This window comes from Onychomys torridus, chromosome 8 (assembly GCF_903995425.1).
Source record: "Onychomys torridus chromosome 8, mOncTor1.1, whole genome shotgun sequence".
In the NCBI taxonomy this organism is placed as follows: domain Eukaryota; kingdom Metazoa; phylum Chordata; class Mammalia; order Rodentia; family Cricetidae; genus Onychomys; species Onychomys torridus.
Window position 1 is genome coordinate 84,070,561 of NC_050450.1, and position 60,948 is coordinate 84,131,508.

A 60,948-nucleotide genomic window follows, 5' to 3' on the forward strand; every position below is an offset into this window, starting at 1 on the left:
TTCTCTGGAGCTGTAGTTCAGGATGAGCCATCCCTCTGAGGCCTGAATCCTGTCAGACCTCTGCTCTGGTATGTGTGTGTGCTCTCCCATTGTTCATCTTCCCATTTATTGACTTAGCTGCGGTTGATATATTGTGCACCCCAATAAATTTATCTGGGGGTCAGAGAACAGAACAGCCACTATATTAAACAGAGGGTAGGCAGTGGTAGCTCATGCCTTTAATCCTAGCATTCTGGATCAGGGATCCGGATGGGTTCAAGGTCACACTGGAAACAGCCAGGCATGGTGACACGCACCTTTAATCCCAGCACTTGAGATCTCACATCTTGCTTGGGAAAGACACACGCCTTTAATCCCAGGAAGTGGTGGCAGGAAGCAGAAAGGTATATAAGGTGTGAGGACCAGGAACTAAAGTCTTTTAAGCTTTTAGGCTTTTAGCAGCAGTTCAGCTGAGATCCATTCAGATGAGGACTCAGAGGCCTCCAGTTTGAGGAAACAGGATTGGATGAGAAGTTGGCGAGGTGAGGTGGCTGTGGCTTGTTCTGCTTCTCTGATCTTTCAGAATTCACCCCAATACCTGGCTCCAGGGTTGTTATTATGATGATGATGATGATGATGATGATGATGATGACTATTTGCAATTCATCTACATTGAGTTTTTTTAAATTTATGTGTATGTATGTGTGTCTGTTCAGGGGTATATGCAGGGAGTGTGTTGGATCTCCTGGAGCAGGAGGTCCAGGCCATTGTGAGCCACTGGATGAGGGTTCTGGGAACCGAACTCTGATCCTCTCATTCTTCCCACTGAGTGCTCTCTGCAGCTCACCTACTCAACGTCTAGCCCTCCCTGCCTCAGCTTAAATGCTGTTTTCTCACCACATGACATCCAGAAAGGACTTTTCTGTCTTTCTCCACATGACTCAGCCACTGTTTGATTAGTAACATGTTTTGTGTGTTTAAAGATGAAGGCCTGCTGGCATATTTGTTCCAGTCACTTGGGAGGCCCATGTATTGAAGACCCTTCCTTTTCTGTGTTTGTTTGCTTGCTCTTGAGATGTTAAGACAGTCTCCTGTAGGCTCCAGATCCTCTGCCTTCCCCTCTTCAGCACTGGTTTTGCAGGCTTGTACCATCCATCATGCTTGGTTAGCATGAAGGTCTGCCATTGTAAGGTCTGTTTGCTTACACAGTGATTCCGACAGAATCCCTCCTGCCTACGTGGAGTTTGCACAGAGGAATAACTGGATGTGTCCTTTTTCCTTGGGAGTCGTGGACACACACAGCCATGCCCTGTAAGTGCTCAGCTGGCATTTGAATGAGTTTTCACAGTGGACACAAGGATTTACTTCAGCTCAAGGCTTTATTGTTTGGTTCTCTCAGAGACTTTGGACCAGGGCGGAAGCAGGAGCTGAGCAAGCAAAGGGCAGAGTCCACTCCGGGCTAGGTCAGTCACTGAGACCTGGAAGAGGGGAGGTGAGAAAAGAGGGGGTGGAAGGGAGGGTGGTTACGAACTTAGAATCAGTTCAGCAAATTTATCCTGGTACCCAGGCATAGATAAACCACTCCTACCTGCAAATAACCTTTTGTTTGTTTTGTTTTGTTTTTTTGAGACAGGGTTTCTCTGTGTAGCCCTGGCTGTCCTAGAACACGCTTTGTAGAGATCCACTTGTCTCTACCTACTTAGTGCTGAGATTAAAGGCATTTGACACCATCTCCCAGCTTCAAATGACCTTTTAAAATTATTTGTCAGTATTCAAAATCATTCACAAAAGTACAGACACAGTTCCTCACCTTCCTACAGAGACTTCTCATCTCCACTGGCTTGATCACATTCCATGTTTGTGTGTGTGTTGTATGTGTACATGTTCATGTGTACCATGTCTGTGCATGTGTGTGCACATGCATATATGTGCAGGCCAGAGGTTGCTGTCCACCTTAATTTTTTTTTTTTAAAGATTTATTTCCTTTTATGTGTTTGGGTGTTTTGCCTGCATGTATGTGTGTGTGCAATGTGGATACAGTGCCTGTGGAGACTGGAGGAGAATCCTCTGGAACTAGAGTTAATGGATGGCTGTTAACCATCATGTAGGTGCTGGGAACAGAACACACATTCTCTGGAAGAAAAGCAAGTGCATAACCACTCAGCCATCTCTCCAGCCTCTGTCCACCTTATTGTTTGAAGATGAGGTATTGCTATTTTCTTTTTTTTTTAAGTAGTTTATTTATTTTTATTTTATGTGCACTAGTGTTTTGCCTGCATGTGTGAGGGTGTTGGATCTTGGAGTTTCAGACAGTTGTAAGCTGCCATGTGGGTACTGGGAATTGAACTCAGGACTTCTGGAAGAACAATCAGTGCTCTTAACCACTGAGCCATCTCTCCAGACCTAGTGTGACTTTTTTTTTAAATATTTATTTATTTATTATGTATACAGTGTTCTGTCTGCACATATCCCCACAGGCCAGAAGAAGGCACCAGATCTCATTACAGATGGTTGTGAGCCACCATGTGGTTGCTGGGAATTGAACTCAGGACCTTTGGAAGAGCAAGCAGCTCTTAACCTCTGAGCCATCTCTCCGGCTCCTGTAACTTTTAAAAGCATTGATTCTTGAGTTAACAACTATTGTTTCTTAGTATCCTGATATTTTTTAGATAACCTGTGTTATATGTGTATACGTGTTTTGCTTACTTGTGTGTATGTGTGCCACCAGGATTATTTCTTATAGAATTAATTCATGTCCTCAGGTCAACTGACTCAAAGTGATTACATTAAGTATCACAATTCTCAGTTATTGCTGTTTTCTAAATATAGAAACGTTTGAAGTCTACAAATGTACCTTTTTCTGTTATGCTGGCTGTAGTGATGCACGCCTTAAATCCCGGCACTCAGGAGGATTTCTTTAAGTTTGAGGGCAGCCTGGTCTACAGAATGAGTTCCAGGACAGCCAGGGCTGTTACACAGAAAAACCCCTGCCTTGAAAAACCAAAGAAAACAAAAAACAAAAAACACCACCACAACAACAACAACAAAAAAACATATTTTTTTTTATAATTTCTTTTCTATTTTTGAAAAATACACAACACTTCACGAATTTGCATGTCATCCTTGCACAGGGGCCAAGCTAATCTTCTCTGTATCATTCCAATTTTAGTATATGTGCTACCAAAGCGAGCGCTGTAATTTTTTTATAAGTTGTGTGTATGTGCATGAGAGGGGTACACACACATATACACACCATCACTAATGTATGAAGGACAGAGGACAACTTTATGTAGTTAGTTCTCTCCTAAATAAAAACAAAAGGATTAATTTTGTTTTTATTTTTTTATTTTATTTTATTTTTTTTATTTTTATTTTTTTTTTGGGGGGGGGAGCTGAGGATCGAACCCAGGGCCTTGTGCTTGCTAGGCAAGCACTCTATCATTGAGCTAAATCCCCAACCCATTTGTTTTTATTTTATGTGTACAGACGTTTTACCTGCATGTATACTATGTACTGGGTACTATGTGCATGCAATGCCTGTGGAGGTCAGAAGAGGGCATCAGAGCCCCTGGATGGCTGACAGAATTTAACTCAGGTCCTCTGCAAGACACCTCTTAACCATTGAACAATCTCTCCATCCCCTTTCTACTTGTATGTGGGTTCCAGGAGAGCCAGAGACAAACCCTGTTTTCTTTTCTCCCCCTCAACCCCTACCCCAACACAAGAGTTCTCTGTATAGCTCTTGCTATCCTGGAACTCACCATGTAAACCAGGCTGGCCTCGAACTCAGAGATCTACGTGTCTCTGACTCCAGAGTGCTGGGACTAAAGGTGAGTGCCACCACATCCAGCTTCCTTTCTTGAATTTACCTTTACTATGCTAATTAGTAACAGTGACTGAACATACAGAATGAAAAAGAAATTTTTTCCCCGAGACAGGGTTTCTCTGGGTAGCTTTGTGCCTTTCCTGGAACTCACTTGATAGCCCAGGCTGGCCTTGAACTCACAGGGGTCCGCCTGACTCTGCTAGGATTAAAGGCATGCGCCACCACCGCCTAGCTGGAATGAAAATATTTTGTGTCAACATTCTGAGGCATGTAATCAAAGCTGTCTTAGGAAGAACATTGACAGGAGCTGGTTAGATGGGCCAGCAGGTAAAGGCACCAGAACTACATAACAGAGCGACCCTGCCTCAAAATATAGATAGATAGATAGATAGATAGACAGATAGGTAGATAAGTAGATGATAGATGGATGGATATATAGATGATAGGTAGATAAGTAGTAGATGATAGATGGATGGATATATAGATGATAGATAGGTAGATAAGTAGATGCTAGATGGATGGATAGATAGATAGATAGATAGATAGATAGATAGATAGATAGATAGATAGATAAATAGCTCCTTTTTGGGAAACAGGTGTCAGTGACAGACATGTGCCTAGCATGCCCAAAGACCTAGGTCTGAACACCAGAACAGCGAAAAGAAAATAAGCCATGTACCACAATGTAGATGGAGTACAAACAAATCTGCTTGACTCATTCTGAGGGAGAAACCAACACTAAGGAAAGGACCTCAGGAAAACTGAAAAAACTATGATTATTCACCCTTACTTCACTGCCAATCAGTAGTGAGCGGGACTGCAGGTCCAGAGGAGTGAGAGCCTCTTTGTGGTGGCCATTAGAGGACTTTCTTCTCATGTACGCTCGCCGAGGCATCTGCAGCAGCCTCCAGTGAGGGCTATCTGACTCGACCATTTGCGTCTCTGGAACACTCCCAGAAGATGTCACCTGGGGCTTTACCTCTGAGAAGATGGCCTCTTCTCCCTTTTAATCAGAAATAATAATTTCTGATTATCCTTTTACTGGTCCCTGTTCAGGCACCAGAAAATCTCGGACCATGCAGCGAGGGATAGGAAACTTTTTCTAAGGGTATTTAGAAATAAGTTTCCATGGATTTGACTGGTAAAATAAGAAAACACACATGCTTTCTGGTGTTAACTTTCTCTTTTACTGTAGCAGGAATCTTAACAGGTCTTATTAAGAAAATCAAACCTGAGGCCAGTTATTGGGGTGAACACTGGAAGATCACAGAAGCAGAACAAGCCACAGCTTCCTCACCTCGACAGTTCCTCAGCTGGTCTTGTTTCCTCAGACTGGATGCCTCTGAGTCCTCATCCGAATGAATCTCAGCTGAACTGTGTTGCTCCAATGCATAAAAGCTTAACCAGCCAAAATGCTGAACCAGCCAAATGCTTCTAGTTTCTGGTCTTCAGGCCTTACATATCTTTCTGCTGTCACTCCCTGGGATTAAAGGCTGGATTTCTGGGATTAAAGGTGAGTGTCACCAAGCCTGGTTGTTTCTAATGTGGCCTTGAACTCAGAGATCCAGAGGTATTTCTGTCTCTGAAATGCTAGGATTAAAGGCGTGTGCTACACTGCCGTCCTGTTCTCTGACCCCAGGAAAGTTTATTTTGGGGGAACACAATACCACATTCATCTTAAGAATGGTCTCTCTTCCTGTCTCCACACAGCTACATATCTCCATATTGCTGCACACAGCTACATATCTTTACATACATACATCTTTCACATGGCTACACATCTTTCCTTTACATGCACTTCTCTTCTCTATCTGTTTTAAACAGCTTCATCTTCCTTGTCTCCACAGTTACAAATCTCCACACAGCCACAGCTACACATCTCATTACACAGCTCTCTCCCCACACAGCACTTTACACAGTTCCTAGGCACAGCTGCTGATAGCAGCAGCTCCTGCACACAGCTCTCTCACACTCACTCATGCACATACTTCTACATCATTCACTCAATCTTGACTCACTCTTTCACCCACTCACATCCTCACATCTCTCTCATGCTTCTTATTCTTCCTCTGTCTCTCTCTCTGTCTGTCTCTCTCTCTCTCTGTCTCTCTCCCTCTCTCTCTCTGTCTCTCTGTCTCTCTCTCTGTCTGTCTCTCTCTCTCTCTCTGTCTCTCTCTCTCTCTCTGTCTCTCTCTCTCTCTCTCTGTCTCTCTCTCTCTCTCTGTCTCTCTCTCTGTCTCTCTCTCACACACACACACACACACACACACACACACACACTCTACAGTTCTCACATAGCTCCACACAGCCATCTCTTGCCACACCACCACTGCTGCTCAATTCATAGAGCTGAGGATCGAACCCAGGGCCTTGCGCTTGTTAGGCAAGCACTCTACCACTGAGCTAAATCCCCAACCCCACAGCTAAACTCTTAATTATGTTACATTCTCAGAGCCCCACCCATTCTCACAACGGGAGATAAGTCACATAGTTTCTCTTAGGCTAATAATGTCACACTGATTCAGGCATGTAGCTCTAAGTTGGTGAGGGGTCCCAGACAGTAAACATTTGGCTGAACCTTGAGCAGTCAGGGTACATGCAGAGAAAGAGCAAGAAGCCAATCTCAGTGTAAACAGCCTGGCCTTGATTCAGCCATGGACAACAGCTGGGAATTAGTCTGTGTATAAGCTGTAGGGTCAGCTTAATCTGTTTTGGACTAGTTCTAAGGTCTTTGCAAAGTGTGTAAAAGGCGGTCTTTGAGACTGAGAATAATATTACTTTCCTGTGTCAGTAAAGAATAATATTCTGGCATTATTTCTATACATCAGAATTATACAGCTTAAACAGAAATCATAACCTTGACCATCCACAACTATACGTGTACCCAAAGATGTAAAACACACTACCAAAGGGCTGTGGAAAGCACCCCACAGCTGTTCTTATTAGGGAGGCACAGCAGTGGCATCTGAGAAAGTTACAGACAGAAAACAACTGGTTTCCACAGCCAGTGACCCCACGGCTTTGCCAGGGAGGTCTACGTCTGGTAGGTCGACTTGTCAAATACTAGTTGTCACCTGCTGTATACTCCCATGGCCCTCGGCACTACAAACCAGATATTTGACATGAACTGGTTCCACAGATGAGGTTGGGCAGTGGAAGAAAGTTTTAGCACAGGCCCCACAGGCTCACGTACGTGAATGCCTAGTCTCCAGAGCACAGAACTGCTTTGAAAAGGATTATTAGGGTTAGCAGGTGTGGCCTTGTTGGAGGAAGTGTGTCACTGGGGGTGGGGTTTGAACTTTCAAAAGCCTGGGCCAGACCCAGACACATTCTCTCTTCTCCCTCTGCCCCTCTCCTTCCCCGCACCCACCCCCCCTCACCCAGATCAGGATATAAAGCTCTCAGCTACTGCTCCAGTACCATGCCTGTCTGCTAGACTAACACTGTAAAGCAGTAAGCAAGTACCAAAATTACATGCTTTTTAAAGTTGCCTTGGTCATGGTGTCTCCTTACAGCAAAACAACAACAAAACAGTGGGATGGGGATTTAGCTCAGTGGTAGAGCACTTGCCTAGCAAGTGCAAGGCCCTGGGTTTGATCCTCAGCTCAAAAAACAAAAACAAACAAGCAAACAAAAAACCCAGTAACTAACACAAATAGCACTTCAAGAGCTATGGGAACTCCAGGTGCCTCCTGTTTAAATATCTAAATTCTAATCATGGGTCTTCCCACCTGTGTGTTCAAAACTCAGCCCAGCAGCCTAGCTCATCAACTTGTTTTCTGAGGCAGGAAACTTGAAGGATGGCCACTCTACGAAGTCTCAACATGTTCCACATCTTGGTCTCCTTCATCTCCTGCCTCTGAAAATCCTACTGAAGTTGTGTTCCGGGTTCAAGTCTCCATTGACTCCTGTTAATGCTGGAGCCCTTTATGAACCCAACTCCAGTACCACCTACTGCCGCGGACTGGATCTTAGACCACCAGACCGAGGGAGAACGGGGTGAAGGTACTCAGGATAAGTGGGATTCGGCGAATGACAGACAGCCATAGACACGAGAGTATGTTGTGAAGCTGCTGCAATTTTACTCAGACCAAGTCATGTTATGTAATTGCATGGGCATCATTATAAAAGGTGGTCTTTTTACAATCATCATAATCTGTATTTCCTGTCTTTCCCTTGGTGAAATACAATTAGTGATAATGCATCCAAAGCAAGTTACATGATATGAGTTAGACCCAAGAGCAGAGATATTTACATGTGCAGCAGGGCCTAGCAGCAGAGCAAAAGGATGGGAAATACACGTTCTAACCGCAATGGGAGATGAGGTAGTTTTTTTGGGTCTTTTTTGAGACACTGGGCCTGAAGCAGCAACAAGCCGAAACAAGTCTGGATGTTTTTTCATGTTTCCGGAGGGAGTTCTAGCGACCCACATTGGCTCAACATATCCTGGTGAAAACCATCTAGTGATTTTTTCATCATGGCCCATAAATGTGTAATTATTAAACTTATCCTTATGCTTTGAGAGATAATCTTCATACTTCTTTTCTCCAGAAGAGGCAGAAAAATCCCAAATAAGCAATTTAGACAGTAAAGGATTATAGGAGGAGGCTGCGTGAGGAAACCCACAACGCAACCAAGTAGGAAAAGCAGTAATACCATCATCCCAAAATTGATTCTTATCCCGATATTTAGTGATACAGGAATCAAGAGGCATAAAATTGACAGACTTAAAAGTTTCATTTGTAGGGGGATGTCCCAGAGTAAGCAATTGAGTCTCTCAGATCCATCTAGGATCTCCTTTCTTACCAGTAGAGCTGGGGGCATCAGTTAAAAAGGTTCTGTAGCTGGTGGAGAGACACCCAGGAGGAGCTACTCCTTGCAGGGCGAAGCAAATTGGTAAGGAATCTGAGCTTCCTGTAAAGTTTATAAATGAGGAAGTGCTTGCCCTTTTATCTGAATCTTGGAACCATTCCCCCCCCCCCCCCCCGATGATTTTTGTCTGATTGTTCAATACCTTATAAGTCTCATCATCCAACCATCCCGCTACATGTAGAAGGGGAGGATGAGGAACATAAGCCCAATAAGTAGAAGGGCTGGTAGAGGCTGTAGTAGGCCCGACAGCAATCAAGGACAACACGGCTACAAATAGCATTTCTAAAGGAGGGTTAGAACATTGTTGTGAGGCAAGTGCTTTTGCTTCATTTGCCACATGTTTCAGCTGGGTCCATGTTGGAAGCTTTTGTAGCTTCAACCTACCAGTATCCCATTGAGACCCAGCAGAGCACCAGGCAGTTAAGGCCCTAAACAATGTTCCTTGTAGGCAGAATTTCTCTTGTGTCTTGGCATCTGCTCCCAAATAACCACACAGAAACTTAATATTAATTATAAACGTTCAGCCGACAGCTCAGGCTTGTTACTAACTAGCTCTTACAACTTAAATTAACCCATTTATATTCATCTACATTGTGCCATATGACATTACCTCTCTTTAATCTTGCACCTCCTGTTTCCTTCTCCTTGTCCCGCTGGAAACTCCTGACTCCACCCCCCTCCCCAGCATTTTCTCTGCCCCCAAAATCTTGCCTAGCCATTGGCCAATCAGCTTTTTATTAACAATGAGAGCAATACACATTTACAGTGTACAGACTGTTCCACAGCACCTCCTCTGCCACAATTTCCCTCCACAGCAGCCCCTTCTCTGGTTCCTATGTACTTTCCATTCAACGTGGATGCTTATCTTCTCCTCCTGCCCAGCCCTGTGCGAAACTAGACACAGGAAGCCTTTCCTCCTACCTGAACAGCTTTTCTGCCCATGCCAGGCCTTCCAATCCACGTGCTCCATGTGGTTACTCACTCTGCACAGCTCTCTGCATTGGCACCTAGAGACACACTCCAAAGTTTCCAGAGCTGTCCCTCCCCATGAGACTCTAAGCTCCTCATGCACGGGAACCAAACCTCTGAAAAAACATAAATTGCTGGCCTTTTTTTTTTTTTTTTTTGAAAAATAGTTTCCCCAAGCTGGGTGGTGGTTTCCACGCCTTTAATCCCAGCACTTGGGAGGAAGAGACAGGCGGATCTCTGTGAGTTCAAGGCCAGCCTGGTCTACAGAGGGAGCTCCAGGGAAGGTGCAAAGCTACACAGAGAAATCCTGTGTCAGAAAAATAAAAAAGGAAGAGAGAGAGAGAGAGAAAGAAAGAGAGTTTCCTCTGTGTAGCCCTGTCCTGGAACTTGCTCTATAGACAAGGCTGGCCTCAAATTCATAGAGATCAGCGTGCCTCTGCCTCTGCAGTGCCGGGATTAAAGATGTGTGCAAACAAACACCCAGGGTGTAATTTTTATTAAAATAAAATAAAAAGAAAATAGTAAGTTAGGCTAGGCTGGGAGTGGTGGTGCACACTTTTAATTCCAGCCTCAGAGGCAGAGGCAGGAGGGTTTCTGTAAGTTTGAGGCCAGCCTAGTCTACATATTGAGTTCTAGGACAGCCAGGGCTATGTAGAGAGACCCTGTCTCAATAACAACAATAATAATAATGAAGTAGTAGTAGTAGCCAAGATGGTTCAGAGGTTACGAACCTGTACTCTTCCAAAAGACCCAAATTCAGTTCCCATCACCCACATTAGGCAGTTCATAGTTGCCTACAATTCTAGGCCCAGCAGATCCAAAGCTCCTGTCCTCTAAAGAACATTTGTATTCATGGTCATGGGTGCACATGTGCATGTATGTATGTATGTGCACACACACACACAATTCTTGTGGGCTAAAGAGATGGCTCAGTGGTTTAGAACATTTGTTGCTCTTCCAGGGGCCAGGGTTTGATTCCCAGCATCCGGAGTGGCTCACCAGCGTCCTTAACTTTAGTCATACATGCAGTGTACATACATACATGCAGGTAACACATTCTACACACAAAATAAATAAATAGAGCTAGGGGTTTTGCTTGCCCTTTTATTTATTTATTTTTATTCTTTTTGAGGCATGGTCTCACTATTAAAGCCCTGGCTGTCCTGGAACTCACTTTGTAGACCAGGCTGGCCCGGAACTTGTAGAGATTCCTCTCTGCCTCCCGAGTACTGGGACTACAAGGCATGTGCCACTAGCAACCTTTCATGGAATACTTATTCATGTGGTTTCTTTGGGTCTGTGAAGGATTTTTCTATGGTATGTTAAGCCAATGATAACGCCCTTCCTAACGTGTGACCCTTTAATACAGTTCTGCATACTGTGGTGACCCCCAAACACAAAACCACTTTCATTACTGCTTCACAACTGTAATGTTGCTACTGTTACGAATTGTAATGTAAATGTTTTCTGACGGCTTTAGGTGACCCCTGTGGAAGTGTAGCTTGACCCCCCCAAAAGGTCTCTACCCACAGGTTGAGAACCACTGTGTGGCTGACCAGCCTTTTTTGCTGGTATCTCAGGAGAGAACCCTGCCCTCCAGAAGTGGGAGGTACCATTTTTCACTTTGTAAGCTTAGGTGTAGTGGGGCACAACTGTAATCCCAGCCCTTGAGAGGCAGAGGCAGGATCTGTCCAAACTCAAGACCCACCTGGTCTACACAGGTTCCAGGACTACTCAGTGGGACTCTTGTCTCAAAGAGGGAGAAAGACTGATGGGCCAGGAAGTGTCCCAGTGTGAAGCCAATCGGCAGAAAGAGGGAGCCCAGAAACAGCTTAACACAGCTTCCAGAGCAAACCCATGGTTTCCAGGTGGTCACGAATGCTCCCCTTCTTCAGTGGCCTCCAGTCCCTCCCAGGGATGAATGTCATGTAACCACTGAACTGATGTGGTAGATGATGGATGAATCCGGGAACTAGCCGAGGCGGTAGAAACAAACTACATTTGGAGCTATCCTCTGTGAATGGCAACATTCCTGTTGGGCTCTGCCAAAAAAGGCAACTGCAGGAAGAACAAAGGGAGAAATCAGACTCCCTGACAAAGTAGGTCGGTACAGCAGGAGAGGATGAAGAGGAAAAAACCTTGCAGGAAACACACTGCAGACAAGGTTTGCAGAAGGAAAGTGGCTAATGGATGGATTTGCTCCTCTCCAGACCGTAGCCATCAGAAGCAGAGGCCTGGCCAGGTGGGATGTTATTCATGTGCATGCCAGCACTGAAGATTATGGCAAGTAATTAAGAGTTTAAGGCCAGCCTGGGCTACACAGTGAGGCCGTACCTCAAAAAAGCAAAGCAATTAAAAAAAAAAAAAAAAGTGGGCTTGAAGAAAGTTCCCCCATTGGATGAACTAAGTTTATGAGTTCCTTTCTTTCTATGACAGTACACGATAAAACTATTTTAACCGTGGCAGAACTGAGCACAGCTGCCCCTGGAGGCAGTAAGGGAGCAGAGGTAACCTGGGCTGAGCTTCCTGCTTTTAATTCCTTTGCCAGGCCAACAATGGGGGCTCTTCCTCTCTAGTCAGTCCTCAGGGAACCCCCTCAGGCATACCCAAGGATGCTCTCTCTCATCCTGAGCATCTCATCTCCCAGACTCCAAAACCCCTTCACAGACACAAACACACTCGGGTTTCAATAGACGTTTCCTTTTATTTTGAGACTGAAACAGTGGAATGAAATTGCTTTGTGGCTGAAACAACATTCACCGGGAAGGAGCCCGGAGTGCTCATCCATTCAAAGAACAAATCTGCCAAGTCCGAGCCAGCTGCCCACCTCCCCCAGCTTCCAGAACAGACAAGGAGAGGAGGTGGGCACAAACAAAATCAGGGTTTTGGCGGCTGGCAGAGTTCCGGTCAAGTACAATGTCCAAAGTTGTCGTGATTACAGAATATAACAGTCACAAGCAGCAATCCTCCCATCCCTCCCAGATTTACACCCAGAAAAATTAATTCCTCACTGGAAGCCGTGTCTTAGGACTGCCTATCAATCCATCCTGCCTTAGGGGAGCGGGCTCTTTTGACTTAACTGGTTTTGGGGACCAGAATCAAGATTCTAAAGGGAGACTCCAAACGGCGGTAATGTTTACTCATTATGCTAATTTATAATCTGCTTAAATTCATTTTGCACGAGAGCTTACTTACGAGCAGTGGTCCACACAAAACTGTTGTTACAGTGGTCCCCCAACCCCCTGCCAAGCGGCAACACCAAATCAGGACTGAAACACCCCAAGCCAGGGTTCCTTCCTGCTTTCTGAGCACAGGTGGGTCTCCCTGGCAGCTGTGGAGTGGGGTGTGACAAGCCTAGGGGTACACTGGGAACACTGTACCTGTTCAGAGCTATCACACTGTCTTAAGATTGCCAAAAGTGAAACTTATGTATAGGGGGGAAAAGGAACCATTTAAGAAATTAATCCATTGGTTACTGGAAATTGTCTCCCTCCTTGAAAAGAAAAACATTTTTTTTTTTTTGGTTTTTAATTTTTTAATATTTTTTGGAAAGTATTTTTTAAGGTAATATTTTTTTCCTTTGGAAAAAAGAAACCTTTTCCCCCCCTAACCTAAGCAAGTTGAGCTGCCACTACCTAATTTCTCTATATTGTTTTGCTAAGAGGTAGATAAAACCAAAGTGAAATGGGGCTTCTAGAAGTTCCTTTTGAGGGTGGGGAGAGGCTAGGTCAGCCAGTGGAATTCTCCAACTACGAAGATGGCCTGAGCGAGCCTGATAGACTGGGCTGGGCCCCAGGGCAGGATCCTGCTCCATCTCTTCTCCTCCCAGAGCCAAATGCCCCCTCTTGAAGAAGGGGGCTCAGTGGAGGTAGAGAATCTTCAAGAAACCCTGTTGAAGAGGCCCTGGTTCTAGGACTTGGGGCTGCAGGAGCTGAGCGAGAGGCTCCAGGCCAGCCCCAGGATCCCCCTTCAGCCAGCTCTCTAAGGGGAGAGCCCACCCCTTTCCTCCCCTGCAGGTGAGAGAAAGACAAGCCGAAGGGGCAGGGGTGAAGCATGGGTGGGGAAAGCAGAAAAGAGGGGACGGGACGAGGTGACGAACCCTGCCAACCCGACCGATATGAATGGGGATCCTGGCAGGTCTGCCCGATCCCCAAGACAAACCTTTTGTGGCCTAAGCCTCAACTCTTCCGGCTGGGATTCATGCCCTCATGCATGAGTCCCTGCCCTTATTTCCAATCTTATTGTAAGGACTGAGGTAGTTCATCCATTTATACTCGTAGCATCCACCATCTGTGATTACAAAAAACATGCGCTCCAGGAGCTTCCTGCTAGGTAAGAAGAACAAGCGCTCTTCTCTGTCAGTCCAGACTCAACCATTTGAGGTCATCAGCTATGGTGCCATCAGACCACGCAGGGCTGAGCTTTGGCCCATCCACTAGACCCCTTGGGCATGTGACCTCTCCCATATCCTGTACCCTCACCGAGATGTACCCAAAGGAAAGAAACGGGGAGTTTCGGCTGGTTTAACTCTATGTCGGAATACAAGAGAAACATTCTGCACCTAAACCATCGAGTATCTGGAAGGAAAATGGCTTTTACATCCCCTGGCGTTGTTGAGGCTTTCTCTTCAATCTTCCTACAATGTTCTGTCAGGCAAAAATGTTTTCCTTCTATTGGTTTTCAACAAACAGGCAAACAGTTGTGTGGTTTGAATGGCAAAGCCACCAGGGTCTCCCCCGCGAACACTTCAGGAAAGGAAAGGAGACCTTGCCCCAAGAGAGGGGGAGAAGAGGTGCCTGAAAGCGCCAGCTCCTCCTGGGGCTATACGAGGCTTGGCGCCCTCTGGGGCTGAGGTAGTTAGTAGCACTGATGGCTCCCAGTTTGGCAGAGGGTGTCTGGGAAGGGAGGAGGGGAAGGCACCCTTGAGAGCTAATTGAGGCCCTCCTCACTGCCAGTCTGCCAGGCCTGAAGGGAACTCCACGGTGCCGTCTCTGCAGTGGGGACAGGGGAGGAGAGCTGTCCACCAGGAGCCCGAGATGTCCCTCCTTCCCCAAAGTGCAACTGGGAACCCAAGGACTCCTTTTCTCCTGCTCCCTAGCCCTTGGCAAGCATCACTCCCAAACCCCCAGGAGCTTAAGAGCGGGTCCCTGTCTTTAGTGTACACTGTCTCCAGGCCCCTCCCCCTTGCAGACAGGCCCAGATGTAGAAAGATGGCCGGCCACTGCTTTTGTCTTATAAACAGCCTCTCAGCCTCTGTCTGTCTGTCTGTCTTTGGCACAAAGGAAAATGGACACACAGAACCAACTGGAGCATCCTGCCCCAGCATCCTCTGGGTTTTTACATGGGGTCTCTTCAGCCAACAGTGAGGCATGAGTTTTCCCCAAAGTGGAGAGCTCAGGGAGAAAATGAAATCAGAAGGGACTAGAGAAGAGTCAGGGGCCACAGCACTTCCCTGTCCTTTACTATGGTTCTCTTCTGCCTAGACCCCCTCCAACAACTGAGGCCAGAGCCCAAACAGCGAAAGGCAACCAGACCCCAAAGAGGGTTAAAGCCCCCGCGGTGTGAGCGGCAGGCGCAGCTTCAAAGTAAGTCAGTGAATCAAACCATTTGGCTTCTTATGCGTTTCAAAGAATTGAAAAAAAAAAAAAATAGATCCTTAAAGAGATGGTCCTTTCATAAAAATACATGTGTGGCGCACACACATACACCTCTTTCTATATATATATACACCTTAGGGCATGGAAGCATTTTTTTTTTAGTTGCTTTTCTCAATACCATCCAAATCTCCCAAGTGCTCTTTGTAATAGTTTGTGTCTTACCTAGGATGGGGGGAAAAGAGGTGACCAGAAGGGCAAGGAGCTGCCCTAAAATCTGGCCTTTGGGTCACAGGACAACCCCAAGACAGGACAGTCTCTTCCTGCCTGCTGACCTCTGGCCCCTAATCCGTATTCTTGCTTTCTGGTAAAGCCAACTTTCACAATCTTCCTGCTGGGTAAGTCCAGCCACGGTGGAACTTTGCCCAGTCCGTGTACGTCTCCAGGTCCCTTGCCACACTTTCTGATATCTTCTGGGAGCTCAATCAAGCACAGGAAGAGGGCTCGGGCTGAAGGTGTGAAGGGAGCAGGCCCCCAAGGAATGGAACACTCCCAACAATCTCATTTCAGGTACTCTGGGATATCCCCCACCCCCCCAATGATCACTTGAACCGTGTATCAAAGCATGCTTGCTGCTAGAAATCCACTTTAAATCACTAAATGGCCGACGTCTGAACATTGTCTGCTTTGTGTAGGGACAAAGCGTGCAGAGCCAGAAGGGAAGTCGGGAACCCTCGCGGTTTGTGTCTGGGACAGGCCTGTTACTACCCTACCATTCTCTCTTTGGACTAGATGGTCTGGAGGCTGTGGGGGACTGTCACAGGGATCATACCAAAGTAAGCCCCTGTCCCAGCCATGCTTACCATTCCCCTTCCCTCTTGGCTACCCACCACCCTCTATCAAGAATTTCCTACCTAACGGGTCCACTTTTAGTATCAGCCAAATCCACCTGAAGACAACAGGGAGATGGGGAGGGCAGTCCCTGGTGATCTGCCTGCCTTCCAGTCTATGAATGATACAGGCCAAGAATAGGTCGGATGGAAACGAAACAATAACCAAAAAATAGACGCGGAAAGCACTCCACTGAGAAACCAGGGGCCTCCCTCGGGGCGAGAGGGTGGCCTTGTCTTTCTCCCATAAATGGAATCTTGGCTCCCATATTTTTTTAAGAAATACAGGTTTTCTTAAAAGGTTATATTTTTTAGTTATTATTTCTCTCCTCGATAAAACGGAGGCACTATCTTAAAATAACAACAGCACCACTGGTAGGAAGACCCAGCTAAGGTCCTGTTTCACCACAGGAGGAAGGAGGGTACCCACAGGCCATCTGCTTAGTGGACACTGCTGTTTGGTCCCCAAGGTCCAAGCTCTGCCAGATCTTAAAGCCTACTTCAAGGTCAGAGGTCAGAACCCAGCAAGGTCCTAGGCCTGGGTACCTTGGGGGTTATCCACTCCTCCCCTGGATCCAGCCCCCAGCCCCCACCTTTCCCGACAGGGCCTGTTCTCCACAGAGCTCCTAAAGTTACTGGCTCATGTTGTAAGAAATTATGAAACATAACTTTCTCATTTTTTTCTTTTCATTAAAAAAATAAAATATTCAAGACTATCAGCTTCTCTTTTGCTTTTCTTTTTTATATAAAATATCAGCAAGCCGCAAAGAAAAAAAAAGAAAAGAAAAAAAGAAAAGAATAAAAAAAATGAAAAACCAGGGTTCAGGGAACAAAAGGAAATCATTGCTGAGGTAACTTCACACCTTGAGGTAGTTCACGTAGCATAGCACTGCCTGACTCCACCCACACGTCACGTTGCTTGTCACTGTTGTCCTTGCAATGCCAGGAAGAGGGGAGCTCTGTGCATGGGCTTTCCACATGCAGAGAGGCCTTCCTTTCTTCCCAGCATGCTTGATAGAAATGTCCAGGGGAGCTAAAGTGCATCACCTGGCTAATATGCATTACAATCAGTACAGTATTAGGAGGGAGGCCTAGCCTCACTTAACTGATGGCCACTGTCCTCCATAAGGGCTAAACTTCCAACAGGATCTTATGGAGCCTGGTAAGTTAATAAATTAAGTGTGTTCACCCCTTTGTGCATAATGCTGCTGGTATTCTGAAGTTTGCTTTCAGGCATGCCTTTCATAACGATAATGGCAGTTCATGGAGGCCTAAGCAGTCAGTTAAATACTCCTCTACAATTAAAAACAGAAACAATATTCTCCAATTCACTAAGTTTGCCAGATGATGGACTTTAAGCTTTCTCGGGAGCTCAGGGTTGGGTGGTAGGTCCCACCACCACAAGGAAACAGTGCCGTGGCGGGGATACACCGCAATGCCTGCCTCAGCCCTTCTAAGAGCACATGGGTGGAGTGAGAGGGCCTTGGGACCACTCGACTCCTCCATGGAACTGAGACTTTATCAAGGGGAGCTCATACCCCTTTCCCAGAGCTCATATATCCAATCATTAAAATAGACTTTAAAAAAATATAAAATCCGCCTGAGAATGATAGGAATCAGGGACAGTGGTCAGCCCTCACCCTGCTGAGCATGCGGTACCACCCATGTGTACCAGGGCACCATGCAGGACCCACAGGGTTAGATGGGCATAAACTTAGTGGGGAAATCTTGGTGGGGAAGGCCCAGCTGAGCAGGAGAAATTTCTGTTGTGCCAATTTTTCTAGATGTCGATCTGCAATAGCTCACCCACAAGGGCGCGCTCTTTTCTTTTTGTGATGCCAAGGATGGAACCCAGGGCCTTGAACATGCCAGGCAAGTACTCTGACCACTGAACTCTATCCTCAGCCCAAGGACTCCTTTTAAACGTGGATCAGTACATATTTTAATTATCATCTCTCTCCTTCTTCTTTGTATCTTGTTGTTCCCATTGGTTGGTTGAAGAAGGATCAGAATTAACATATAAGCGTTCTCCACAGTTAATATTGTAAACAAAGTTGTGTTCCAGCCCCCCAGCATCACCCTATAGTAACAAGGCTAACAGTGTAAATGAATACAGGAGGCGCTAAGGTACTGGGTCAAGGCATTAAAACTAGGAGGAATTTTCATCAGTTAACCAAGGAGTAAGGTTAGAAAGATTCTGGGGTCAAGAAACAAACCATCCTTTGAGGTTTAATAAAACCTGAAGGAAATTTTATTTCTCTTCCCCACTGGGGGCTTACCGATCTTTCTGACAGAGGCTGGAGAACTTCCTCAAAACAATCCACGTTTAAAAGCAACCCAAGCTACATTTCAACTGTGACGTTCCAAGGGGTGGGCTGTGGTGGCCACTTGACTGAATTGGGGGCAAGAGATCAGGATTCCTCACTGGAACATTTTTCTCAAGACAGTGGGCAAACCTGATCTCCAGCCAGGCCCAAAAGCCCCTGATTCCCACTCATTCTCAGGCCTGCTGGGAAGAGCACACTGGCCCTCCGCCCTCCAGTTCTGCGGTGTGCCTGCTGATCTGGAGCCAACGGGACAGGAAGGGGCGGTCACTTCCTCCGTGCCTGGGCCTGGTTGCACTGTCCCTTCTGGTGCTGTTGCTTAACCTGAGCCAGAATGTCTCGGATCTTCCGCTGCGCCATCTGCATTGAGAACAGCAAGGATGAGGCAGGTGAGGGTGCTTTGCGTATCAGCAGCAGAAAGAAGGGGCACCTGCCACTCAACAACCTCTACTGAATAAAGACCTGAGTCAGGGAGGGTGTGTGTGTGTTGACATTCTGACATGCTACCGAATGTGTGTGTGTGTGTGTGTGTGTGTGTGTGTGTGTGTGTGTGTGTGCATGTTGACATTCTGACATGATACCGTAGCAGAAATGGCATAAGTACATTTCATGATGTCCCGATCATACATTAGAAGGCGCCATTTTAAACTACTACTCAAGAGGGTAAAAAAGGCCGACACAGGGTACCAAACAGTGATGGGACAGTCCCCATGAAATGGATGAAGCCCCCAATAGCAGCTTCCACTTTCAAAATTCCTTCCACTGGGGCCAGAAGGACGGCTCAGCAGTCAAAAGCACTGGTGGCTTTTCCAGAGGACCAGGGTTCATACCCCAGTTCCTACATGGAAGCTAACAACTGTTAACTCTAGTTCCCAGGACAACCCGATGCCCTTTTCTGGCTTTTGAGGGCACTGAGTACATGTAGTTCTACATGTAGTTCACAGACATACATGCTGGCAAAACACCCATTCACATTAAAAAAATAAAACAAAACTAAAAATTTCAGGGTTGAGGATTTAGCTCAGTGGTAGAGCATGCGCGCGCGCGCGCGCGCGCACGCACACACACACACACACACACACACACACACACACACACACACACACACGAGGGATGGAAGGGAGAGAGCACATTGGCCTTGAAGCTTTTTATAGATTTCCGCTGTTCTTTTGCTGAACACCTGAAATGGTGTCGGCAATGAACCTAGAACCCTGTGAGTGGGGATCCGCCATTCGTCCATACCAGCCTCATTTCCCTCATTAGAATGGTGTGGTTCTTGTGGGCTTAACTGAGTTAATAGACACAGAGCCTCTGAGACAATGCCGGTCCAGCATAGTCATAAACCTTAGGTATCATTCCCGAGGCTCTCACTGTTGTCAAAGATCTTAAAAGCTACCAATACCAGGTGACTCAGCAGAGAGGGTCTGTGGGGTTGGCCTGAAAGTTCTGGCCCTGACTGCTCAAACAGCCCCCAAGGGCCACAGCACACTGGTAAGCTGAAGATGTAACACTGGGACGTGCTGAGGGTTTAGGAGATCCTTTGTCAACCTTTTCCTCCCCCTGCTCAAGGTCAACCAGATTTGAACCTGAGATTGGCACTGCTTTCTGGCTTCCCTGTGACAGAGAGGGAACGGGGATGAGGAGTTGCAGACAACACAAAGCCAGGTATGGTGACATTATGTGCAACCCCAGCTTTAAGGCGGCAGAAGCAGGGTTACTCAGAGTGGGAAGGCAGCCTCATCTATATGATAGGCCAGAGGGGGAACAGGGAACAGGAGAGAGTCCAGTGTTCTGACTGTTATCATTCCACGGACAAAGTTGAATGCTAACTTCCTCTCCGGTGCAGCAGGGGTTCAGGACAACCAAGGAGACTATGAATATACAATAGATACAACCATTATAGCTCAGACACTCAGAAACTGTTAACGTATTAATTGTGTGCATCTGCACACTTGGTTCAGAAGACCATTTCCAGAAGTTGGTTCTCTCTGCGAACACATGGGTACTGGAGACTTGTGATGGTGATAAGCACTTTCATGCTGGAGCCACTGAAGAGTGTAAAGAGGACAATATTCTCACACTCACTCCTGCAACCTTAAGCAGCCCAGCCCAGCCCAGAGCAGGCAGGGATGGGGAGTTCCCAGAGGACCCGTGCAAGTCACAACCTAGAGAGCCCTCGTTTCTCTGCTCCTGGCTCCTGAACCCTCTGGAGGTGGGCGAAGATGGTACATACCTGGCTGGCATAGAAATGCCCGATGATCTTAACAATGACTTGGTCGTTCTCATCCGGGGTCTGGTCTCTTGGCACTACCACCTCGGCGGCAGTCAGGTTCTGCAGCTCATTCACCTAGGGGCAGGGCAGCCAGAGAGAAGCTCACACATAGGAAGAGGAGGACAGCAACTCGTGGTGGAATGCTTTGTTTAGTGCATGAGGTCCTGGGTTCAAGACTTAGCACCACAAAAAATAAAAGAAAACAGACACAGTGGGCCTGGAGGGGGTGAGAGGTAGGTGAATGGGTCTGGGCCTGGGAACTAGAGTCAAGTCAGTGGACAAATGAGGGTAAAGGTGAACACTGGACAAAAGAGCGGGTTTCAGAGAGCGAGGCCTCGTACTTTCACACTGTCAGCCCTCAGAGCTCACCGTTTTGCCGCCTTTGCCTATGACCCGGCCAGCTGCTGAAGCTGGTACCCGTATGTGGGTCTCCAGCTTTACTTCCTCCTTGGGACCAAAGAAATTCTCTTCTTTTAGTTTGCCATAGATTCTTCCCTGAGCCTAGGGAGAGGAGGTCATGTTAGAGCAGCCATGAATCCAGGCTCCAGTCCAGCCTCTCGCATCCAAGTGGCCAGAACTCTACCGAGGACCACCAGCTAAGACCAGTGGTTGCAAAGTCCTAGTGGGTGACTTCCAGCGGTTCCCTGGTTATGCTGGAGACCCTCAGATTATGACCCATGAGTAAATCAATATCCTAGCACTACAGAGGCAGGAGGATCACCAAAAGTTCACAGCCGACCTGGTCTGCAGAACTAGTTCTGGGCCAGCTAGAGTTACATACTGAGACCCTGCCTTTAACTCTTCCCACCTCCCTCCTAAAGAAATGAACAAATTCTTCAAAGGATGTACCACTTACAGGTTCTGGGATGTGACGGTAACTAACGCATCCCCACCATGAACAACAACTAGCTACTCAGTCTCTATCCTCACACATCAAGTGAAGCGGTAAAGACGTGAAAAGAAGGGGTGTAGGCACCAAATGCAAACACCTCAGGTTTCCTTCTTTCTCACATTCCTGTGTGGACCATGAAGAAGTGATTGGAAATGAACGGAAATTAAGCTTGGACCCGTGACAGGGATTTGACAGCAAACAGAAGCTGTCGCAGCCTTTTTCCTGCATGTTAGGCTCCCAACCCCACCTCCTGTCTCCTCCCTGGAAAAGCAATATAAACCAAACCTTGAACTGGGCCTCTGGGGGTCCAGTAATGATGACCATTCGAACTTTGGAGTCAGGGGTTTCCGGTGGAGCAATCTGCAAAGCACACAGTTGGTCAGAGGGGGCCGCTTCCAGAGGAAGACAGAGGCATCTCCACCCCCTGCAGTTCCCTCCCATCGCCCACTCGGAGATGAAGAGAACAAGAAGCCTCAAACCCAAGTTCCTGTCTGCACACAAGACCTGTGAAGACAGCGTGGGCAGCAGCTAGAAGGACCTGCCTCAGTGATACTTCCACGGCAGGACTGCTCCCCGCCACCACCCCATCTGAGGGTTTTAGCAGAGGGCTGCGGAGAGGCAGGGAATTATGAGATAGAGAAGGTAGTGGCTACACCTTTTGGGGTCAGGGTGGGAATCACAAAGCTTTAAATGCCATCGAATGAAACCCATGAAACTGGACCAGGGAGATTGACAGCACTGGTTTCGTGATGAAAGGCCCTCATTCTCCTGGATCCTGGATGCAGGGAGCTAAGACAACCAGTACATGGTGCTCACTGATAGGCCCCGCCTGTTTCCTATATCCACACCAGGACACTGAGACTTGATGGAGTCCAGCAAGGGGTCGGGGTATTGGTTTTTTAAAGGGGTTGGGACTGGCTGGGTGGCGGTGGCGCACGCCTGTAATCCCAGTACTTGGGAGGCAGAGGCAGACGGATCTCTGTGAGTTCGAGGCCAGCCTGGGCTAAAGAGTGAGTTCCAGGAAAGGTGCACAGCTACACAGAGAAATCTTGTCTTGAACCATCTCCCAAAAAGGGAGCTGGGACTGGGTCAATTCTATTTTGGGCAGTATGTCAGCCTGCTGTATACATAATACTGTCTCTTCTATAGCCTGGAAACCTAGAAGTACTTAAAACACCCACAAGGGCTTTCATTCCCCAAAGTGTGAAGGGAGCTGGAGTACACACTAGACCTGGAGATCTCAGAGCAAATCACCTTGATGGAGGCACTGGCAAACCGGGAGAGCTGCTTGATGTGCTGGCCCTTCTTGCCGATGATGGCACCCACAGCCTGGGCGGGGATGAACACTTGGACCATCTCCTGCTCCGGAGCCTGCTGCCAGGACAAGAGACTCCTTACTAAAGGACCAGGGAGTGGGGCGAGGCAAGACCCAGGAACCCCTCTACTCTGTTTCCTCACCAGCTCCAAAAAAACAGATGCGGGCACCCACCCAGCTGCAACCCGGGCCATGGAAGGACACCACGGGTTCCTTTTAGCCCTCCTCCAGCTAATGGGAAGCAAAACCTGCCGTCACTGCCACAGGTGCCACCAAGGCAGGGCTGCTCTCCTTGGAGCTGGCATTCTGGCTGCAGGTCTCCCCTCCCCCCACTCCCATGGGTCCCCCGAATAAGACCTTCCACTTACCATGAAGGAGCTATAGGGGGCAGCCCCAGTGACGCTGCTGGGAGGTGGTGGGACAGCACTGGACGAAGCTGGGAAGAGACCTACAGCGGCTAGGTTGAGACCGGGGATGAGGTGGGACTGTAACTGGAGAAGAGATGGGAGGTACAGGTCAGCTTGCCCGCAGGCCCCGGGGAACCTGGTCTCTGAGCTCAGCTTGCTAAGGGGCCTGCTGGGCCCTGGTGTGTGGCTCTGGATAACCTACAGGAGCCGGCACCCCCAGCGCCGGTGATAGAGCAGAACCCCTGATGTCCTCCTCTGGTCTCTGCATACACATAACTAAACACACACACTCACACACACACACACACACACACACACACACACACACACACACACACAATCCTATGAGCTGGGTGTGGTAGGTAGCACAAGCCAGTAATCCCAGCACTTTTAAGTCCAAGGTAGGAGGACTGAATTCAGTTCAAGCCTACATAGTGAAGTCTTATCTCAGAAAAAGCTGAAATTATGACCCTTCTGTCTACTACGGTGCCCAAGTGTTACTGCTACACAAGTTTTAGCCAATCTAAATTAGATTGGCTAAAGTATAAAAATCCATGAAACCCAAGATTATGCCCCACCCCCACCTCAGGAGCCAGATGATGAGCCCTGCCCTAAGTTCAGAGAAGGGTGCTGAGGGGCTAGGGATGTAGTTCAGGGTGTAGCTTTTGCCTGTCTCCAGGGCCTGGGTTCAACTCCCTGCACAAACACAGGAGGATGCCGCCTTTCACTCACACTCATGGCGGCCACATCATTCTCGTAGGCCTCTCGAACTTTCTTCATGATCTCTTGCTCAGCCCTGCAGCAGTTCTCAATGGCCCCCTTCACGGTGATGGTCCTCTCGGGGTTATAGAGAGTGAGATCCTGGAGCCTGGAAGGAGAGCAGGGCAGTGTCAAGCAGTGGGCAAGACAGGACCAGGCCCCAGCCAGGGACAAGGTCAAAGGAGCAGCTGAGTTACAGGGCCAGTGATACTAAAGGCTGGCTAAGTTATCTCCAGCCTCAGGTGACTGGGGCAAGGTGCACAGGAAATCCCTTCTGTGGGAACAGAACCTACTGTGAGAGGTGTGGAGGACACATGTGCAGGATGGCTGCAGGCCTTATTTGTGCTATTTTGCAGAAGAGTTACCCTGCAAACAGGTGAGTCTCTAGGGAAATAGAGAGGCAGGGTGCTTACAAATAGCTACCTTGTACCTTTCACTGAGTCTTCAGAGGCAGCCCAGCATGCCCAGGTTAAAAAGACCAGTCTGTGCACCTCTCACACAGGCAGACATTCCTAAAGCCCACACCCTAGCTGCAGGCTTTCCTGGAGATGCACAGAGGTAGACTGTGCCAAGAGGTGGGGTGTCCCAGCCCTAATCGAGAGGTAGAAAATGATCTCACCACTTCTCCTGTTTGCCTTATGCCAACAGAAGCAGTACCCAATTTAAGAGGCAGGTACTAAGGCTCAGTGCTGAAATCCCTGGTCCCCCAGGCCCCATGCTCGCCACGCCTGTAAAGGGACCCAGTGAGAGCCTTACGAGGAGATGGTGATCTTTGTCTCTGTGTCCTGCTCCACCTTCTTCAAGTTCCTCCCTTCCTTGCCAATGAGTCGCCCCACAAAGTTATTATGGGCCAGGATCTTCAGGGGAACCTCATCTGCCCTAGGGGGAAAAGGGGGACAGTCCAGTCAATAATGCCAACGAAGACTCAACCATGGGGTCACTCACAACAAATAATCCCAGGACAAACCACAAATCAAGTATCACAAGATTACAAACCCAGCAGATCAGTGGTTTACAGAGAAATGGTGGATGAGGATGGCCTGTGGGAAGCAGGATGAAATCTGGGAGCCAAAGCTTTCTCTCAACTGTGATTATAGTTTCAACAGGTACTACCATATACAAATTGAAACTCAAACTGTACACTCGAAAAATCACCAAAGGAAAAGCAAGTGCAACAAGGTCTGAGAATTTAGCTCAGGAATTTAGCTGAGCTGTCCACTCCCAAGGTGAAGGGGGTTGAGGGAGCAGAAAGGAAAGGGAAACAATACACAGTTAAGCCAGAAATGGTGGCATATGCCTACAGTCCCAGATACTCTAGACTGAGGATCCACTGAGCCCAGGAATTCTAGGCCAATCTAGGCAACATGTCTACAAACAACATTTTTGTACTAATTGAATCCTGATAAAGCTGTAACAAGAAAATAGCAACTGAGCCGGATGGGGGTGGCAAATACCTTTAATCCAGAACTTAGGAGACAGAGTATATCTGAGTTTGAGGCTAGCCTGGTCTACAGAGTGAATTCCAGAACTTATACAGAGAACCTTGTCTCCAAAAAAAAAAAAAAGGAATGAGGCCGGATGGTGGTGGTATACGCCTTTAATCCCACCACTCAGGAAGCAGAGCCAGAGTCTGAGGTTAGCCTGGGCTACAGAGTGAGTTCCAGGAAAGGCACAAAGCTACAGAGAAACTCTCAAAAAACCAAAAAAAAAAAAAAAGAAAAAAAAGAAATGAAACGAAACGCCTGCATTTAATCCCAGCACTTAGGAGGCAGAGGCAGGCATATATAGTCTACAGAGTGAGTTCCAGGACAAGAAATCCTATCTTGAAAAAGAACCAACCAAACAAAATACCCGAAAGAATGTGATGATGTACACCTATTATCGGGGTATGCAAGAGGACCGTAAGCTCCTAACCTAGACTGTGAAAAACTCACTCTCTCTCTTTTATGTGTGTGTGTGTGTGTGTGTGTGTGTGTGTGTGTGGAGAGAGAGAGAGAGAGAGGGAGGGAGGGAGAGGGAGAGAGAGAGACAGAGGGAACGTAAGAGAGAGACACAGAGGGAATGTGGAAAGATGTCCACAGATGTCAGAAAGGGAGGCACTGATCCCTTGGAGCTTGAGTTTCAAGTCTGTGACCTACCCAACATAAATGGTGGGATCCGAATACTGGTCCTCTAACAGAACACTATCTACTCTTAATGGCTGAGCCATCTCTCCAACTTCAGAGCCATTCAAGAAAATACAAAGAAATTTGGTTGTAATCCCAGCAGTCAGGATTACAGGAGAGTTCAGGGTTATCTTGGGCTATAGTGAGGTCCAGCCTCAAACACTGCCACGCACACCAAAGAACCCCAACTCAGAAGGTATTGGGAGTGAATCCCCTGTACTTCTTTGCATTAGTGGGGCTCACACCCAGGTCCTCACGTATGCAGCCATCTACCCCATGTCCCTGTGCTATATATAGTTCAAGTCCTACGTCACTTCTGTCTCTCTGTGGGGGCTTTTGATTTACTGATAGATGTGTTGACACACAAAAATTATAATGTTATAGAGCAGCATTTCAGCCTGACCCTCTGTGCTGACACACACTCACTCCATCTATGTGGACTCAAACATACACACATCCATACATATGCACACAAATGGAGACACTGAGCACATAAAATTTCTAGATGATTATACTCAGGAAAGATCTTAGAGACTATGTTTTTGTGCACTTTGCGACTCTCTCCTAATCTCTGTATCGTTGCTATTAGCAATTACAAGTAGAGGCCGGGGTGTGGCCCAGCAGCCAGGCGCCTGCCTGGCACGTGTGAAGCCTGAGGCTTGACTCTTAGCACAGCAAAAAAAAAAAAAAAAAGGGTGGCAGCAGTCCCCAGAAGTGCAGCCGGATCTTACGTTTTGGTGTCCTTCGCCTCCTTGTGCATTATCTCCAAGATCATCTTACATGCGGAGGAGCAACCTTCAGGAGTGGAGTGCACACTGATGGCCTTCTCAGCAGCTCCCGCGTTCTCCTTCCGATGCACATCTATCCTGAGGACCACAAGGATAAAGCCTACTAGCTAGCGTGTCTCCAATAACACCAACTTCCCCACCTCTTATCAAAGGCACAGAACCCACTCTCCTTGGAATGGGGCCTGTCAAGTGTAGAACCAGGAAGTCAAGAGAGGCCCAGGGAACCATGACAGGTGCTGTCAGGAGGTGGCTGGAGAGGACAATGACCAACACCTCACAGCTGCTGGGTGGGGACACTCCCAGGTGTGTAAGGCCCCTTCTAGTGTCCTTTTACAAACACTGTACCAGGGAGACACACTGTCACAACTACAAGGAAATAAACCATTTTCTATGAATAAGGACACAACTGAGCTGTTCTTTCCCATAAGCACCAACTGATCGTCTATAAAGATAAGGGAAGCAGGTAACTACACTACAGTGTGAGGTGGGACATAATTATGACTTGTGGCAAAGGGCTCTGACCTTGGCCACGCTATGGCCATCAAGTGGCCACTTATCACAGAATACCTGAGGAGTGAGGGACTCAACTCACAGGACTGGGTTTCCTGGACTAACTTGACACAGGAAATTATGGAAACAATAGGTGACAGCGTCAGAGACCCACTCTGTCTCCCGTCTACCCAGCCTCCACACAGAGGTAATATGGCAACAGTGACCAGGTCCCAAACAACAATCCCCAGGGGAAAAGTGCTGAAGCCCAAACCAACTGCTTCCCAGGAGCCTTTCCAGGTCCCCAATCTGTTTCCTGTACCCAGCCTCCCACTCCCAGCACTCACTTGGATTGAGTCTGTTTTGTGATGTTGCGGATGGTGGCACCCTCCTTGCCAATGATAGCGCCTACATACTGCGTGGGAACCAAGAGCCGGAGGGGGATGTCTACTTGCTGCTGCTTGGCTGGAGCCCCCGCTGCCACAGGGGATCCTTGCCGGGGCTGGCCCCGAGAGCCAAAGCCTCCACGGCGGCCGTTCTCGGGACCCTGGGCTATCTGCTCATCAGGTATATAGGAGACCTTCAGGGCATGGTTCTCCAGCTGGTGGCCATTTAGCTTCATAATGGCTCTGGGGACAGAGAGAAGCCCAGTGGTCACTCCAACCATGTCAATCACATCCAGTGCCTCCTTCCACAAAACACCTACTGGGTTATAGCTGGAAACACACTGCAGATGGGAAGCTAACCACCTGTCTGCCACCCCATCTCTAGGAAATCTTCCAGTCTAAACTAAGGGAAAAGTCATCAACAGAGCAAGACCTCATGCTTTTCCACTTAAGACGAACTGGAAAATGTTGAAGCAAGAAAACAAAAAACAAAATGTGGCAAAACCTCATGACAACCAGGTAGGGCTAGAAACAATCAGTGTACACAACGTGTGGTCTGTCTACCCAGGGAATGAGAACTGTAAATGCTGGACCTAAAGGCTAAGGAGCCGGGACCTGTGACGGTGGTGGTGGGGACAGCAGCTGGGCTCCTAACCATGCTGCATCACACACTGGATCCAGGAGCAGCAACCCACACCTACATTCCCACGTTCGGGAAATAAGGGGTAGGAAAATCAGGAGTCCGGGGTTGCCCTTGGCTGTGTAAATGAACTGGAGGTCACTATGGTCTCAAAAGGGAAACACTTTTGATCCACCTTCAGTTTTTTTTTTTTTTTGAACGAGGCAGTTCCCCCTCATAACCAATAGATGGCGCCATCGACACATACAGGACTCTGCAGTCCTGGGTACTGAGAGACAATCTCCTCTCCTAGTTGCCACCCCCCCCAACCAGTTCATTTTTATGGATAAATTTCTCACTTCTGAAACAAAACATCAAGGAAACATGGCCCCTGAAGAAGCCTTCTGTGGGATCCAACACCAGAAGGCAGCTGAGGATGCCAGCCTGCCTGGACCTACCCACAGGGGACTGAGTGCACCCATCTCCGACCCCCCTCTGGAGACCCCCAGTCCCACTTCTGAGGTACTCACTGCCTGGTCTGCTCCCGGTTGGAGTAGGTGACGTTGACCACGGCCGTCTCACTTTCAGTATTCACTGTAGAGACAACGGGCCACCAGAGTTAGCGCTGCCAACAAACGCAAGCCTGTCTGTCGGTCAAGCGTGGGACTGCAGAGCCTAGAATATACTCAGAGGTCAAGTGAAAAGACAGTTCACAGGAGACCGACCTCCTTCATCAGAGACCCTGGGAGCCAGGCCGGCAAAGGTTTTCCTGCAGCCACCACACACATCTCCACTCTGGAGGCAGACTCAGCCTAGGAAAGTCCAACTAGCAAAAGAGTACCATCCGGTGAGTGAGATTAGCCTTCTACCGAGGTAACTGTCAAGAAAGTGGCCTGAGTCTCCTTCTCTCAATGGTGAAGTGACTTGGGAATACCTAAATCCATTCTGTAAGCTTGGATATCCACAAAGACACGTTTCCAGAGAAGGAATTCCAGGCTCCAGCATTCTAAACATCTTGAGAGTGGGCATGGGGCACACTGGGCCACCAGTTATGGGTCATAAGAGTGAATCCCATCCCAGAGTTTGAATTTGTTGGTTACCACCTTACTTTAATTAATTTTGAGTCACTGGAAATTGAACCCACGGCCTCTGCGCATGCTATACAATTCTAGTATTGGCCTACACCCTCAACTTTTGGCCTGCAGCTCACTATACAGCTAAGGCTAACCTTGAACTCACCAGCAGGACTAAAACTAACCCACTTGAGTGATGGGAAGTTACTACATTAAGAGACAGAAGAACCTCAAGCCAAGCATTATGGTGTGCACCTGCAAGTCTCAGAACTTGGGAGGGAAGGCGGGAAGATCGGGAATTCAGGACTGCAATAATAAAGAAAGCTTTGTCTCAAAAAATACCCCAGAGATGGCTCAGTGGCTAAGAACCCCCAGGACCCCGGTTCCATCCCAGAACCCACATGGTGGCTTACAACCAACCTTCTGTAATTCTACTTCCAGGAAATCCGATCTGGCCTCTCCCGGCACTGTACACACGTGGTACAGAGACACACACAGATGGAGGCCAACACCCATACACATAAAGTTAAAAATACGAAGTAAGGGGCTGGTGAGATGGCTCAGTGGAAAACTGGCACCTGATGCCAAGGCTAAGAACCTGAGTTATCTCTGGGCCCCACGTGAAAACCAACTCCCAAGTTGTCATCTGACCTCCTCAAGGTGGGCATGTCATGTGTGTGTGCACACACAAAAGCACCATAAATGTACAAATAATATTTTTTAAAAATAATGAGGCTTGGGCTGGAGAGGTTAAGAGCACTGGCTGCTCTTCAAGAGGTTCTGAGTTCAATTCCCAGCAACCATATGGTGGCTCACAACCATCTGTAATGAGATCTGGTGCCCTCTTCTGGCCTACAGGGACACATGCAGGCAGAACACTGTATACTTAATAAATGTATACTTAATAAATCTTTAAAAATGAACATGGTCATGTACACCTACAATTCTGGTACTCAGAAGGCCTGAGGCAGGAATACTGTCAAGACCAGCCTTTGCTACACTGTAAAATAAGCCAGCCTAGTCTACAGCGGAAGAGCCTTTCTCAAATAAACCAGTAACTGGCATTTAAAGCTGGGTACAGCAGAACACACTAGTAACCCCAGCACATTGAGAGCATAAGGATGGCTGAGATCGCCGGGACAGCCAAGACTACATTGCAAGGCTCCTCCTAAAAATGAAAAGAAAGTGTGACGTTTGAGCCGGGTATGGTGGCGCAGGCCTGCAATTCCTGAGCGGATTGTGTCGGAGGCTAGCTTTGCTGGTGAGAGCCTTGAACACATGTGTGAACTCCTCTTAATTTTTTTAAAAAGTGTGTGTGTGTGTGTGTGTGTGTGTGTGTGTGCACGCACGTGCATGTGAGTGTGTTCAGATGTGGAGGTCAGAAGACAACTTTAGGAAGTCAGCTCTCTCCATCCATCATGTGGGTTCCAGGGACAGATTCAGGTGTCAACCTGACCGAGTCTGTCCATTTCAGTGGCAGATGCTGCTCAGAGTGGCCCCCTGGTCTGTCTAACTCATGAGTCCTGCTGAAAGCATGCATGGGCAACCACTATCAGCTAATGCCGCATGTTCTAGCATTTAAGATGAAAGGCAAGTTAAAGGATTAGAGCAGAGAAAATACAGAGCTTCACTGGTGGGCAGGCAAGGTCTGTCATCATCTGTCAGCACACACAGCTTGCCCCTTCCCACAAGGAATTTAGAAATGAATATTTAAACCTCAGACAAAGCAATGGCTGCTCCTTAAAGATTTCCAAAAGTGGGCTGATGCACTACTCATAAGGAAAAAAGGCACCGATCTAAAGTGGCCAACGGGGCGCTCGCTCACTTACGCACCCTACCTGGCCCCAACACACAGGCTGGAATACTATTTAGTCATAAAAAATGGAAATCCCAGCAGGGCAGTGGTGGCGCACGCCTTTAATCCCAGCACTCGAGGGGGCAGAGGCAGGCGGATCTCTGAGTTTGAGGCCAGCCTGGGCTACAGAGTGTGTTCCAGGACAGCCAGGGCTACAGAGAAACCCTTTCTTGAAAAACTGAAGAAAAAAAAAAGAAATTCCATCAGCTGTGACTAGATGGAACCAGAAATTACTAAGTTAAATAAGCCAGGCTCTAGAAGACAAGTAACTACAAGCTCTCAGGACTGTGAAGGCAGAGAGAAGGAAGGGAAAGGGGAAAGGGAGGTGGAGATAACGGGAACGGGAAGGAAGTAGGGGAACGGGAAGGAGAAGGAAGTAGGGAAAGGAGAAGGAAGTAGGGAAAGGAAAGGAAGTAGGGGAAAGGGAAGGAAGTAGGGAAAGGGAAGGAAGTAGGGAAAGGAAAGGAAGTAGGGGAAAGGGAAGGAAGTAGGGAAAGGGAAGGAAGTAGGGAAAGGAGAAGGAAAAAAGAGGAGGACTGGGAGGGGGAGAGGCAGTCTCGCCGAACTGAGAAAAAAGATGGGTATGGGAGAGGAATGGGGGAGGGAAGCCTGGGGAGACGCAGACAAGGAGACTAAGATCAGGATGCTGCTTTCGGCACGGTGTCACAGCTGTAGCACACTGCACCATGTACTTCACCCAAGAGAGCTGACAAGGTGAGACACCTGGCAGGCCTAACGACAGGATACATGTACGCATCACAGCACCCATGAGCATGGATTTACACTCCCAGAACAGAGGACCCTCAAAATCACAGTTCGTTTCGTCCGACTAGAATTCCTACCACTCTGCCCTCTGTGGGCGCAGCTGTCAAAATATTTTGCCTACAAAAACTATTAACGAATAAATCCTGTTTGTTTGAGGGGGGGGGTCCCCTCTGGGTAGCCCTGTCTCAGAACTCGATCTGTAGAAACTCAGAAATCCGCACACCTCTGCCTCCTGATTAAAGGTGTGCACCACCACTGCCCGACCGTTTGGTGGATTTTTGTTGTTGTTGTTTTGTTTTTCGAGACAGGGTTTCTCTGTGTAGTTTTGGTGCCTGTCCTGGACTAGCTCTGTAGACCAGGCTGGCCTCGAACTCACAGAGATCCCCCTGCCTGAGATTACAGGTGTGCGCCACCACTGCCCGGCCATTTGGTGGATTTTTAAAACAACTTTTCAATTATTTTATGTGTAAGAATGTTCTGCTAGCATGTCCCCTTGAAGGTCAGAAGAGGACATCAGATCTTCTGGGCTGCCTTTGGGTGCTGGAAATCAAACCTGGGTCCTCTGAAGAGCAACCAGTGCTCTTTAACCACTGAGCCATCTCTGCAGCCCTCCCCTTCTCGTTCCCCCACTCCACCCCCCCCCCCAAGCTCCTTTTATTTCATGTTGCTTTTACTTCATTTTTGTTTTTCCAAGACAGGGTTTCTCTGTGTAGCCCTACCTGTTCTGGAACTCACTCTGTAGACCAGGCTACACTCAGGAGATATTTGCCTCTGGAGTGCAGGGATTAAAAGCGTATACTACCACTCCCGGGTTTGGGTTTGTTTGTTTTTGTAAAAAAAAAAAAAAAAAAAAAAACAAGTTCTCTCTATGTAATCCTGGAGCTTGATACATAGGCCAGGCTGGCCTCAAAACTCAAGAGATCCTCCTGCCTCTGCCTCAAGAGCTGGGACTAAATACACCCAGCCCCCACGAATTTCCCTTCTTAAACTTCTACTGAAACACTGTAATTTCTCAGACTCAAGGAGAAGAAAGGGTGATAAATCAGATGTGGTGGCCCACACCTTTAATCCCAGCACTCAGGAGGCAGAGTTCAAGGCTAGCCTGATCCATACTCCAAATTTCAGGACAGCCAGAGCTACACAGTGAGGCTCTGCCTTGAAAAACCAAAAAAGGAAAAATGTAAGAGGGGTGTCCAGACTGCCTACCACACAGTAGTCCGGTTTCGTGGCACACGTGGGGCCAGGTGCCCGGCCTATCTGGGCTACACGCACGGTCTGGACCTTCCCAGAGCATCTGGTCACAGAGAGGGTGCTGAAGCCATGCGGCTCCTTGCACACCCACCCCTGTCCCCGTCTTACCTTGTTCACAGTTCTCCACGGTACCATACTGGGCCAGCAGGCTGTCCAGCACCTGAAGAAGTAGAAAACTACTGAGTATCCCAGGGCCCGAACGCCCCTTACCCCACCGCTCTGGGGCACCAGCAGGAACGGGACATTTTGATCACTTTTCAGTTCCATCTCCTTAGCCTCATACTGCTGATAGAAACTCCAATGTTGGCAAGAATGTACCTGGCGCTGTGCTAAGGGACTTTCTGAAGCAGACTCTACCATAATGAAGTTCTAAAACTCAGCCAGGCGGTGGTGGCCCACGCCTGTAATCCCAGCACTCGGGAGGCAGAGGCAGGTGGACCTCTTTGAGTTCGAGGCCAGCATGGTCTACAAAGCGAGTTCCAGGACAGGCGCAAAGCTACACAGAGAAACCCTGTCTCGAAAAAACTAAAAAACTGAAAGAAAAAAAAAAGTTCTAAAACTCAGGGGACACTCTTTCTACCTCCTTAATGCCTCTTGTCCCAGGGTGTGAGCAAAAATGTCATTTCTACCAACTCAGAAGGACACCGAGCCTTATCTGTCTCTACCCCACTGCACTTTTCCCCACACACTTACTTCCCATCGGAGCTGAGGTGGGATATTTCGGATCTGAATTTTCCGACTCCTGAAATGAAAGAAAAAAATAGGTTAGAGAAAATTCCAGATGCTTTTTTTTTGGCCCCCATGACCTGGCAGTTTCTCATCTTTGTCCCAGCTTGTCATCTCACCAAAATTGTAGAATGGTGGCTTCTTCCCCAGTGCTGGGGACTGAACTTATGGCCTGGCACATGCTAGATCCCCAGCCCTTAAATAGCAACCCAAGCCCCAGCAGTGGTAGCACATGCCTTTAATCACAGCACTCGGGAGGCAGAGGCCAGATCTCTGTGAGTTCAAGGCCAACCTGGTCTCCATAGTAAGTTCCAGGACAGCCAGAGAATACCAACCCAATAGGAATGCAGACTTGTAGAGTAGACAAGGCCTCACCTTATAGACCCAACTATTAACAGGACCTTGGAGAGGAAAGCAGAACCGTATGTGCTCAGCATAACGGCAGCAAAACATTGCACATGATGTTGCTACAACTTAGCTTTCCCAAGTACCCTTCTGTCCAGCACTACAACAAAGTCAAGGGGCTGGAAAAACGTGCATGACCTCTTAAAGAACTGGAGTTTGATTCCCAATTGCTTGCAACTCCAGCTCCAGGGGATCCATGCCTCGGCCACCTCAGGCACCCATCTCACCGGCACATACCCACATACACATAATAAAACAAATGCATCTAAAGTCAGGTAAGGCAGTAACTATTAATTAATCCAACACCTCTTTAACTGGCACCCACTTCAAGCTCAACTTTGCTCCTGAGGTTGGGGCACACAATGAACAACAGAGGCGGAATGCCTGGCCCAGGGGCTCACACCGCATTAGGGGAAACAATATATGTGAACAATTCCCTAAGATAATAGTACAGTGGTTAAGCCCTTGGCACAACTAGAGATTTAAACCACTTATTAGCACTGATCTTTAGAAGATTATTTAACTTCTTTGAGACCCAATCTCCCCTCAACAGGGATAATACCTATTCACAGGTGGGAGGTGGCATTAGATAATATTTGTAAAGACTTGGAGTAAGTCCTTCAACTGTAACAATAGCTGCATCTGGGCGCGGTGGAGGTGCTCCAGAGTGATTAACACATGCAGCAGGCATCAGGAGCACCTTCTCCCCCGGTGACTGCACTATACTTTACTCTATCCCAGCTTTCAATCGGCTAGGAAAGGAAAAGATTCCCCTTGAGGATCGCTTTCAGGTTCAGGGCTAACTCCCAAAGCAAATGCTCACCAACCAGATCAATACCTTAATCCTGGAGTTTAAGACATTTAAACTGACTTGATGTGTTAGTCAATTGTCATTTAGATCTCTGTATGTCTTTGATCTTGCACAAACCCTTAGTTTAAAGACGAAGTTTAGGGGTTGGAGAGATGGCTCAGCAGCTAAGTATGAGTACTAGATGCTCTTCTAGAGGACCAGGGATAACACCTATTCCTTAAGCACGCACATGGTGGGTCACAACCCTCTAATGGGAAGGGATCAGATGCCCTCTTTTGGCCTCCACGAGCACTGCACGTCATGCAGGCCAGACACTTATGCACATAATATAAAATGAGTTAAAATAAAAATTTGTTTAAGTCACTTGACCTCAGGCCTCAGTGACCTAACAAATGAGCTTTGTTGGCTTTGGCTGTCCCAGGTCAGTCTCTTTACCAGGGCAGAATCTAATGTCTCGGAATCAAATACCATGTCCTCTGTGATTCCTTCTAGTCTGAAATTCTGAGACTGGCATGTCTTTATCCATGAACCACAGCAAGGAAACCCTGGGATGAAACAGCTAAAGGAGCTAGAAAGGAGCTGGCAGTGCACACCTTTAATCCCAGCACTCCGGAGGCAGAGGCAGGAGGACCTTGAGTTTAGTTTGAGGCCAGCCTGGCCTGCACAGTGAGGTCCAGGACAGCTAAGGCTACAAAGAAAAACTCTGTCTCAAAAAGGAAGAAAAAATTAATCGCAAAGAAAGGTGGATCTGCTTGGAATAGGATCTCTGTGGTTTATGAATTTGACCTAACAAAGTTAGATTACAAGATATAGTGAGGATCAGAAACAAATCCAGCTGAGCCTGAAGGCACAAGCCAGGATCCTGACACACAGGAGTCTAAAGCAGGATTGATACATGGGGTAGGGTGGTCCTTGTAAAGGTGACATTAGAGAGAGAGCAAGAGAAAGACAGACAGATGTTAACCTGGGGCACAGTACCTGCCCGGCACGCACAAAGCCCTGAGTTCGAGCTCCAACACTGTAAAGAAAGGTAGTTATGGGGTCAAATGCCTGTCATGCCAGCAGCCAGCACCAGAAGCTCAATGAGACACACACACACACACACACACACACACACACACACACACACAGCCATCACGCCCATTTCTGAGTCCACAGACCTCACCCCATCAGGTACCAGGTCCACAGACTGGCTAAAAAGCAGCTGTGGCTCCCTTGTAAGGGATTCTCACAAAACCCATCTGCTGACCAAAAAGACACGTTGGCTAGTTTCCACTTGAAGAATCTGGGAAAGAAATGAAGACTGCCTTGTTTAAAAGCAGGAATGGTCCAGTCCAGCCCACCTCCTTCCAGCAGACCCTTTGGATGGAGGGCAAAGATGAGGACTGCCTGCTTGGGAGTCCAAGTGATAAGGCATGATAAAGCAAACCCTCCCGGGCACAGGAGCCGAGTCTGGAAACAGTCCCTTAGTACAACCAGGGGTGAAAGGCCAAAACTTCCCTCCTGGATCTGGTTCAGGACCTTCTACCCAGGAAGGGCAGAAGAAAAGGGTGGTAGCAGAAACCAGATCTCTGCAAGGATGTTAATCCACATCCAGAAAGCAAAGGCAGGCAGATGGGCTGGAATGTCTGGAATGTTACAGGAGAGAGAGAGGGGAGGAGGGCAAGGCCACCCAACCAATGAAAGAAAGACAGCCCAGCAGCCCTCCCTCACCCTCTAGGGCACACACGCCACCCTGGGAACCCACTCTAGGCTTCTCCTAGGCTTCTTTTTCAGCAAAACCCCCTAGCCCTGGTTAAAACAGAGGAGGAGGGTGGCCTGGAAGAGCTGAGGCATCCAAGGACCTTTGTCTTCTAAGCCTGGTTTTCCACTGAGCCTGGTGATATCTAATTCCTTTCAGGCCCAAACCGCACAAGGCAATGCTGAGACCTGTAACCTGAATTCCCTTGCTTTCATTTCAACCCCTAGGACAACTCATTCATCCCACATATGGGAGGCCCAGAGTTGGCTGATTTAGGCTGGTGATTTAGGCTTAGACTCTCGGCTGTTCTCAACCGGTGGGTCGAAGGACCCTTTATCACAGGGGTCACCTAAAACCATCGAAAAACACAGCTTTAACATGATTCATAACAGTAGCAAAATTACAGTTATGAAGTAGCAAGAAAAACTTTATGGTTGTCACCACACGAGGGGCGCAGCACTGGGGAAGTTGAGAACCACTGGTTTAGAAGCTCCTGATGGAGAGTGAGCGCGTCAAACTCCTATTTCACTCCCCATTGGCTTCTCCTGGTGGAAGACCAGAAGGTAGGGTGGGCAAGCACCACTTGGTGGGAGAGACAATCATTGCAGTATGTAATCACAGTGATGGCGGGAATCTTGTAAATAACCACTGCCTATGAGCCCCACCTGATTCAAGTCCTCCCCCTCCACCACCTCTGCTTGCCTGACCTATGTATGACCTTGCTCCCATAACCAGGTCCCACCAAGACCAGGGGCACCACACACAGCTGAGCACTTGTGTCTGGAGGGCTAAGCCCTATCTCAGCAAGGAGAGAGAACCAGGAGGAACCCAGTAACTGCCCCAATCCTCTAGCAGCTAAACCTGTATGAACAGCCAGCAATGGCCATTAAAGGCAATGGTTACACCAGCCAAAACGCTGGTGCCTACATCCTAAGTGCCAACAGCCTGTAGCTTTCTTGTCCTCTGCCTGTTCTGACCCAGTCAGGGATCCAGTCCTGGAGGGCAGCTCAACAGATATATGGTAATTAGGAAAACTCAACTACGGACCAATGCACTGCCAACCTAGTGGGGTGGGGGTGGGGGTGAGGACCAGTCAAGAGGGGCAGGTCAGGGAGATTCAGGGAAGCAGAAAGACGGATGTACCAGGACATCCATTACATAGTGTGTACACCTGGGCTTGGGGTTGGGGGTGCTGAGCCTTAGATGCCTGCTAGGATCCATCTTATACCCTCCCACTGCACAGGCCACCATTGGCTTTGCTTCACAACCAGGGCCCTGAGGTTAAGAGGCTTAATGAATGTCTTGTCCACATAACCACTAAAGCCAAAGCCAGGAGTTGAACCAAAACTGACGGATTTCCATGTTGTTTGTGTGTGGTTTTTTTGCTTGCTTGCTTGTTTTTGTTTTCTGGTTTTGAGGAAGGGTTTCTCTGTGTAGTTCTGGCTGTCCTGGAACTCACTCTGTAGACCAGGCTGGCCTCAAATCCAGAGATTCGTTTGCTTTATGTTTATGGATTCTAGGCGAGTACTTACTGAGCTATACTCCAGGTCATATCCCATCCCCATTTTTTTTTTTATGTGAGTCTTAACTCTGTAGCCCAGGCTAGCCTCTAACCTGAGCAATCCCCCTACATCAGCCTCACTGACAGTTCTGAGTCACTATATTCTGCTTGTTATTCTTAAGGATATATGAACTGCAGAGTTCATGTTATGTGTATAAGCCTGCAGGTAAGTGCACATGTGTGCGGTGCCGAGACCAGAAGGGGGTTCTCAGATACCTTGTAAGCAGCCATGTGGATGCTGGGAACTGAATCTGAGTCCTCAGGATGAGTAGTCAGTGGTCTTAACTGCTGAGCCATCTCCCCAGACCCAGCTATAAAGGTCTTACTTTCAGCCAAAGTGTCCCTTCACCCCCACACCCAGAGTGAAAGGTGCCCCCTGCAATCAATGAAAGTTCAGGCCTGATTCAAGACAGGAAAAGCTGAATGGAAAGGGACCAGGTGGCAGCAGCATTTCTTTGGAATCCCAAACAATCTGCAGAGGCCCCAGAATTTCCATCTCCTGGAAAACAGGATTCAACCAGCATCTTCACGTTTCACCCCACCCCAAGCTCTCCTCCACCTGTGGTCTCCAGTCAACCTTCAACTCTCTGGGGACCACTTCTCACATCTGGGGGCTTAAACAGTAGATTGGTTATCTCAAGTATCTAGAGTCCCCAGACGGGGATCACCCCATCTACCTATAGGCAACTTTCTTAAATACAGGAATTTCTGTACATTAATTATCTAAGAAGCTCAGTATTAGCTTTTCTTTTTCTTTTCAGGAATGTGATAAAAGGTAAGAACATCCCACCAAAAAAAATACAGTATGTAGAATTTCAAGACTTCAGGGGTTAATGAAAACTTTGAATGCATGCAAGAACCCAAAGATAAGACCTTCACACACATCCACACACCAAACTTGAGTTAAATGAAGTCTAACTTGTCAGTGAAGCCTGCAGGGTCTCTCTCAAAGTGAGAGAAGGCTGCCCCAGGCAATGAGAAGATAGTCAGGGAGCTGGCGGTGGAGTTCACTGACAGGATGCTTGCCTAGTGTGCTGAAGCCTTGGGTTCCATCATTCTACGTGCGGCACTTCATAAAATAAATGCCAGACTAGGGGTGGGTTTGCTGCTGTAACTGGGGTGCATCAAAATAGCTAGGCCTGGCTGAAGACAGCTCAGCAATTAAGAGCAGTGGCCCTAGGTCTGGATCCCATGGCTGGTGGCTCACATCATCTGTGACCCTAGTTTCAGAGCCTCTGACACTTTCTTTTGACCTCTGCGGGCATCAGGCATACATGTATGTGATTCACATATATCCATGCAGGCAGAATACTCACATACATACATACATAATTAATTAATTTTAAAAAACCAGAGCCATGCATTTAATCCCAACACTCAAGAGAGAGGCAGGTGGATCTGAGTTCAGGCCAGCCTGGTCTACATAGTGAGATCCTACAAAGCCACCCTACCTCAAATCTGTAGACACATGCCATACTCTATTGAAGCATAGGTACTGAATTCTGATTCATCAGCAGAAAGCTCTACTGGGGCTCGGATGCATGTGTAATCCAACCACTCTTAACACAAGGTGGGACTATGGGGAATCCCTTGGGCCAGCTGGTCTCAAGCAAAGGAAGAGAAAATAGACACACACACACACACACACACACAGAGAGACAGAGGGGGGGGGGGGATTCCACAACTCCTACATTTCTGGAAAGAGCCCAACTGCTGGAGCCTTCTAATTCCAGAGGCTATTTTGGCAGCTCTAGTGTGTTGGGGAAGCCACTAATTCGAGACCTCTGAGGACCAACAATATGACCAAGAGCAAATGAAGAACTGAATCTTGATTTTATTACAAGGGTTTATATAATATATAAATCCTGGTTACTGTCCAATTTTTTAAAGAATATATTTGTTTTTAATTGTGTGTGTGCGTCCTCAGACTCCAGAAGAGGGTGTTGGACACCCTGGAGGGGCAGTCAGTTGTGCACCATTTGACATGGATGTTGCACAAACAGTGCACATTTTTGTTTTTGTGAGACAGTTTTTCTGTGTAGCCCTGGCTAGCCTCAAACTCAGAGATCCCCTGCCTCTGCCTCCTGAGTGCTAAGATTAAAAGTGAGTGCCATCACTGCCCAGCAACAATCTTCTGATACATTTGGTCAAAAATATCTAAGAGCTGTGTGGTGGCCCACCCCTATAATCCTAGCAGGAGGCTCACGAGTTTGAGGCCAGCCTGGACTACATGAGACCTTGTCTTAAATCTACCCTTCCCCCTGCCCCCCCAAAAACAAGTAAGTGAACTGGTGCAAACTTAGAACTTCAGCACTGGGGAGGCTGAGGCACAGTAATTTAAATTCCAGGCCAGGCTTGGGCTACTTGTTCAAGTCCTTTCAAAAACAAAAGGACACAAAATATTGTGCATAAATGCTGTGGATGTCTTTCTGTATGCTGTGAAAATGTGTTACTATGATTGATTGATAAACAAAACACTGATTGACCAGTAGCCAGGCAGGAAGTATGGTATAGGCGGGACAAGCAGAGAGAATTCTGGGAAGTAGAAGGCTGAAGCAGGAGATGTGCCAGGCGCTGTGATGAGAAGCAACATACCGGGAAGCCACGAGCCACGTGTCAAGGTATAGATGAATAGAAGTGGGTTAATTAAAGATATAAGAACTAGATAGCAAGAAGCCTGCCACGGCCATACAGTCTATAAGTAATATAAGTCTCTGTGTGTTTGCTTGGGTCTGAGCACCTGCCAGCAGGCCAGGACAGAGAAAAACTTCAGCTACACATAAATATGGAATTTCTTTTCTTCCCCCCCCCCCTTTTTTTGAGACAGGGTTTCTGTGTAGTTTTGGTGCCTGTCCTGAATCTCGCTCTGTAGACCAGGCTGGCCTCAAACTCAGAGATCTGCCTGGCTCTGCCTCCTGAGTGCTGAGATTAAAGGCGTGCACCACCACCGCCCGGCGTAATTCTTAATATTAATTACACACCAATCCGGATGGGGCCTCAGCCGGCCCAAACTCTCAATATTCTTATTTCAGCCTCCAGAGTGCTGGGATTACAGAATCACAGGCAGGTGCCATCACCCGCTCACCTAACCTTTCTTTAGTGTGGAGACTGTAATTCAAAACTTCCACTTCCACGTGTGACTACATACACTAATGGTTTGTGTAGTTCCTCGAGTGGCTCTGGCTTTCATGGCCACACCGTGGGGCTGGACACTGTCCCACTGTGCTGAGCAGACCGTGATGGAGTTTCCAGTCCAGTGGTGGCCAGGCCAGCTTGTTGGTGTGGAAAGGAGGGAGCAGCTAATGCTGGTTGGGTGACAGGTTGTCTACTAGGCAGGTAATTCTGCTGTTTTGTTTTGTTTTGTTTTTCCCCAACAAAAGCACCCTAAAGGACTGACCCAGGAGCCAAAGCTGGACCCTTTCCAGATAAGAAACAATGCTCATCACAGCCTCTTCTAAGATGGTCTTCATCTTCCAGACCACCACAAGACTGTCAATACTTCCTTCCCATCCTTCTTAACCACATACAAAATGGGAGAGGTGGGTACCAAAATGGGTTGGAGTGGGAACTCCAGAAAACTTCTGAAGGGGGCCGGCCTGGCACGCTTCAGGCAGGGCAGTAGCTGAGAAAGGGGGCAGTGCCAGGAAGGGAGAAGGAACTGGCTCCATGCCCAGGGCTTCGTGCCAGGAAGATCCAGAGGCAGGGCAGCCAGACGAGACGGGCGGCCGGTGGGCACTCTATTGAATAGCTAGCTGCAGGTTAGGACTCAGGCCGAAAAAGTAACCAAGGTCTGGAACCAAGACAGATGCCATCACCACCCTCCACCCCCAACACCCCGGGGAAAGTGCGTGTGGGTGTGCACCAAGAAGGTACAGTCATCAATGGAAGGTAGCTGTGTACTAGCTGCCTTTTAAATATTTTTTAAAAATTTAGCTTGTTTTGTGTGTGTTTGGGGTATGAGGTGTGCCTGCCACAACATGCGTAGACGCCGGTTAACATGTTCAAATAGGTTTGGTTCTCTCCTTCAGGATGTGGGTCCTGGGGTTCAAACTCAGGTCATCAAGCTTGGCAGCAAAAGCCTTTGAACTTTAAATGTATACGGCACACACACTGTCCCACGTGTGTCCTGATTCCTCAACTAATGCTAGAGATACGAAAAGGAAAAGCCTTCTGCAAGACGCTCCTTATCTAGGCCTACCCCTGATTTCCTCTCCTCCGGAAAGGTCTTTACCTGTATGTAATGCCAAACTGGGGATTGAGGGCATCACCGGGCTTCTTACAGGACATGTTATTTATTGTACACCTCTTGTTACCAAGAAGTTCCAGGTACGGAAAATCAGATTCGTATTTCAGAGCTGTCCCCTCAACTCAAGACACCCAAATCAGGGTTCAGACAGGGCAGAACAAGCCAACTTAGGGCTAGGACTGAACTCAGCTCTCCAGGCTGGTCTGTGCTGATTTCACCAATCGGTGCTGCTTGTTCAAAGGGAAGTGTTAGCATACAGAAGCCATTAAGAGTCTGGCGGTAAGCGCAGGAAAAATGCCCATATTCTGTATGGATAAATGCTTGCCAACTGGCTTTTACTGCATGCGGCTCTAATTTGGGCACCAGATTTCATTTGCAGAACAGCTAACTACCCTATAATACGGCTGGATGGCTGTCAGAGATCTGTTACAGAGGCCAAAGGGTAGTCGCCGCCGCCAGTTCTTCCCTTACAAAGTACTAGCTAGATTTAGAGCAGGCAAAGAAGTAAAGTATAGATGAGGAGGAGGTGCTAACGGGAAGGAGGGAGGGAGGGAGCAAGCGCACAAGCACCTCAGCATCCAAGTAACCCGCTCACTTGGGAATAAATGGGTTGACAAGAAAGCCCACAGGGTTTTTTTTTGTTGTTGTTTTTTTTTTTTTTAAATCCTCACCCCTTACTCATCTGGGTAGCCCCAGAGAAAGCCAAAACAGAAGCTCTGGACAGCTGATCTTTCTCCAGGCAAATTCCAGGTCCTCCTGAACCAACTGCTGCCCCCACCCCCCACCCCGGGCTTTGGGTAGCATCTTACTTTTTAACTGCAGGGGTCTGGCCAAGTGGAACTAAACAGTGGAGAAAGGGGAGCAGGAGGAACCGGGGTGGGGGGTGGGGGTACGACGTGAGGATGGAACCTTTACTAAAGCTTAAAGTACACACAGAACGAGTTTGCCCACACTCAGAACCTCCTGTATTGTGTGGGTACAGAGCCATTCCCTAGGAGCAAGCTCTCACCCTCTCCAGGCTCTCAGGGGCAAGAGTTTCTTGGTCTTCCCAAGGCACTGGGGAAGAGTTAATATGCTCTGAGAGACCTCCACTGACGCCCAGCGTATTTGTATCATTTCTTCAGGAGCCAAATGGTCTATCTAGCACTGGGAAGCCCGAGAGGGCGGCCTGGGGAGAAAACATCGGAAGTCAGTGTGGGGAACTTTGGAAAGAGGAGTCTCTGCCCAGGATGGAGGCAAATGGAGTCGAGCTCAAGGTAAAGACTCTGAGGTGGAGTTCTAAGAAGCAAAGAAAGCAGGCCAACCTCAAAAGAAATCAGGCAACTCACAACCTTGCCCAGTGAAAAAGGATTAGCATAATGCTGAAAATCCTTAGGATGAAAAAAAACAACTTATTTGATCAGTAAAACAGGACTCTGGTGTGTCCTCGCCGACTGTCAACAAATACCTGTTGGAGGGTGAGTTCGTGAAGAGTGTATCCTAGGTGCCAAAGTTCTCAGACCGAGTCTCCTCCACCATTCCTGCCCTGGAATGGGGTGGGGGAATGGATGGCCTGCCCTCCGAAGGGCCCTCTCCCCCAACCAAGTTCAGGGGCGACTGAGAGGCAGGACCACCAGCGCTTTCCAAAATGGCTCTGGGCCACCCTGCCCTGGAAGAAAGGCGGGTCTTCAACAGCTCCGAGGGCCTAGTAGGCCTTGCACACGGGCTTTTGCCAAGTCGGGTTGGGAAGCCGAGCAGTCAGGGCCAGCGAGGAGGCCGCGCCTGGGAAGGGCGGCGGCAGCTGAGGTGGGGGAGGGTGGCAGCAGCTGGGGGAGGAGGGGAGCCCTGCAGGCCGCGCAATTGAGAAGGCCCGAGCAGCTGAGAGGCCCGGCCTGCGCCCCACGGGGCGCCCCTTCCCCCAGCCCCGCACCTCTCCCCGGGGAAGAAGGCCAGCGCGCTCTCCCACCCCAGCCCCTGGGTGGGCCGCTGCTGCAACGCTGCGGAGGGAGGAGGGGGCCGGGATGCGCCCCAGCCCCTCGGCCACCGTCTTAGACGATGTCCGCAGCGAGGCGCCCTGGGTACCCGAGGCGGACGCGCAGCCGGTCCCGAGCGCAGGGGCCCCGGCGGTCGCCCGCGCAGGGCCCCGGGGAGGGGGAGGGGAGGGGCGGCCGGGGGTGGGGGGGGGGGGGGGGGGGGGGGGGTGGGGACCGGGACTTTGCCCTTTGTCTCTCTCCTCTCCCTCTCTGCAGAGCCACCGGCCGAAACCCGACCCCATCGGCCGGCTAGGCAGCCGGCGCGGGGCAGGCTCCCCCTCCGGGGTTCTTTAGTAAATCCAGACCCGACCTCCCCGTGGTCGGGGCCGTGACTGCGGTGGTCCTGTGGGGGAGGGGGCTTCCCGCCTGAGAACCGGCCTGCAAACATTTAAGGGGGGACGGGGAGGGGGCAGGGAGCCGGGAAGAGGCTGGGGAGGAGAAAATGGCCCTGGAGGCGGCACTCCTCGGGGACGGCGTCCCGGCTGCGCAGGGCAGGGACCCGGCTGCGGCGGCCTTGCACAGACAAGGCAGACGTGGGATCTGGGAGTGGGACGGAACCGGGACACGCCACTTAGGGGAGGCCAAGGCTCGACGGCAAAGTTCTAACTGAAAAGTCCTCCCATAACGAAGTCGGGTGTTAGGGGGTGAAACGACCGGACTCGCCAGTCCCTTGGGGGTGTCATCGGTCGTCTGGTAATGTGCAGCTTCAGAAAGGCAGCTTTGCGTGGTACCTCGAGTCTGTCCATGAACCTGGAACACGAGGCTGCTGTGGGCTTCTCGACCAGCAGGAGACTGAGAACACTGCCCAGGTGGTAAATGAGGTTCAGATGGACCAGCCCAAAGAGGCAACGGCCAGGACCACATAAAGCTTGTTCCTGCTTTCCAGAAAACCAAGTTAATTGGGCTCTTTCTCCCTAGAAGGCAACGTGTAAGAATGACGATTCAGTTGGCATCCAAAGGTCACCGCTTCGTCCCTATCTGCAGGGAGGGGAAGCAGGAGGAAGACATTTCATTCTCTGCCCTGACCCCAAGCTCCTGCTCTCCCCACCCCCACCCACCAAGCAACAACTGGGAAGCAGTCAACCGACGGTGGTTGGAAGATCTGCAGCACTTCCACCCAGATTCATCAAGTTTCTAGAGAAGGAGAGAACGGGGTGAGGAGACTACAGGTCCAGAAGAAAATGATGACCCTAGATCCCACTGCAGAACCCCTATTCCTAACTTACTGCCCACACGAGGGAAGATGGCCGGCCGGCCCGGACCCACCGTCTTTCTTTCTTTCAGCCTGGGAAAGGAGGAGACTCAAAAGCAGAGACAAATGCAGGCCGGGTGTATTTCTTTGCGAAGCTTAAGCTACTCCAATAAAGCTCAGGAAAAGATCCAGCCTGGGGGGGGGGGGGAGAGCTCAGCTTTGGACACGAATGGTGGCCTTTAAAAACCAAGCACCCTGCTGAAGGCAGTCCCTGGGCTCTGGGGCTCTCACATAACAGCTGGAGCTTCGGTTTTTTGTTGTTTTTTTTTTCAGTTGGATGCGGTGGCAAGAACTTGTCTTTGTAGTTCTTCTGTGTGTTGAAATAGGGTCTCATCAGGAACCCAGGCTGACTTTGAATTCAGGGCAATCTCCCTCCCATCCTGGCTTCCAAGTGCTAGAATTACAGGTGTGAACCCCCACATGGGGCTCCTTTGTAGTTCTTTAGAGAACAGCATGGAACTAAGTTAGCTACTCAACATAAGCCCCCTCCAGTTGTAGGAGGACAGTTTTTGATCCTTGATCCTCCCATAATTCTCCAAGGCTCACTGAGAGCAGTAACAAGTCTACCCACCTGAACTCACCACTAAATGCCAACTCCCTGCCAGCCCACCAACCCTCCTTAATCCACTTCATTTTTTATCTTGCCTGTACTCCAAAATCCAGTTTAGCTGCCCACCCGCCTCCTCCTCCTCTGTTCAAGCTCTTGAGTTATGAGTTAATGTACCACCTCACCATCTGAGTGTATAATCCCCGGCCAGTCCCACAGCTTTCCAGATCTAAAGGGAAACCGCCAGAGGGCAGGTAGGTGGCATTCTTCCTCTGGTTAATAGAAAGAACCTTTGTGGAGGCTCCCTCTCTTTCTCTCTCTATTTCTCTCTGTCTCTGTCTGTCTGTCTGTCTGCCTCTCTCTCTCATCCCTTTGCCCGCCGAGGAGCTCCGGTTCTGCTAAATAAAACCCAATAAATAAAAAAAAACATGCAGGAAAGAAGGTGCACAGCAACAACGAAAGACCACCTCATCGCAAAGAAAGGGGAGGATGGGCGAGCAGGAGACACCAAAGCGTGGCCTGGCCTTTTCCTTGTTTTACTTCAGGTATCTAGCAGAGGAAGTGACTGACATTCCATAAATAGTAGATTCAAAGGATAAGCAGGAATGGGTGAATGTATACAAGTACCAGGTCCTGCAACGATATGCAAACTATCACAAAAGTCAGTGCTAGGTTGCCAAATATTGTCTCACACTTATCTGCTATATATTTTACAATTTTTAATAGCCAGTGGCTGATTGGCAAATAGAATTTCACACCCCCAGGCAAATGCTGCTGACAGTGTGGAATTTTTTTTCTCTTGGAAAAAAAAAAAGGAAGCAAAGGCACTTTGGAACTAGACAGGTAGCGTTCCTCTTGTTAGGAAGCCAAGGAAGCTACTCATTCAAGGGCCAGCAAGGGTTAGAAGTGGGGCCTGATCAGCTCAGACAGGCATAGGGCTCCTGAAGAACATTCCACCTCCACACAGAGCTCCTTTTCAGCAAGAATCCCTCCGAAGCATTTCCTTTTTAAGGTACTCTCACTGTGCAGTCCTAGCTGGCCTGTAACTCAGTGTGTAGATAAGGATGGCCTCAAACTTAGTGATTCCCCCGCCTCTGCCTCCCCAGAATTGGGATCATGGGTGTGTGCCAGCTGTGCTTTTTTGTTTTTGTGTGTTTGGTTTGGTTTTTGGTTTTTCGAGACAGGGTTTCTCTGCATAGTTTTGGTGCCTGTCCTGGATCTCACTCTGTAGACCAGGCTAGCCTAGAACTCAAGAGATCCGCCTGCCTCTGCCTCCCGAGTGCTGGGATTAAAGGTATGTGCCACCACCGCCCGGCGTGCCAGCTGTTTTTATTGTTTTCACATGGAATAACTTAATCAAGAGGAAAACACTCAAGAGTATTGGGGGGTGGGAGTGGTTCAGTGGTTAAGAGCACTGGCTGCTCTTCTAGGACTCAGGGGCTGGAGAGATGGCTCACTGTTTAAGAGCATGTATCCAGAGGACCTGACTTTGATTCCCAGCACCCAATGTCAGGTGGATCACAACCACCTGTAACTCAGGGAAATCAGATGCCTCAGGCCTCTTTAAACACCTGCACCCCATGTGCACATCCCCCAACACACATCATTTAAAAATATTTTTTAAAGAAAAAAAAAAAACACCATACACATAAGAATAAATCATATTTTAAAAAGAGTAAACCCCAGGCTAGGGGTGTTCTCATTGGTAGTGTGTGTGCCAGGCATTCAGCAAGGCTGGGGTTCCACCCCCAGGAGAAATACAGGGATGGGAGTCCCCACAAACAAACAACAACCTCTGGCCACCCCACTCAACAGTCTAGTGCTGTCAGCCCTTGCTCAGGGCACACAGGCTCCAGGAAAGCCAGCTCTCTGAACAGCCATCTTTGCCATATGATGCTGGGCTCTATGACAGACGGACCTCTCCAGCCAAGCACTGAGTCCTTGAGACCCTGAGCTGACATCTCCAAGTCCCTTCTCCAACAGTCCCATCTCAGCTCCTCTCTCCCCCCATTTTCTCCTCCTCTCTGGAGGGTGTAATGAGAAGTTGATGAGCCCAAAGCCATCCCAACTGTGACACATAGCACTCTGCATTAACAAATTGCAAAGCCTTTACAGTAACTGATTAAAGTCAACCCCTGTTAAAGGGCCAGAAACCACATCCAGCCTTTCCCATACCCAATCCAGAGAGAAGTTTCCCACCTCAGGCGGTGGACATGTGCACCCAAGGTATGACATGTGCACTTGGAACAAGGACCAAAAGGAGAAAGTGACCAGGAAAATGAGTTTTGAGTGGATTTTGCAGGACCATCTGCAGAGCAGGAAACCAGGGAGAGAACGTGAGGCAAAGGAAGAAGGAACATCTCGAGCGACTCAGGGATCGAGATTTCTAAAAGCTTATTTTATGAGCTTAATAAAAGCAGAATATAAAAACCAACATCTCTATTATCTGCCATCAGGTAAGAAAAGCTGCTTTTCCCTGTCGGGATTTTCTTCGTCTGGCGACAAGTGGTTCCCTCTCCAACACACATCTTTGACAGTAACCTCAACAGTGAAATTACTGAGAGGCGCCTGGACCCGGTCAGGACATCAAAGGAAATGTATTAAATAACCCATTTCTCCTGGGCCCCACACTTGCCCAGGTGCATCCCTCCAAGTCTAGGAGTCCGTAAAGTGGGCTCTCTGGAAGGCTGTCCACAGCTGAGCATTTTGAAGGCACCCTACACCGAGCCCACAGTACGGCACCAGTACAATACATGCCAAGGAGCATAGCGAGTTAGTAGTTCTAGGCCAGACTGGGTGACACAGAAAGACCCAGTCTCAACAGCAAACCAAAACAATCAAACAATGACAAACAAAAGTATGCAAGCATACTGAAACACCTAATCTAATGTCTTAGATAAACAGTCCTAAAACAAAACCTTTCATAGATGTGTTTTCGAACTCATCCATTCCAATTCTGGAGCAAGCACAGCTCAACGGCACAGGCCTGCCAGGGTGAGTGGCAGCAGCCAAGCCCAGGTCTAGAGCAAAGCAATAATGCTAAGGCGGTCTAATAATATAATAAATAGTGCTGACAGTGTGAGCTGCTACATATTACTACTCTTGGCACACTTCACAGTCAGAGAACCTGGGAGTCTCTGCTTTCCCCACCGTTCTTCGGTGAGGAAGCTCTCTCCTCCGGCCCATTTACAGAAAGTGCACAGAGAAGCTCCGCTGGATCAAGACTCTGGCCTGGGAATGCTTCCTCCCTCTCCTGATATAAGACCACACCTTTAATACCAGCACTCTTGAGGCAGAGTATCTACAGGTGTTCTAGGCCAGCTTAGCCTATACAAGGGAGTTCCAGGACAGCCAGGGCTACCTAGAGAGATCTTGTCTCAAAAAGCAAAACTTGAGCCTGGCCTGATGGCTCACACCTTTAATCCCAGCACTCAGAGGGCAGAGGCAGACCGATCTCTGTCTTGAAAAGCCAAAAGCTCAACCCCCTAAAAGACTACTCCATAAACAACCTTAATAAAATCAACTTTTTCCCCCCTTTTTTGAAAAGACTAGGCTGGCCTTGAACTCAAAGGCACCCCCCCACCTCAACCCCAACCCTGGCCTCCAGCGTGCTAGGATTAAAGGTGTGTGCCCACCTTAAAACCAACTTTTTTGTTTTGGTTCAAGACAGGGTTTTTTTTTTTTTCTGTGTAGCCCTGGCTGTCCTAGAATTCACTCTGTGGACCAGGCTGGCCTCAAACTCAGAGATCCTCCTGCCTCTGGGCTAAGACAACTTTTTAAAAGATTTATTTTAAGGCTTTTCACACTCTGTGTGTGTGTGTGTGCACGTGCGCGCGTGGTTGTGGAAGCCAAAAGAGGACATTGGTGCCCAAGTTGGACAGACAGACGGCACTGGGTCCCTAGGAATGCAACTTTTGAAAAAGCGTTCCTGGGTGCTAGAGAGATGACTGTGGACAAAGCAGCGGCTGCTCTTCCACAGGACCCAAATCAATTCCCAGCACCTACACGTTGTTTGCCAGTCACCTATAACTCCAGTTCCAGGGGATCTAACTCCCTCTTCGGACCTAGTGAGCACCAAGCATCTACATGGTGCACACATATACATGCAGGCAAACCACTCAAACACATAAAATTTAAAAAATAAATCTTAAGCCACCCAAGTTACATGGTGAGGCCGATCTCAAAAGCAAATAAGCCAGGCAGTGGTGGCGGACACCTTTAATCCCAGCGCTCGGAGGCAGAGGCAGGCGGATCTCTGTGAGTTCGAGGTCAGCCTGGTTTACAGAGAGTTCCAGGACAGCCTCCAAAACTACACAGAGAAAGCTGGCTTGGGGGCCTTGAAGGAGGAAGCAAATAATTTCTAAGTTTTCCTCTTAAAGATTCAAACTGTTCAGCCGGGCGGTGGTGGCACTCGCCTTTAATCCCAGCACTCGGGAGGCAGAGCCAGGCAGATCTCTGTGAGTTCAAGGCCAGCCTGGGCTACCAAGTGAGCTCCAGGAAAGGTGCAAAGCTACACAGAGAAACCCTGTCTCGAAAAAACAAAACAAAAATCAAACTCTGTTCAAACTATTCACTCAGATTTTGCTCATACCGAATATTTCCATTTCAGACTTAACCTGAAATTAATTCTAATGAAGATATTTCTTTTGCTAAAGAAATATAAACTAGGGTTGGGGATTTAGCTCAGTGGTTAAAAAAAAAAGCAAGGCCCTGGGTTCGATCCTCAGCTCAAAAAAAGAAAGAAAAAGAAATATAAACTAGAATGCACAGAACACACAAACATTAAAGACAGAGAAAACACTTGGCACTTGCCACCTCCAGAGAAAAATTTCCAAATGGCCTTCCCCAAACTCAACAAAAATTCCCCATCAGCCCCTATCACTATGTCTTCTGTGCCTTCCAGCCCCAAAATACCAATTGCATAAGACTACCCCGGGGAACTGAAAATATCTGGGTGATCCAATCAGTTCTTTTTAGCCATCCAGCTGTTTACTTGGTATTTTTTCATCTAAAACAGTTGCCTAATGGCCCGCTCTGCGGCTGGTGGTCAACTTCTACAACAGGACTGCACTTCTGATGTTTGGTTAGTGTGCTGCAATCAGATTTTTCTCTAACTGTATTAAAATTATGAGGGCCAGACCTACTTTGGAAAAACCTCATGATTTATCTGTAACAAAAACACGTTTGATTTCAGTGGCTTGTGTTTTGAAAAAAAAAAGCTTGTTCCTGTCATATTTATTCCAAACTTACTGCACTGCAAAGGTAAACAAACAAACAACAATAACAAAAATCTGGGTCTTATAAAGCTATAAATATCAGCAATAAATATCAGCACTAAAAGGACCGATTTGCCTCTATGAAGAATTCGGACTGAACTGAACATCTTCCTGCTGGTAATCTGCCCTGTGTTTTATCTTATAGGACCATTTCTAACCAAATCAATGATCAATAACCAAATGGACATCTACTTAAGCACATGTTGGGTTTCTCTGTTTTGTTTTGGTTGTTTTGCCTGCATGCATGTCTGTGTGAGGGTGTCAGAGCTCCTGGAACTGGAGTCACAGTTGTGAGCCGCCATGTGGGTGCTGGGAATTGAACTCAGGTCCTCTGCAAGACCAGCCAGTGCTCCCAATCACTGAGCCATCTCTCCAGCCCCCTTGTTTTTGAGAGATGTTTAAAAAAGGGCAGTGGAAATGGATGGCAGCATGTTTCCTTCCGACAGGGAATAAGACCCCAGCCAAAGCCTCCCCAGGGGTCAGCTGTAAGACCTGTTTATACTTTATTTTTGGTTGTCTTTAACTGAGCTGAACCATCTCCCCAGCCCTATCTTTATACATTTAAAAGAAAGAGAAAAACAAGCTACAGCCCCTCTCATTACTATTACTGGGTGACTGTTTCAGTAAAGATTACAGACTACATAAACTGACAGTTTAGATCGGAGTTCTATGCCTGGAACAGCCAGTGGCAGTGGTGTCTGGGTAGGGGTAACGTAAATGCCAAATACAGGCTTCTCTGTCCTCTCACTTCACATGGCCCCTCTTTTGGCCTTAGGCCGGGAAGGTCTGACAGGGAGTGGGCCCCACAGAGCTCTTCTAGGAAACAGCTGGAATCTAGGTACCAGGAACGAAGTCCTGATCCAGGGTCTTGAGGACCCTGGGAACGGAAGTGCAGCTCAGGAGAGGATTGGGTGCCAGCGTGAAGGCCGGGAAGGTCACGGTGGGAAGGTCAGACAGGAATGTCCAGGAAGAGCCTCCAGCGCTCAGCTCTCTCCTCTCCCACCCCACCCTGTTTCTGAAAACGGGAAGTCCAAAAACTCAAGAGGGCAAAACAAAATTAGCCTTGCCTCGTGCTGACTGCATCTGTCTTCTTAACCTGGTGACAGAGGGTGACTACGAGCCGAGCCACCAGTGGCTCTTCTTTCAAAGTGAGGTGGACATCCAATTCCCCAGTCTCTACGACCTCAACCCTCTCAGACTACCTCTCCCTTCAGTCCTTAACACTCTCCTCAAATCAAAGTTGTGCTTTCTAAAACAACACCCCAGTTTAGAATCTTTGAAGAGATGGGGACAGACAAGACAATTTAAATTTTAACAGATGGGGAATGTCACTTCCTCAATCGCCTTAGGTTTATTTTTATCTTATGACACTATCCCTACCACCTTCCACACACAAACCAAGGTATGCACCAAAAACATCTTTCTTCAACATGAAATCTCTAAAGTTCAAATAGCCAGCCAGGTCCAGTGGCTGTAATCACACCTGTAATCACAGAACTCTGGAGGCTCTCTGAGGCAGGAGGATTAACATTAGGCTGGGGCTAGCCTGGGATACACAATGAGACCAACCCAGTCTCAAAACACAAACACCTGCTAGTCTGCCCCTTTTCACTTAACCAAGCCAGATGCGAGGATTTTTTTGTTTGTTTTTGAGATAGTCTCTCTACACATCCCTGGCTGTCCTAAAACTCACTATGTAGACCAGGCGGGCCTCAAACTCACCGAGATCTGTCTCTACCTCCAGAGTGCTAAGATTAAACGTGTGTACCACTACTCCCAGTTCAAATGCAAGGTTTGGGTTTGTTGTTTTTGTTTGTTTGGTTGGTTGGTTGATTGGCTTTTGTTTGATTTTTCAAGAGAGGGTTTTTCTGTTTAATAGCCCTGACTGTCTTAGACCAGGCTGGCCTCGAACTCAAAAATCCACTGCCTCTGCAGGGATTTTCTCTGAGGGGATTACTGGGATTAAAGGCCTGCACCACTACCACTGGGCTCAAATGTAAGGTTTTAATAAAATATTTTTAAGTGTTTTTCACTAGCCTGTCTCAAATGATATCTTTGTCAACTGACTGTTATACATTAAAACAAAACAAATAAAAACACCAAAAACCTCCCATGTCTTAAAAGCAGCCACCCACGTGAATTAGATTCAAATGATCTATTAAGGTAATTCTGAAAGGTAGACACCCTTGAATCAAGAGCCTTCCAATTGCGATTATATATTTCACCCCCAAAACATTGAGAGCACCAAAACCCATGTCATCAAACCCAGACAACTGGAATACAGTCACTCTGAAGTTGGTGATGGGAATCCCAAATCTTCCCTTCTTTACTAAACACTCTGCATCTGAGAAACCATCAGAGTAAAATTCCAGAGAACTCAGGGCTAAGAAATTCACAATGCTTTCAAGGGACAGTATGAACCACCAGATTAAGAAACTATGGCTTTTTTCTAGCAATAAAGGAAATTTATGAATTTGTAAAATCCATTTCTAAGTGAAATCTCAAACGGAGGGAATGAACTTTGTATCTACATTTCCTCCAAATACTAAAGAAAACAAAGACAACCATTTTTCCACTTAAAAATATGCAGCCTAACATCCTTCTTACTAAAAGTTATATATTCTTCCTATTATAAACTTTTTGTTGCTTTGTTTTGTTTCCCAAGACAGGATTTCTCTGTGCAGCCCTGGCTGTCCTAGAACTTGCTCTGTAGACCAGGCTAGTCTTGAACTCACACAGATAGTCCTGCCTTTGGCTCCCAACTAAAGCTGTGTGCCACCACCACCCTCTATCCCACCCCCCACCCCCGACGGCTTACATGTAAGTGCTTTAAAAGCCCAGGCTGCCATCTTTCAACCTTCTTCCTTTCCACTTTCAGCCTCTAGCTCCAAACTGTGTGCTGTTTGCTTTCTGATTAAATGCAAACTTATTTCTGAAGGTAGTTTCTAACATGTTTTAAAAAGATTTAGTGATTCAATTATTCAAGGTTTCTACAGTTCATTTTAAGTAAGTTGAAAATATTTCCTGTCATATACAAAACAACCCTTCACAGATTTTTAAGGTGCTGACTCCAGAAAATTAAATTTATATAAAATAGGAATCAAACTGGAATACATTCTCTTTTCAGAGTTTTTCACCCCTGGAAAAGAGACCTAGTTTTCATTTTAATCATTGGAAATTTAGGAGAAAGTATTAACCCACTTCATTTTAAGTCAATTTAAAGGAAAAGAACTACTATCAACCAGCCCAAAGAGATCAAAGTTGGAATCACCTGGGGGAAAAATATCTTTCATGTGTTAAGGGCAACATTTTATTTTGATGATAGCAGTTGACAAGTAAAATGCAAGGTTTAGGACACTCTCCTAGAAAAAGGCCTCAGGGGTAGGTGTAAGAAAAGTTTCATTCTCTTCCAAAGTAAATCAAATCATTTCCCTCCCTAAGAAAGTCTAAGATGGCAGGCAGCTCCTTCCTTGCCTCAATTTTTCTTAAGTCTCCTAGAAGACACATCTAAACACAAATGCTGCATAACTTTTTAAAATGCGTTGAGTCCTTCTCCTTTGTACCAATACACACCAGTGACTAGATATAAATTATAGAACAAAACTGCCAACCAAATTCCCAGCACTGGCTGAGAGAGCTGGGGGAAGATAATAGTGAAATTTAATGTCTCTCATATTTAAAATTCAAATTTGCTGTTTTCAGCTTAAATATGATGCTAGGACTAATTGGGTTTTTGAGAGGTATAAATCATATTTATCAAATATATTCAAAGGAACAACAAAATACAGGAATACTTTTAAGTCATAATTCATTTGCACTTGAGTGTATCAAGAGTTCAATTTTAAACACTGAAAACACAATACACATAGAAAAAAACATTTCTACAGGTGTTCATTTTGCTTAAATGTTCTAAACTCTCTTCTGTGTCTCAAGAGACTGAAAAAGCCAGCAACCAACTCAACTGAAGTGGCGTGCTCATACACAAGCACCACCACAAGCCGTTTCCCAAGAACACGAAACAGAGCACACTGGCAACAAACTTGTTTTCAACCCCAAGACTTCAAAAATCGGTTCATGCTAGAAATAGCCTCTTCCCACACCCCTACCCAGAAGGGTTAAAATAAAAAATTACAACTGCCTCAATGTTTGGTTCAAAAACTATTTCAGTAAAGGGGAGAACACACAAAAGATGGACTTGAATATGCACATGAAAAGGGAAATTTTGTTTTAAAGAACCATCTTCTCACAGACCTTCTTTCCATTCCCCCTCACAAGAGCCCTTAGTAATGAATTTTGGAGGGAACAAGGAACCTACATAGGAATGCCATAAGCAGGCAGATGGCTTGAAGAGAAAGATCCACAAATACAGGGCACCATGAAAATTAAAATATAAATGTTTTGAGTTCCATTTCACCACATTTTACTATTTCTTTCTCTTTTCCCTTCTTCGGTTTTAAATTTTAAACCGCTCTCAAGGGGGGGGTGGATTATCACATTTTTCAGAATTCCAGTTATTAGATTTCCCACCAATGCAGCTTTGGATTTAAATATGCATAATCTTCAAAGAATTTAACTCAATTATGTTATTTTCACCTCCCAAAATTTTTTAAAGACTCTCCTTCCTTCCAATTTTAGTGCTCTGCTCCTAATTCTAATCACCTTTCCAATAAATTTCTCCAGAATTTGAAAACAAATCACATACTCTATAAACATAGACACAGGCCATATTGATCATCTATAGATACATTAATTCAGTTACTTAAAAATCTAAAGCCAAACCACATAAGAGTTTAACCTCCAGCTAAACTTCCTGGATTATTTTAAAAATACCCCTCCTACACCTTTCCACCTAGGAAGGGCCAAAAACTGTTCAGAAATACAGGAAGTTTCCGGTTGAAAAGGGGTCGAGGGGATAAAAAATGCACTGAGGGATGCTTCCGACTAAGACAGGAAAGAAACCTGCACTGTCAACATGTTCAAAAAGTCTGATGGGAGAAACACTGCCCTTACGCTCTACAGCCAGAGTTCAACCAAACACTTCAGAATTCAAGGCAGACTGGAAAACGCACCCCGAATTTTAGGGGGGGCAAGATGGAGATACCCCGTTTTGCTGGAAAAGACGGAATACAGGGTAAAAGGAACTCACATGAGAAAACACACACACACACACACACACACACACACACACACACACACACACACCCATTCATCCCCGGAGTTCTAGACCCTCCAAAGAGCCCTAGCTCACAGCCTGAGCACAAAGCTCTCACCCCAGATGGTCCCGTGTAACAATGGGCTGAAGGAGTGGGGGTAGGGGGGTTGGAAAGGGATAGTACAACCAAAGCATATTCTTTGAAAATCCAGTTGAAGGGGCAATATAAGATGTAAGGGGCTGGGGGTGAGGGGGGCAACAAAATCCATGCCTGTAACAGAAATTAACACAGCATAAGGAGATTCTAATGGGGGTAGGCTGCTCATTATTTTACCCCTAATAGCAAAAGGACTCCCTTAAATCCACTTTAAAGTTATGATGTGGATGAGAGGGAAAAAAGGAGGCTAGCAGGAAGTTGAAGAAATCACCCCCGCCATGAGTGTGAACTCTCCGTATTAAGATTCCCTTAAAAAAAAATGGTCCCATACTCTGAATTAACTCCACAGGGCTTCTACACTATTGATTCTTTCTCTTTTATCTCTTCAAGTAACATCTTTTGGCCCACTCCAGTCCCAAGTTGTTGAGTTTTTTTTTTTTTTTAAGCTGTAAAACACCCAATACAATATCTTGGCCAATCTTCTCTCCCAGCCCCCAACATCCGGAGTTGGGGGTGGAAAGGCCAGTCATGGGTTTGTTCCACTGGAGACGCTAGGGACCCTCTTAATATTCCTCCCCCAAATGAGCGCTTTTCCTACCTTTGTTTTTTGGGGACCGAGTGTTCAATCTCTAGGCGTTTTCCTTGTAGTTCTACTTTCCCTGAAGATTAAAAAAAAGAAGAATGAGGGCTCAGGAGTGGGGGTGGGGAGGGAGGGTGGGTAAGGGGCATTAGCTGAATTCAAGAGTTCCTGGGCAACCCAGGCACCAGCTGCCGAAGCCCGTGCGGGGAAAGGTTGCTCCAGGCATGGCAGAAGCCGTCATTTCGTTGTTTTTTTCAAATTTTTCGTTTCATTTCCACTAATCACGTGGGCTGGTTGAAGAGCCTGCTCCGGGAGCCAGGTTTAGGAAAGGTGGGAGAGCGTTTGTGTGAGCGCGCTTGCTCCAGCGACTCCCAGGAGGAGGAGGAAAGAGCCGGGGGAAAGGAGCACCGGCGTAGTCCAAGTGGGGTGGGTGGGAGGAGAGTATTCAAACTTTTATTTTCCTGCCGGGCCACTGAGGAGAGCTTCGGCGACAAGGCGTCACCTGTCGGGGCCGGAGGGCCAGCGGAGGGCCCCGGGGGGCGCGGCGCGGGTGGGGAGGGTCCCTCGCGGCAGCCGCGCGCGCGCCCCTCTCGGCCCAGCCTGGGCGTCTCGGGAAGCAGCATGGCGACCCGGCGCCGCCGCGCCACCCGGCTCACGCCCCACTTTCAAATCAAAATGGCTCAAGCCCCAGGCCTTGGGCGGGAGGCGGGAGCCCCTTCCTCCCGCGTCCTGTCGCAGGGCTAGTCCCCAGGAAGAGCGGGAAGCCCCGAGGTGCGGGAACACCGCTCCTGCAAAAAGGCCTAGGACGGAGAGCATGGGCGTGGGGGTGCTCCACCAGGGGGGCCTTTCGGCGGAGCGGGTGGGGGGCGGCGGGGAAACCACGCCTAGACCCGGACCCCGGTGCCCGAGACCCACCCCCACCCCACCAGTTGCCAACGGGGGCTCCCGCCCCGTCGGTGGGGGGGGGCAAGGATCCACGAGCGCCCCGGGCTGGGGGAAGGGGTAAGGAAATCCCGGCGACTTCTGCGTGGGGAGGGGGCGTCGAGGGAGATCGGTGGACGACTGGGACCGAGGCCGAGCCCCGCGGGCCCGGGAAGAGTTGGCGGGCAAGGGAAGAAGAGCTGCAGGTCTCCGTTGTTCGGAATTTCGTTGTGTGTGTGTGTGTGTGTGTGTGTGTGCGCGCGTGCTTTTTTTTTTTTTCCGGGGAGGTGGCCGCGCTCTTACCCGAGAAAGTTTCGATGGCCTTCATCGCCCAGTGCTCGTCGGGGCAGTCCACGAAGGCGTAGCCGGATTTGACCAAGAACTGGCCGCTGTAGGAGATCTTGTGCTCCGCAAATACTTTCTCCAAGTCTGCGGGGGTCACGCTCTCGTTGAGGTTGCCGATGTAAAGCTTGTTCATGGTGGCGGTGGCGGGGCAGGACGCGGTCCCGGGCAAGGCCGAACGGGCGAGCGCGGGCGGAGAGCCTCCTAGGCCGAGAGGCGTGGAGGCGGGCGGCAGGCGCTGCAAACTTTCTCCGCACCCCACCCCTGAAGTTGTCCGGAGCTCCGGGCGGGTGGGCGGCCTGAAGACACACGGAGGTCACGGGAGAGTTCGGGTTAGCCCGGGAGAAGTGCCTGCGGAGCACAGGGAGGCGGACGACGCGGCGCGGCTCCTTCCCTTCGGTCCGAAACCCCTGCGAGCGGGCTGGTGTGTCACGTTTCTCCGCGGCCGCCCTGGCGCCGCCTCTAAATAAAATCGACTTGAAAAAAAAAAAAAAAAAAATGGAGCGGAAAAAAAAAAAAAAAAAAAAAGGCGAAGCCACGTGGTGACAGCCCCCACCCACCCTGCAGGGAAAGACCCCCGACGCCACCGGGCCCCTTGGCCCTCCAACCTGGACCAACCCGACAGTCTCTTGTCTTGGGGGGCACTCGGCGCACCCCAGGGGTAAACCAGGAAGGTGGAGACCGAGTCCCCGAAGCTCTCCTCGCCCCCTCCCCCTTTGCAAGAACCTGGCCCCTAAGGCGGCGCCCCGCCCCCACCCATCTTGCCACTGTGACCTGCACTGGGGCGGGGTGGGGGGAGGGCGGCGGCGACCCAAATCTCCCCAATCCTTAGGAGTAAAATGTACGGTCATTTTTTTTTTTTATTATTCGTTTCGTGGAGACTGGGTTGCCCACCCCACCCCGGTAAACTGCTAGCAACTGACAGGCGGGGGACGGCCGAGACAGACAAAGAGAAGCCGAGGACTCTGGGGTCTTCAGGAGGGGGTCGCAAGAACCGGTTATTGAAAAGGAAAGACGCTTTCCCTCCACATTTCTAAGTAGGGGGTCACTGTCTTCCCCGCCACACCCCCACGAGACTTCCCGAGCCTCCCGGGTCCAGATCCAGGGGACCCTGGTTGCGCGGGACCAGGAAGCTGAAAACACGGGGGGGAGGCGGGGGACAGCGCCTGGGAACGAGGGACCCGCAGCAAATCGTGTTTCGGGATCCCCGCTGGAGGAAAGCTGGCTCGCACCCAGTCCAGCTGCTGGATGACAACACTCCAGCGTTCTTGGGGGGAAGCCCGCGACCCGGCTCCAGATCACCCCCGAAGGGCCAGCAGGGTGGGAGAGAACGCTGAGCGGTGGTCGCTTCACCCAGAGCCAGCGCACCAAAGGGGGTTGGCTTCAGAAGGGAGTGACCGGGTGGACACCCGAGAGTCCCCTCGCCCTCCCCACGCCAGGAGCGGACAGGTGGCGCCGCCTGCGCCCGCTCCACCCGAGATGCCAGGAGCAGCTGTCCACGCGCCGGGTTTGGGTCTAGGAACTTAGTTCGGGGTGCTAGGTTTTGGAAGGCCGCCTTGGAGTTGCGGGGAGGGGGGGGACGGAGACGAGGCCCCGCCCACGTCCCCAGGTCAGCCCGAGCGGGGAGGGGTTAATTTCCGCTCGGCGCTCGAGGAAGCGAGAGGCGGGGGAGGGGGCTGCGGCCCTCCTTCTCCCCCCCCCCCACTTCTTGGGGAGGGGGAAGTGGATC

At 48.4% G+C, this 60,948-nt stretch overlaps 1 protein-coding gene and 1 non-coding gene across 4 annotated transcripts; both read right to left on the minus strand.

Annotated features, from left to right (window-relative positions):
- Nucleotides 1-3,065: 3,065 nt before the first annotated feature.
- Nucleotides 3,066-3,172, minus strand: LOC118590441. Its single transcript, XR_004945744.1, has one exon. It is a non-coding gene; the product is annotated as a U6 spliceosomal RNA (small nuclear RNA).
- Nucleotides 3,173-18,721: 15,549 nt separating this feature from the next.
- On the minus strand, nt 18,722-59,355 carry Igf2bp1 (insulin like growth factor 2 mRNA binding protein 1). 3 transcript variants are annotated; one of them, XM_036197467.1, is made up of 15 exons: nt 59,181-59,355; nt 57,975-58,035; nt 34,184-34,232; nt 33,599-33,650; nt 29,077-29,140; nt 27,889-28,170; nt 26,996-27,130; nt 24,856-24,978; nt 24,073-24,208; nt 23,302-23,424; nt 22,873-22,989; nt 21,904-21,978; nt 21,096-21,227; nt 20,688-20,801; nt 18,722-18,814 (listed from the first exon to the last, which is right to left on the minus strand). In XM_036197467.1, the coding sequence occupies exons 1-15, from the start codon at nt 59,353-59,355 to the stop codon at nt 18,722-18,724; spliced, it is 1,731 nt and encodes a 576-aa protein (XP_036053360.1). The 3 variants fall into 3 exon arrangements, with proteins under 3 accessions (XP_036053360.1, XP_036053359.1, XP_036053361.1); XM_036197466.1 differs by having other exon boundaries at nt 22,873-22,992; XM_036197468.1 differs by lacking the exons at nt 26,996-27,130; nt 27,889-28,170 and having other exon boundaries at nt 22,873-22,992.
- Between the last annotated feature and the right edge of the window lie 1,593 nt (nt 59,356-60,948).

Excerpts from the sequence above, each read along its gene's own strand:
- Igf2bp1 (XM_036197466.1), bottom strand. The coding sequence starts at position 59,355 with ATGAACAAGCTTTACATCGGCAACCTCAACGAGAGCGTGACCCCCGCA. Across the intron at positions 24,209-24,855 it reads ACAAAGATCACCATCTCCTC|GCTCCAGGATCTCACTCTCT; the intron begins GTAAGGCTCTCA and ends CTCTCCTTCCAG. Across the intron at positions 21,979-22,872 it reads TTGCCAGTGCCTCCATCAAG|ATTGCTCCACCGGAAACCCC; the intron begins GTGATTTGCTCT and ends TGTGCTTTGCAG.